Source organism: Bufo gargarizans, chromosome 6, assembly GCF_014858855.1.
Source record: "Bufo gargarizans isolate SCDJY-AF-19 chromosome 6, ASM1485885v1, whole genome shotgun sequence".
NCBI classification, from domain to species: Eukaryota; Metazoa; Chordata; class Amphibia; order Anura; family Bufonidae; genus Bufo; species Bufo gargarizans.
Genome location: NC_058085.1, coordinates 387,760,008 through 387,825,702, shown reverse-complemented (window position 1 = coordinate 387,825,702; position 65,695 = coordinate 387,760,008). Strand labels below are relative to the sequence as shown.

At 44.1% G+C, this 65,695-nt stretch overlaps 1 protein-coding gene across 1 annotated transcript; it reads right to left on the bottom strand.

Moving 5' to 3' along the window:
- Positions 1–17,761: 17,761 nt before the first annotated feature.
- Positions 17,762–64,617, bottom strand: LOC122942538 (4-hydroxy-2-oxoglutarate aldolase, mitochondrial-like). The gene is made up of 8 exons (XM_044300189.1): positions 64,557–64,617; positions 64,140–64,391; positions 59,990–60,118; positions 57,641–57,768; positions 57,170–57,304; positions 54,025–54,121; positions 24,255–24,388; positions 17,762–18,103 (listed from the first exon to the last, which is right to left on the bottom strand). Exons 2-8 carry the CDS (start codon positions 64,351–64,353, stop codon positions 17,954–17,956), a joined length of 987 nt encoding a protein of 328 aa, XP_044156124.1. The 5' UTR covers positions 64,354–64,391; positions 64,557–64,617; the 3' UTR covers positions 17,762–17,953.
- Positions 64,618–65,695: the final 1,078 nt, after the last annotated feature.

Sequence of the window (65,695 nt, the reverse complement as noted above, 5' to 3'; positions counted from 1 at the left end):
ATAGCTATAAAAAAAAGTCTAAAATAACAAGAGGAGTAATACTAACCAATCCACTGACACTTCCATTTCCCTGCTACCCTGATCTTCTGCCGCTATCTCTTTTAACCCTGGTCTCTCTTGCTGCTCTCTCTTTTTATCCTGGTCTCCCGTTGCTCTCTCTCTCTCTCTATCCTGGTCTTCCATTGATCTCTCTCTGTCCTGGTCTTCCATTGCTCTCTCTCTGTCCTGGTCTTCCACTGCTCTCTCTTTTTACTCTGCTCCTAATTCCTCTGTTTTTACACTGGTCTCCCACTGCTTTCTCTTTTTAGCCTGCTCTGACGCCATTTTCTTTTTTTACTGTGGTCCCCTTCACTGTCTCATTTTACTCTGGTCCCCATTGCTCTCTTTTTTTCACCCTGATCTCCCGCCACTTTCACTTTTTACCGTTGTACGCTGCCGCTCTCTCTTTATTCTGATCTCTCACCTCTTTCTCTTTTTACACTGGTTGCCTGACGCTCTCTTTTTACCCTGGTCTCCCACCACTCTCTCTTTTTATACTGATCTTCCACTGCTCTCTCTTTTTAGCCTGGTCCTCGGGTGCTTTCTCTTTTTAACCTGGTCACTCGCCACTCTCTATTTTTCCCTGGTCCCCGATGCGCTCGCGCCACTCTCTCTTTTTACTAGCTCCCGAAATGGTGGTGGCCAGTGATTGGCTGCAGTGGTCACATGTCTTGTTGACATAACCTCACTGGCGCAAGGAAAAGCTAGGGTTGCACAGGATGTATCACGTGATCCTCATGGGTTGGACACAGATCAATGGCAAAGTGATAGTCTATCCAGAGCATTGGCCATCAAGATTGTATCCTGGAATACCAACTTAAAAGAGGTTTTGGGTGTTTCACTACTTTTCATGCGAATGTATCTGCCCACAGATAATTCACCCAAAAACTAGAGTTCCCATCAAAAATTTTCAGCAGGGTAATGAAAATGTTCTAAATATGTCTATGATCCATGAGATGTGGGAAGATCATTCCAATTGTCTTATTTTACTTGTGCATGTATTTAGGCTGATTGAATTTGGATCTTTGCTCATGGTCCTGAAACGGGCAGGCATAACAACCCAACAACATCTTGGTTTCTGGCATCTTGGACATCTTGTAGATCAGAGATTAACAACCTCTGGCATTCCAGCTGTTGTGACTCTACAATTTCCAGCATGCACACTTGTTCAATTGTTCTCGGAACTCCCATAGAAGTAAATAGACCATGCTGGGAGTTGTAGTTTCAGAACAGCTAGAGGACCAGAGGTTTCTCATCTTCATTCGTAGATGGTCAATTATGACCCCAAATCTCAGATGTCCTGTAACATCAGTTGTAAATCACCATGTTTTGTAGTTCCACCACCTACACTACACTAACATCTGAGGATTAGGGTCTATTTACACGTCCATATGTGTTTTGCGAAATCCGCAAAACGCTGACACCGGAAATGTGCATTCCGCATTTTGCGGACCGCACATCACCGGCACTCTCATAGAAAATGCCTTTTCTTGTCCGCTATTTTTTTTGCAGAATGGAAGTGCGGATCCGTAAATGCGGATGCGGACAGCACATTCTGGCCTCATTGAAAATGAATGGGTCCGCACCTGTTCCGCAAAATTGCGAAACGGATGCAGACCCATTTTGCGGACGTGTGAATGGACCCTCAAAGTAATAAGCTGGACTTAAAGGCCTTATACACCTTTTGGGGGCAAATTTTTTTAATGATTGGATATTATTCTTTTGGGGGAAAAGAATCATTTTTTCAATTGGTCTTTATTAAAAATATTCAACTGTTCTGTCACAATGGGTTAACTGTCTAGCTGTGTGAATTGTACTTTTACTTCACTAATAAACCTTCTCTCTAAATTATTAAAAGGTCATAAACACTTATTTAAGCTACATTCTTATAATGAGTGTTTAGGAGATCAGAGATAAGCTGAGTTGCCTGACGGAACACACTAAAAATACAAAGCCTGCAACTAGAGAATCCCAAGGCTGTACAGAGAAAGGGGCTCAAAATGTTTAATAAAGACCAATTGAAATAACGGTTTTAGCTAAAAATGAGTACAATGCAATAAAAGAAATTGCCCCCAAAGGTGTACATAGCCTTTAAGGTACGTTGAAGGGAGTCTGTCAGCAGTTTAGAGCCCTCAAAACTGCTGACGGCACACAGAAATGCCTAGAAGTTCCATAACCGAAATGTCAATGGTTTCACCACCCGGTATTACCCAGAAGGAGGTCCATTTTATGTTCACTGCTCTTAGGCTGTCTGCACCAAAGCTTCCCTACCCCTCAGAGATATTCTTAGCGGCACCTTTAGCAGCTTTCTGATTGGACACTAGTCATGCTGTCGTTCAGAGTGGAAGAGCTGGGAAATATTCAGTGCAAAGAGTCACTGAACATGAAAGGACCACCTCCTGGGTACCCGTGGTCGAAGGGCCAAGGAAATTAAAACATCAATATCTGAGTCTTGAAACCTGCATTACCATCTCTCTAAGTGTATCTGCGCGGTTCTCCTTGTCACCTACAGAGTGCTGTCAGGAGTTTTGAGGGCTCAGAACTGCTGACAGACTCCCTGTATGTCACAACAGTGTACTGTAGATATCATCCAACTTGAATTGTCCAACAATTGCCTATGCTCCTACTGTGTGACTCCATAAACTTTATGCACCCCCAGTATGGATGATTTCTAGTATTACGCAGTTAGGTTTGGATAAAAAGGGTTAAATAGTGGCCTCATCTCCACATCAAGAGAAGTGGACGTTCACCTCCCGAGAGGTGGACATGCTCTTTCATAGACGTTTAAGGGTCAGAGTCAATCAGGAACCAGACACGAGCTCCAGCAAAAGTATCTCAGGAGCAGTGGTATATCTAACAGGGTCACCATTATTTTGAAGCCATTTGGCTGTAAGTGTTCATCGTGTGGTTTTGATTTGCCGTGTTCAGCACTTGTTTGCTTATCTACTTGTGTACTTAAATATTCACTTACAGTTATTGAATGTCTAAAATATTCTACACGATCTGTCTGTCTTGAGACTTGTGCCTTGGTTGTCTTCTGTCTGAATTCTACTATACTTGAAAAGCATTAAACTCACATACCGAATCCATGGCCTGTTTGTCTTTAAATGTGGATTCTTGGTTGGTTGTAAGGAACTGTTGGAGACCCTCATGGATGGCTTACCGGAGAAATCGACAGGAACGGGTCTGCTTGGAATCTCCCCTCTAGATGAGGAAGGCTGGAGCATGGTAGAGGTAAGGAGGAAGAAAATGGATAAGTCGTAAGAGGCGAGTATTACTTGTATGGTGGGAGGCTGGAATACTGGAGCTAGGAATGGGTCGGGATATTGTAGCTGGTACTCGGAGGTATTGGTTCCACTCAATGGCTTGCAATATGTCCGCACGTCGTGAATGGCAATTTATAGGGGATGCTCGGTGACTGGCACTGTATTCCTTCCTTAAATAGACAGGATTATAAAAACATGGTTACTTTTTTGCTGTCTACAGATTGTGTACGATACTACAGCTCAGCCCCTGCACTTCAGCAGAGCTGAGCTACAATATCAGGCTCAAGGTAGGTGCCCAACCTTTTCTCTCCCTTGATCTTTGTTCTGCTTCATATTGCAATTAAATCTGTGCGAAACAGATAAAAATATTATATCCATGTCCCGGATGTTCAGCTGTTCCCTTGCCCCTTCCTTCTCACAACCTCTCAATGGCTGAAAGGCAACTGACTGCAGCTGCAGCTCTCCCCCCAATGCTCTAGCACAAGAGACCAGGAATGTGAAAGCCCATCTCCTTATCTAAGCTCCACCAAGCCAAAGACAGGACAGATTAGGTGCAAATTACTACCTCTGCTCACTGCAAGATTTCTACAAAAAAACATTAGTTTTAGAAAGTTGACGAAAATCTCGCAGATTCTCCAATTTACTTTGATCATTCATTTCTTGAATGTTCTTTGAAAAGAGGAAAACTTGAAAAAATAAATGGTTCAGAAAAGGGTTAAAATTATTTTTATTTTTTTAAAGCAACGATCTCCTGCCGCTCCACTCCTGGCTCAAAACACTCCCAGTAATGCCAGGACAGGTTAGATGGGGGATTGTGGCCAATCAGATCACACCTAAGGCCTATGATTGGCTAAGTGGGTCTTTCCTGGCATTTCTGTCAAGCCTGGACAGGAAGTGGAGAGGGACCGAAACAGCGCTGGATCGGTAACAGAGTATTCTTTTTAACCTTTTTTTGACATGACCTAATAAGCTAATACCGATGGTTGACCTAGAGCCCATGTTGGGCAGTCATGCTATAAGGTGCCAATGTACTGACAGAAGTAGGAGCCTCCTCCTGCCAAACCCCCTAGGTACCACGGTTGCTGTTGACCACAACTGTCTTCAAACCTTTGCAGAAGAATGTCGACTGTAGATTACAACTGGCATCCGCTGCTGATGGTGCGGGCAAAGGTCCTGCGCTAGTGACACCTACTGGGTGTACTATTGTGTATTATTATGGTTAGCACATGACAAAAAGGAGCCGTCCAGCAGGAGAATTTTTTTATTTTTTTAAAGGGTTTGAAGAAATAAAAAAGCTGCCATACTTGTTCTCCCTGATCCCATGGCGGTCTCTGTTCTGATGCTTACAGTGACAACCAGAAAATGGCAAGAGATGCCCGCCCAGCCAATCACTCGCTGAGGTGGGTAAGGGCTGCGACCAGTGAATGGCTGAGCGGGCATCTACTATGATTTCCTGTCTAGCTGGCACCAAGAAACAGAGAATTCAGCCGGGACCCAGTAAACATTGCAGTGGCTATGGTTTGGGATCAGAGAGGTTGAGTATTTTTTTTTTAAACCATTGTTCCGCTAGGTTTGTCCCGCCATACGTCCCCTTTAAGCCTCATTCAGATGGCTGTAATGTGGTATCGATTATAGCATCCGTATTGCAGCCACAAATTTTGGCCCAACCAACAATCTAATGACCCAAACTTAAAGGGGTTGTTCCATGAAAAATATTGTACAGTTTTCAAACCAGCACCTGGATCTGAATACATTTGCAATTGCATGTAATTAGAAATTTTGCATAGCTACTAAGTTATTCAGTAAAATGTATCTGTATAGCGCCACCTGCTGTTTTTTTCTTTTTCTACTTTCTTTGTCCGGCTCACTGAGATGGCCGCACATGATCAGTTTCATCCTTCACATGACTCCTAAGTTGTGATAGGGAGAGCTGAGACACGCCCCCTGAGCTCCAGCAGAAAGGACACTCCCCCTGAGCTCCAGCCGAAAGGACACTCCCCTTGAGCTGCCAGCCTTATATAAATCTAGGAGAGCAATGAATGGGGAGATCTCTGGATCCATGTGAGGTACAGGGCTGGTTCTAGCTTCGTTAGAAAGAGGTTGTCATGTTCTATATGATGTTTGATTTTCATGTTTTACATTAAAGGGAACCTGTCATGTGAATATTTGATTATAATCTAACTAATTATATACAATCATTAACTACGAAAAAGTGCCTTCGATGTATTCACTTACTGGTGTGACAGATGGTTACCTCATAATATACACACAAAGATGCTGCATGCTAATGAGCTGATTTGAGTCCAGCGTGATGTCAGTGAGTCCAGCGTTTTTTTAGTTCAGAGCTATAGCCACTCCCCTGCCCACCTGCTGCTGATTCATATGGAAAAAAACTGTCAATCTGCAGCAGGTAGGCGGGGAGAGTCAGGAGCTCATGAATATTCAGGACTCATCATTATCAGCTGGAGCTTTTCAATACAAGATGTTGGCAGATTGACTGGGTCAAATAAAGAAAGTGACCCAGCATTTTGCTAAGAGAATCGGTCACTTATTGATGTTGCCCTTAGTTAGGACACCATAAAACTGGTGACAGGTTCCCTTTAATCATGGGATAACCCCTGTAACAGAAACATAGGGATGTACTGTATGTTGGTGTCATTAGACCGGTGGTCAGGCCAGGATTTGCCTCTGTAATACGGACATTAAGGGTTTGATGGATGCCCGGATGTAATGTGAAGGGTTTTAGAAGGTTATAAATCACCTTCGAGCCCATGCCCTGTATAAAAGCACTTGACCTATGGCTTTTATATGCTCAATGAACTCCTTGGGGGCGTCTCCTCGGATCATTTACAGTAAGGGCTCGTTATGTATTGCTAGAACCTTTCCTAATGGCGTCTAAAATCTGATTCAACCAACCGGTACATTTCCTATTTCCATCGACTGCAGTTTTCAATGATGTGTGTACATAATATATGAGACAGAAGGAGCCCTCGGGATTTCAGTTTTTTTTCACCGCCGCTTCCCTGACTGACAAACATGGCATTAATCATCCGGCGGGAATCTCATGATGAGTAAGTTTATATGCCCTGTTCATCTGAGATCCAGCCTGCGGGTAATAATGCAGGGTATGCACTGGCAGAAGGGCACGGCTAATTCTAGAAGTATTTCGTGTCCATGCGCCATACTGTAATGTAATCATTATGCTTCGGTTTATGTGCAATGCATGCCGGCAGCTATGTGTTTAAAAAATGCTAATGTTATCACACCCAGAGGGTCTGCAACGCTTCTTTTCACTTTGTATCACATTTCATTCATATTCTCTTAAATTGGAGCCCAGAATATTAAAAGAGACACGTGGCACTGGATACCGAAGAGCCCGATGCACCCAGGCAGTCAATAACTAGGAATATTCAACCAGTTTAAAACAGGATTACACTTTTAAATGAAAATTTCACAGTTGGAATCTGCATGAAATGTTGAGTAACTTTGCAAATATTTAGCATTACTGTATTTGTACCAATTCTGAGTTATTTTAGGTCATTTTCTCCACGTATGGAGCTGCTGTCAAAATTCTCCTGGTTGCCCCTGGAGACTGACGGCAGTTTACCTCCTCCCTGCTGACAGTCATGTGACCAAACGGTAATGAACCTTCAATAGCCGTCGGCCATTCCGTCAGCAGCTCTCTCACCCAATTCCCCAGTGCACACAGGCTCAGCTCGGCCAACCTAGTCAGGGGCGGATTGGCCATAGACCTTACAGGGAAATTTCCTGGTGGGCTGATGCGCCCGTACTCTCCTGATGGTACATAATGAGCTCTCAGCAGTAATTAATGCTGTGAGAATCAGGTTCTCATGTACCTAGCCAGCGATATCTCGCCTCTTAAACTTAACCACTTCACATCCGCCCATAGGATATAAACGTCCTATGGGTGGATGTTTATCTCTGAATGGACGTTCTGGATCGTCCATTCAGAGATGGCAGCTGCACGTAGGGCAACCCAGAGAAAAGGCAGGGACAGCGCTGTGTATACAGATCAGGAAGCGCTATGCTCGTATGACTGCCGGGCCAGGAGAGTACAGGAGCTGTCGGGTCTTCTACAGACCTCGATCAGCCCTGCACTAAGGCTGTACAGCGTTGTATTCTGCTGTACAGCCTCTGGGGGGTGTATTTCTCCTGTAACTGGGGCTACTATGTCAGCCCCAGTTACAGAAGAAATCAATGGTAATAAAAAAATAAAATAAAATGTAAAGGTAAATGTCCCCCAGAGGTCTTGTACAACCTTATGGGGGACGCAAAGTGTAAAATAAAAAATAAAACGACAGTGTTTTTTCTTAAAAAAAAAAAAAAAGGTTTCACATGTAAAAAAAAATAAAAAATTCCCCAATTAATAAAAAATAAAATGTTAAAATAGAAAAAAATTAATAAAAGACATATTTGGTATTACGCGTCCGTAACGACCGGCTCTATATATATAGATATATATATCACATGATCCACCCCACCATAAAAAAATAAATCAAAACTGTGTCCAAAAAAGCCATTTTTGTCACCTTACATCACAAAAAGTGCAACTCCAAGTGATCAAAAAGGCGTATATCCCACAAAATGGTACCAATAAAACCATCACCTCATCCCGCAAAAAACTGAGCCCCTACATAAGAAAGTCGTTAAAAAAAAAATATAGCTCTCAGAACATGGAGAAATATTAAATGAAAAAGTGAAATAAATAAGAAAGTATACATAGTAGGTATTGCCGCATCCATAGAAACCAGCTCTATAAAAATATCACATGACCCAACCCCTCAGGTGAACACCGTAAAAAAATAAAAACAGTGCCAAAAAAAGCAATTTTTTGTCACCTTACATCACAAAAATTGCAACAGCAAGCAGTCAAAAAGGCATATGCCCCGCAAAAAAGTACATTATCCTGCAAAAAATGAGACCCTACCAAAGACAATCGGTCAAAAAATAAAAAAAGTATGACTCTCTAAAATATGTACCGGTACTGCCATTATTGTGTTAAAGTGAAATAAATAACAATAAGACATATTAGGTATCGCCGCATCCGTAAAAACCAGCTCTCTAAAAGTATCACATGACCTAAGCCCTCAGTTGAACACCGTAAACGTAATAAAAAAAAACTGTGCCAAACAAACCATTTTTTGTCACCTAACATCACATAAAGCGCCACACCAAGCGATAAAAAAGGCGTATGCCCCCCAAAATAGTAGCAATCAAACCGTCACCTCATCCTGCAAAAAATGAGAACCTAACTAAGACAATCGGTCAAAAAATAAAAAAGCTATGGCTCTCAGACTATGGAGACACTAAAACATCATTTTTTTTGTTTCAAAAATGCTATTATTGTGTAAAACTTAAATAAATAAGAAAAAGTATACATATTATGTATTGCCACATCCGTAACAATCTGCTCTATAAAAATGTCAATGACCTAACCCCTCAGGGGAACGCTATAAAAATAAATAAAAACTGTGCTGAAACAACCAATTTTTTGGTCACCTTGCGCCATAAAGTGAAATAATGAATGATCAAATAATCATATGTAAGCAAAAATGGTACCAATAAAAACATCAACTCTTCCTGCAAAAAAACGAGCCCCTGCACCAGACGATCGGCAGAAAAATAAAAAATATATGGTGTTCAATAAATGGAGACACAAACACATAATTTAATTTTTTTCAAAAATGCTTTATTATGTAAAACTGAAACAAACAAGCAAAGAAAGTAGACATATTTTATATCATTGCGTCCGTAACTACTTGGTCTATAAAAATAGCACATGATCTACCCTGTGAGATGAATGTTGTAAAAAATAAAAACCGTGCCAAAACAGGCATGTTTTGGTTACCTTGCCTCACAAAAAATGAAATATAGAGCAATTAAAACTTATATGTAACCCCAAAATAGTACCAATAAAACTGGGACCTTTGCCCGTAGTTTACAAAACGGGGTCACTTTTTTTGGAGTTTCTACTTTAGGGGTGCATCAGAGGGGCTTCGAATTTGACATGGCATCTAAAAACCAGTTCAGGTAAATCTGCCTTCCAAAAACCATACGGCACTCTTGCACCCTGCCCTGTGCCCTTATATCAGTTTACAACCACTTGTGGGGTGTTTCTGTAAACCGCAAAATGAGGGTAATAAATATTAAGTTTTGATTGGCTGTTAACCCTCGATGTGTTAAAGAAAAAAATGGATTAAAATGAAAAATCTGCCAAAAAACATTTATAAATTTAATCTCCAATTTCCTTTAATTCTTGTGGAACACCTAAAGGGTTAACAAAGTTTGTAAAATCAGTTTTCAGTAACTTGAGGGGTGTAGTTTCTACAATAGGGTCATTTATGGGGGGTTCCCACTATGTAAGCCCCACAAAGTGACTTCAGACCTGAACTGGTCCTTTAAAAAGTGGGTTTTGGAAATTTTATAAAAAAAATTCTAAACCTTCCAACGTTCAAAAAAATGACATTTCCAAAATGATGCCAACATAAAGTAGACATATGGGAAATGTTAACCCCTTAAGGACCGAGGACGTACCGGTACGCCCTATTTCCCGAGTCCTTAAGGAACGAGGACGTACCGGTACGTCCTGACTTAAAAATGTAATTCCGGCGCCGCGGGGGTTAATCGGAACGGGATTTCGGCTGAAATCATTCAGCCGGCATCCCGTAACAACGCAGGGGGGGGTCATTGGACCCCCCCGTATCCGCGATCGCAGAAAACCGCAGGTCAATTCAGACCTGCGGTTTTCTGCGTTTCCGGTCCATTCGGGTGTCCTGTGACCCGATGAACCGGAAAAAGACTGCGATCGGTGGCGTAATTTTACACCACCAATCGCAGTCCGAGGATTTGAGGAGGCGGTGCTGGCCCTGGTGCTGAACACTGCTGTCCAGGGTGCTGATCGGTGCAGGGGAGAGAGGCGCGAGATTCAAACTTCCTGCGCTCCTCTCTCCCCTCCTCTTCCTGTCCAGCACCCTGACCGTGCAGCATCGTCCAGCACCAGCTCCTGTGTCCCCCTAATCGGCATCCATCACCCTCCTGCACCCATCGCCACCCAGGTAGGTTAGGGTCAGTGAGGGAGAGGCACCGTTAGGCAGGGAAAGAAGGGAAAAGTAAGTTAGGAAAAAAAAAAAAAAAAAGTACTTTTATTCCAAACTTCCATCTATCCATCTAACCCTAACCCCTACCCCACCAGCCCCCCCACCCCCCACCAGCCCCCCAACTAACCCCCCCCCCCCCCCCCCCCCCCTCACCACCACTTTTTTTTTTTCTGCGTGCGCTGACTGGCCGGCACTTTTTAGCGTCCGTCCACTGTTAGCGCATCGCCCGCCCCACCACTGATCAGCGTTGTACCGCTGATCAGCAAGTTTTAACTTTTTTTTTCCCTAACACTTGCCCTTTTTTTCTTGCCTTTTTTAGTACGCGAACACCCGTTGCCCCCACACACACGCACATATAATAAAGTTTTCCACACACGCACACCTACACGCACACACACCCATGGCCCGCCGGGTGTTCTCGGCCGAGGAGGCATATGCCCAGATTGCCTCCGACTCTGAGAGCCCCAGTGAGGATGACCCCACATTCCTTTTATCATCCGCATCCTCCTCATCATCATCGGATGACGATGAGCCACCAAGGCGGCGGAGACGCCGCCAGGCGGAGCCAGGGGCCGCACATGCTAGGGATCCTGTGGCCCACCCTAGTACGAGCCGCCCTGGGGTTCGTACTGGTTTCCCGGCCCACCAAATAAGTCCACCGGAGCCCCCTGCCGATGAACTTAGCTGGTGTCCCCCAGTGGACTTTGAGCCTGAGATTCCGGATTTCGCTGGCAATCCTGGAATCCAGATTCCCACAGTGGGGTTTACTGAAATAGACTATTTTAGTTTTTTTTTCAGTAACCCACTGGTGAATTTGATGGTGGAGCAGACGAATCTGTACGCCCAACAGTTCGTCGCTCAAAACCCAGGCTCAGTTTTGGCTAGACCCGGTGTCTGGACGCCGGTCAGTGCAGCCGAAATGAGGACATTTTGGGGCCTCGTGCTGCATATGGGTCTAGTCCAAAAACCCAGTGTCAGGCAATACTGGAGTGGGGACGTCCTGTACCAGACCCCACTGTACAGTATGGTCATGACACGTCCCCGGTTTGAGACCATCCGGAAATGTCTGCATTATTCCGATAATGCAGCATGTCCACCCCGAGGTGATCCTGCCTATGACCGGCTGTATAAGATACGGCCGGTCATCGATCACTTTGGGGCCACATTTCAGCAGGCCTACGTACCTGGAAGGGAGGTCGCGGTTGATGAGTCTCTCGTTGCGTTCAAGGGGAGACTCAGTTTCCGCCAATATATTCCCACAAAGCGGGCGAGGTATGGCGTGAAGCTATACAAAATTTGTGAGAGTACCTCAGGGTACACTTACAAATTTCGTGTGTACGAGGGGCGAGATTCCCGTATTCAACCCCCAGAATGTCCCCCCACTCTGGGTGTTAGCGGGAAACTCGTGTGGGACCTTATGTACCCACTGCTGGATAGTGGTTACCACTTGTACGTGGATAACTTTTATACCAGCATTCCCTTGTTCAGGTCCCTTGCCGCCAGATCCACGTTCGCTTGTGGGACCGTGCGGAAAAATCAACGCGGCCTCCCTGCCTACCCCCTCCAGGTACCTATCCCCAGGGGTGAGACCCGTGCACTTACCAGTGGAAACCTGTTGCTGGTCAGGTATAAGGACAAGAGGGATGTCCTTATGCTGTCCACAATCCACGGTAACAGCACCACCCCAGTCCCTGTGCGAGGTACCGCGGCAACGGTCCTCAAGCCCGATTGTATCGTCGACTACAATCGGTATATGGGAGGAGTTGATCTCTCTGATCAAGTCCTCACGCCATATAACGCCATGCGCAAAACCCGGGCATGGTACAAAAAAGTTGCGGTCTACTTGGTGCAGGTTGCCATGTACAACTCTTTTGTACTATCCCGAAGCGCTGGCAGCACAGGGACATTCCTCCAATTCTATGAGGCAGTCCTCAAGGACCTGATCTTTTCGGACCGGGAAAGAGCAGGCCGGAGTACCTCGGGAACTGGAGGCGCCCGGATCGTCCCTGGCCAACACTTTCCAGGTGTGGTCCCCCATACTGGAAAGAAGGGACGAACCCAAAAAAAGTGCAGAGTGTGTCACAAGATGGGGGATACGGAAGGACACCACTACTCAGTGTGACACGTGCCCCGATCATCCGGGCCTCTGCATTATCGATTGCTTCAGGGAGTATCACACTTCCATGGAGTACTAAATTTTTATAATCCCCAACAGTTCACTAGAGAACATAAAACACTATGGCTCTCAGACTTTGGAGACACGAAAACAATTTTTCTTTCCCCAAAAAATATTAGTTTTAGTGCAGGCATCCTCAAACTGCGGCCCTCCAGATGTTGTAAAACTATAACTCCCAGCATGCCCAGACAAACCTACAGCCATCAGCAGGGCATGGTGGGAATTGTAGTTTTACAACATCTGGAGGGCTGCAGTTTTAGGATGCCTGCTTAGTGTCTCTAAAGTCTGAGAGCCATACATATTGGGCATCGTCGCGTGCGTAAAAGTCGTCGCTATAAAAATAACTTTTTACCAAACGCCTCGGATGAACGGTGTTAAAAATATAAAATAAAAACGGTGCCAAAATACCTATTTTTGGGCAAAATTTCAATTTAAATCCATTTTGCCGGTAATAAAGCAAGGGTTAACAGCCAAACAAAACTAAACATTTATTGCCCCAATTCTGTAGTTTTCAGAAACACCCCATATGTGGTCGTAAATGGCTATATAGCCGCACGGCAGGGCATAGAACGAAGGGAACTCCATACGGTTTCTGGAAGGCAGATTTTGATGGACATTTTTTTTTTTGACACCATGTCCCATTAGAAGCCCCCCCTGATGTAGCCTAGACTAGAAACTCCAAAAAAGTGACCCCATCTAAGAAACTACACCCCTCAAGGTATTCAAAAGTTACTTTACAAACTATGTTAACCCTTTAGGTGTTCCACAAAACTAAATAGCGAATGTAGAAACAATTTTAGAATTTAATTTTTTTGTTACATTGCCTCAAAAAAGAGTAATATAGAGCAACCAAAAATCAAATTTACCCCAAAAATAGTCCCAAAACAACAACCACCTTATCCCGTAGTTTCCTAGATGGGGTCACTTTTATGGAGTTTCTATTCTAGGGGTGCATCAGGGGGCTTGAAAGGGTACATGGTGTAAATAAACCAGTCCAGCAAAATCTGCCTTCCAAAAACCATATGACGTTCCCCTTCTTCTATGTCCTGCCGTTTAGCCAAATAGTAGTTTACCACCACATATGGGGTGTTTCTGCAAACGACAGAATCAGGGCAACCCATTTTGAGTGTTGTTTGGCAGTTAACCCTTGTTTTACTCCTGGAAAAAATTGATTATATTGGAAAATTTTCAAAAAAATAGAAATTTTCAAAATTGTTTCTCCATCTGCCATTAACTCTTGTGGAACACCTAAAGGGTTAACAAAGTTTGTAAACCCAGTTTTGAATACCTTGAGGGGTGTACTTTCTTAGATGGAGTCACTTTTTTGAAATTTCTCTTCTAGGGGTGCAACAGGGGGCTTCAAATGGGACATGGTATAAACAAAACCAGTCCTGCAAAATCTGCCTTCCAAAACCCATATGGTGTTCCCCTCCTTCTATGTGCTACCGTTCGGCCAAACAGTAGTTTACGACCACATATGGGGTGTTTTTGCAAACTACAGAATCAGGGCAACCCATTTTGAGTGTTGTTTGGCAGTTAACCCTTGTTTTACTCCTGGAAAAATTGATTATATTGGAAAATTTTCAAAATTGTTTCTCCATCTGCCATTAACTCTTGTGGAAGACCTAAAGGGTTAATAAAGTTTGAAAAAACAGTTTTGAATACCTTGAGGGGTGTAGTTTCTAGAATGGGGTCATTTTTGGGAGGTTTCTATTATCTAAGCCTCACAATATGACTTCAAACCTGAACTGGTCCATAAAAAGTGGGATTTTGAAGATTTCTCAAAAATTTCTAAATTTGCTTCTAAACTTCTAAGCCTTGTAACATCCCCAAAAAATAAAATATCATTCCCAAAATGCTACAAACATGAAGTAGACATATGGGGAATGTAAAGTCATCACAATTTTTGGGGGTATTACTATGTATTACAGAAGTAGAGAAACTGAAACTTTGAAATTTGCTAATTTTTCAAAATGTTTGGTAAAAAATGTATTTTTTTATGCAAAAAAATTAACTTTTTTTACCCAATTTTAGCAGTGTCATGAAGTACAATATGTGACGAAAAAACAATCTCAGAACGGCCTGGGTAAGTCAAAGCATTTTAAAGTTATGAGCACTTAAAGTGACACTGGTCAGATTTGCAGAAAATGGCCTGGTCCTTAAGGTGAAAATGAGCCTGGTCCTTAAGGGGTTAAGTGATAAATATTTTATGAGGTATCACTTTCTGTTTTAAAAGCACAGAAATAGAAATTTTTAAAATTGCTAATTTTTCTAAATTTTTGGTCAATTTTGGGCTATTTTATAAATAAAGGTGAAATATATCGACTCAAATTTACCACAGTCATGAAGTACAATCTCAGAATGGCTTGGATAAGTAAAAGCGTTCCAAAGTTATTACCACATAAAGTGACACATGTCAGATTTGAAAAATTAGGCTCTGTCAGGAAGGGGGAAATGGCCCGGATGTGAAGTGGTTAATCAGAGACAACTGGAGAAGGACAGAAAATTGCATCTATTGATGGCAAACACAGGTTTTGTGGCAGAGGGACAGCTTTTGGGGCAGTGCATTCAGGGGTGCACCTAGCCTTTCTGCTACCTGAGGCGAAAACTGAAACGCCAATTTCTGAACCTAACCCCTTCCCTCCAGCCCTACTGTTAAAGACATACTTGGAAAACATTACATACAGGGTAATGCAGCGCCACATACTGTGCCCACTGTGCTTCCCAATACTATACTGCAGAAACAGATAATCCCCCTTCCGCTGCCCCCCTCTTGCCCCTTCCAGGTGCTGCCTGAGGCAATCGCCTCGCCTCATTGGTGGTGCACCCCCGAGTGTATTGTGCTGCTCTGTGGTATATGGTTCTGAAGGGACGGTATATTGCGCTATGGTATTGCTGACCCAGCCTACTTTTGTTGCCCCCCCCCCCCCCCTACAACATGGGGCCATATTTTTATTTATTTTTTTCCAGGGCCACTTTAAGTTTCCAGTCCGCCCCTGAACCCAGTTAAGATCTAATTCTAAGGTCGCCATCTACGTCCTGGCCTTCACTATTGTAAACATCTGTCATCGCCACCAAAAACACCGGAAAACTTTATGGACCCCATTAGTACAAGTTCTGATTTTGATGCCAATTTGCCGCAAATTTCACCCTATGCATTTCAAAACGGTGAAATCTGTGGTGGATATCCACAATATAAACTGACATTCTGCATTTCCTAAAATCGTATCCACTTTGCTGGCAGTTAGGCCAAATGCACACGATCAGGATTGCGTGCTGATTTGCATACGGAAAATCCACACCGCAGGTCATGTACATTATATTCTATGAGAATATGACATTTTCATGCACACAATGCAGATATTGACCTACAGTGCGGATTTTAAAATCCTCATCGTGTCAATTTATTTTATTTTTCCTGTCCGGATTTTCTCTATTCACTTCAATGGGGACAGTAAAATCCGCATGCAAATCTGCACCAATTGATGTGGATTGACCGCACGGATTTCCCTGCGAACACCTGCGGATTTCAGTGCGAATTGTCCGCACATAAATCCTGAACGTGTGCATTATTCACACATCCGTGTCTGTGATGCCATCAGTGACAATATGGTCAGTGGTTCATCAGTGAAGGACCTGTGTTCGGTCCATGTGTCATCCGTATTTCACAGACTAGTGCTAGGCTTAAAATTAATTTCCAGAGCATCTCCTACCAATGGTCCGTGAAAAATCACTGACAGAACACTGATGCTATCGATGAGTCGCTTCCCAGACCCATAGATTTCAAAGGGCATGTTTGGTCCACATCATGAACCAAAATGGTGCATGTTTCCGTGGTTTTTCCACTGACGAGTGAACAAATGCATTAAACACGATTGTATCCGATCCGCATTTTTTGCAGATTTGATGCAGACCCATTCATTTCAATGGGGCAGCAAAAAATTGGGACTGTGTGCTGTCCGCATCAGTTTGTCCATTCCACAAAAAAGATACAATATATCCTATTCTTGTCCGTTTTGCGGACAAGTATAGACATTATTACAGTGGGTCCCCCCCAAAAAAGGATGCAACATGGACATCATCCATATTTTTGGTGGACCGGAAAACACATACGGTTGTGTGAATGCACCCTAAGATCAATGACATCGTCTGCTGTCCATGGAGAACACGGACAGCACACGTCTATGATTCACTGACATGTGAGCAAGGTCTAAGGCCTCTTGCACAAGACTGTGTGTATTTTGTGGTCCGGAAAAATACGGATGACGTCCATGTGCATTCCGTATTTTGCGGATCGGAACAGCTGGCCCCTAACAGTCCTATCCTTGTCCGTAATGCGGACAAAAATAGGACATGTTCTATTTTTTTGCGGAAATACGGAATGCATACCGTACGTTTTTTTTTTTGCGGACTCATTGAAATGAATGGTCCTGTATATGGTCCGCAAAAAGACACGGAATGAAAATACGTTCATATGCAAGAGGCCTAATCCTGTGATGGCTAACCTTCGGCACTCCAGCTGCGGCAAAACTACGATTCCCAAGATGCACACTTACTTGGCTGTTCTCAGAACTCCATAGAAAAGAATGGAGCATGCTGGGTGTAGTAGTTTCACCACAACTGGATTGCCGGAGGATAGCCATCACTGGCATAAACCATACTTACTAAAGTGATGTCCTAGCGGAAGACATTATAATCTGCTATAGTGTGGTGTGGGGGTTGGTTGGTATATTCACACGTCCGTAGAATGGGTCCGCAATTTGTTCGGACCCATTCATTCTCTATGGGGCAGGAATGGATACGGACAGCACACAGTGTGCTCTCCGCATCCGCATTTCCGGAACGCGCCCCCGATCTTCCGGTCCGCGGCTCCGGAAAAAAATAGAACATGTCCTATTCTTGTCCGCAATTGCGGACAAGAATAGGCCGTTCTATGGGGGTGCCGGCCGGGTGTATTGTCGATCCGCAATACACTACGGACGTGTGGATAGACCTAAAAGGTAGTTTTCTTCCTTCTGGAGGAGAGCGAATTTGCATACATTTCTCCATTGCCAGTAAGTACGGTAAGTCTCCATACTCCAGCTGGATCTCTTCAATGCTGAACCCGGTACCTGAAACCCGCTATAGGAGAAGCATTCAAGTGCACAGCAGTAGTCTGGTGCCTAAGAGTATGTGCAGACATGGCGGATTTATTGGAACAACGTACAGAGTAATACAAATCAATGAGGATTTAGAAGACGTACAGTGTGGATATCAGGGCAGACTTTCAAATCAAACTCCTGATGATAAATAAAACACAATGTCGAGTTTTATTTGATTTCTTGTCGATTTCTGTTGCTTTCTTCACATTTCAGCTAAAGCCATCCATTACTAGTAAAAACCCCCCTCAGCTCCTTCTGCTCCTGCTCGGTCAGCGGTACCAGGGGCGAACGGCAATTGCCTCCATGGTATCCAAACCACTCCATGGCCTGCTTCATGCCTGGGATCCCAAAACTGCGCGTCACCTGGAAAAAGAGGTTGGAGGGGGACGTTAGAAGAAGCGGCCATCTTGGTATTAATGAAACTGGAACATACATTACTGGAGAATGGGGGGAAAAAAAGAACACCTAGAAAGAGTAAAGTTAAAAAGTCTATTTTACAATATGGCCGTGCTGGAGGACGCTACATGTAGCGATCAAACGTCCAAGTCCCTCCCTTTACATACAGATGCTCCACAGAACTTTTTTTTCGCCTGGCATCACTGTTGTTTTTCATCTTCTCTCTTACTGGCCTGTTGATTGGGCGTAGTTGAGAAGTTCGTCACGCCTGCTAGACGAAAGCGCGCACCATTTGTGCAATTAGCAGACTTTGGAAAGGTGTCGAATAGTGGATCTTGGGCCATCCTTCAAATTTCAGAAGGAGCTGGACGAGACGTTTCTGTAGTGCATCGGTGGTGTGGACAGTGGTTGGAGGAGGGCACTCAGACACAGAGAGGATTCTGGCCGGTCAAGACAGACTGATGCACGCTAAGATACCGTCTAAGAAGAGATGCTGAATCTCAAAAGGACAACCATGGCATTACAAACCGCTTCAGTGACTTCCCCGACCATAAGAAACCATCTATGTGAAGCAGAACTGCATTCATCATCGCCAAGAGCTCCTGCACTGGTGCCATGAGAGAGACCACTGGAGGCATGAATGGAAATAATAGCGTCAGTGACAAATGCAGGTTCTGCTTTGGCCGCATTTGAATACGCAGAAGGGCTGGAGAGCGTCTACTGCCACCATGCATGGTGTGGAGACACACAGGACCAACACCAGGTGTCAAAGTGCGGGGCGCCATTAGCTACCATGGCCGTTCCTATCTAGTATTCATGAAGGGAACATTGACCAGCCTTCTGTATGTCCAGGACATTGTGAACCAGTCCTACTGACTTTATTTGACTCGGAAGATGTGGTGTTCCAACAAGATGCTGCCCACCCACACACTGGCCGCACTACCCAACGTGCTCTATGACACTATAGAAAAAAGGCAATTTTTTGTTCTATACAGTAGTGTCCAAGCATGACCACCACTGCTGGAAGGCAGGGTGGTCATAACCATGGAAACGAGCAGTGTATAATGTGATGGAAAAATGAATCCAGGCAGCAAAGGAGGCAATATGGACAATCACAATACATTAGTAAGTGCCTTGTATTAACTTAATCTACACGATAAATGCCATTTGATAAATTGAGACAACCCCTTTAAGTTTTCCATGTGTTCCTTTTTTATTGTCTGCTGGTGTATGAGGGTATTCGGTGGTCTACTGTAACTCGAAGCTCCTGGGCCTCAGAGCAAAATCTGTAACAAGGCCCTTCACACTCTATGGCGCTGCTTCTTATGTGGCAGAAGGGCCATTGAATCTCCTCAGGTACCAGGCCTTAGTGTGACCGCTATCTCTGCACCCATGTAGCTATGCCCTCTGGGTAGACAAGATTCTGAGCAATATATTTTAGCAAGTTAGAAAAATAAATTTCTCCCTAAATGTATAAACTCTTATATAAATCCCCCAGTCATTCCCTTTTTTTACATCATTTTCTTCTTAAAAAATAAAGGGGTTGTACGAGATTAGATACACATGGCTGCTAAGTTGTAGCTTAGGCCCAGGCTGAGCTGCAGTACCCAACACATCCCATGGACAGGTGTGCCCATGGTGATAGAGGAGTGTCTATGTAACTAACTTGGTGGGAGGAGCTATAAACTAGCTGGGCGGGGCTTTGAGCTGTGTCACAGGAAGAAGTGCATCATGGGTTTGGTTGGATACAGGAACAGGAAGTGCTACATACAGGATGAAAACAGACCAGAGGGATTGGTCTACATGGTCAAAACGGGTCAGGAGAGTCCAAACTGAAATCAAGCATGGGGAAGATGTGCATAAGGTAAGCAACTACATGATCAGATCTGTTAAAAACCACAGTAGTCCAGGAAAATCCCCTTTTAAGCTGGTATTTCCTATATGTTAAGCTGGAACAGGAAGTGGAGAATAGCAGGGACCGGAGCAGCAGCAGGGGATCGGTGGAAGGAAGTAGTCTTTTATTTTATTTAAGGCATTGTAACCTATTATTTATTTATTTTTTAAAGTACTTATTGGAAAACCTTTCATCTGTTTAGCCCTAGTCTAATTAGGGTCTTACCTTATAGGGCGGCCCCCACTGATGTCATTGCACCCCCATTGATTTCAGCATCTTATATTCTAATTAGCCCACTTGGTTATACTAGGCGGAGACTGGAGCGGTTCTCTTCTCCCTGACTGTGAGGCTTAGATATACTTTTGTCTCATAAAAGACTCCCTTGCTTTAAAATGAAGCAAAGTCTGGTTTCTCTGGGGAAGTCATATCTAGGCATCAAGTACACTCCCCCTGCAGGGGAAAAGTAGCATTACATAATGGCCAGCCAAAGGCATGGACACGCAGGAGCGGCTGTGTGAGATTGTGAAACAGTTATTTCTGCATAATGTCTGTACTTAAACTGTCATTTGGCATTCCGGGCACTGGAGGCCACTGTTTTGCAGCTACAGCCAGCACACTCTGAGATTTGAATATGCAAAACAGATGATGACTCATGCTGTTGCCTGTGAGTGAACTAGGAAGTGCTGATCTGGCATGGTGGAAGGATTGTGCTGTGAGGGACTGAATCCGATTCCATCCTGGCTTGCAGATGTCCGGCAGTTAATGGACACTCAGAAGAAGGAGAGAAGCTGTAATATCCTTTCTGTGTCCAGCTCTTTTGAAAGAGATGAGAGTAGCTGTAATAGCCTTTCTGTATCCAGCTCTTTTGAAAGAGAGGTTGTCCCAGGAAGACCAGTCCAGTGTGTGGACAGAAGGCCTCTCTATCAAGCAAGGCCGCACGGTTGCTGAGAAGTTGGTGGCCATCTCTGGTAGGCTGCATCCTCGGACCCAGAACGGACACAGGTCAGTACACCTGGTTACTGATTGCAATATATTGTGTGGCGCCTGAAGTTACAGAGACTAGCCTAGGCCTAGCATTAGTTAGTCAGTTAGGATTTATATCGTTTTGCTAGGCTGTACTGTACTGGACTGCAGCGCAGTTATTGACTTGCAGGCTCTGCTGCGTTTGCCACTGGCTAGGGGTGTTCTCTGTAGCGGCACAGCATGACTTGCAGGCGCTGCTGTGTCCGCCATCGGCTAGGCCTGTCCATTGGGCAGGGACATTTACTGTGGGTCCGGGATATAGCGTTTCTATGCATGTTTGTATTGCTTTGGTGATGCTTATGTTATTACTTGTTTACGTAAAGTTTTCTGTAAAGTACCCCTTTAAGGCCTTGCATGGGTGTAAATCTATATAAATACAGTTGAGTAACTTTGCTGAATTCATAAGCACGGTTGCTGCAAAATTCTGCTGGTCGCCCTTGGAAACAGACAGCGTTTAGCTCCAGCATGCTGTCAGACATGTGACCCCCGAGCTCCCATAATACACTGCTTTATAGTAACAGGGATTGTTCTGAATTTAGCTTTGTATGTGAACAGAGAAGACAACATAACCACTGAAAACGACCACTAAATAAATCTACGTAAAGTATTGAGAATGTCCCGTTTTATGTAGGTGTATGCTGTAGAGTAGAGTGCCCCTTTAGTATGTTTTCCTGTCATGTGATACATGAAGAATGTGAAGTGCTCATTCTGTAGCTGACCTTCTATACGTCCGCGTTACTTCAGTTAATTACATCCACTCATGTTCTATAAATACCTGAAAACAATTCAGGGAAGCAACAAGCGATTGACGGAATTGCGGTGGAGGTTTATGGAGGGTACATCATGTCCATTCTCCTGCCACAGTAATGTCAGGGCACAGGGTGCAGCATAATAGACCCTTGGCAGCTGTTCACACATGTAAGAATCTCAATGTGAACCTTTACAGCCATACATGGGATTGGTATCAGGTGCTTTGCTGATGCTACATATGTTCAAAGTGGAAATAACCAAGAAAAATATTATTTTTTTTAAAGGGACAGTGTCACCGCAGACAACCCCTTAAAGACCAGAGTGGTCCGGTCATTAAAGGGGTATTCCCATTTCAGGCTTTTATGACGTGTCCACACAGTATGCCGTTAAAGGCTGACAGACATCAGTCCCACCTCTGGCAGCCGTCCTAGGAACTCCTATAGAAATGAATGGCGAGAGCCGCACATGCGTGGCCACCTTAACATACACGGCAGTTTGCAAACCGGCCCCATTCTCTACTCCAATGCTTGTCCCAGAGATGGGACCTACACTTATACAGAAAGGGCTCATGCACACGACAGTATTTTGCGTTCAGTATACTGGCCGTTTTTTTAGTTCAGTATGCGGTACATATACTGAACCATTCATTTCAATGGTTCAGCAAAAAAAAAACTGAAGTGTCTCCGTGTGCATTCCGTTTCAGTATTTCCGTACCGTGAAAAGATAGAACATGTCCTATTCTTGTCCGCAAATCACAGTGCTTGGCTCCATTCGAGTCAATGGGTCCGCAAAAAAAACTGAACACATACGGAAATGCATCCGTATGTCTTCCGTATCCGTTCCATTTTTGCGGAACCATCTATTGAAAATGTTAGGCCCAGCCCAATTTTTTCTATGTAATTACTGTATATGGCATACGGAAAAACGGAACGGAAAAATGGAAAGGAAACAAAAAACGCAACAACGGATCCGTAAAAAACGGACGGCAAAACACTGAAAAAGCCATACTGTCGTGTGCATGAGCCCTAATGCTGTATCCTGTGGATATGCCATAAATGTTCAAGATCCAAGATCAAACAATCCCTTTAATAGTCAGATCCTTAATAGCACGTTTGGACATAAAGTGGTTTAACGGCACTAACTTTTATTTTTGGAGCTAGCAAAATTAATTTAAGTTCTTTTTTAAGTTGCAACCTGTATTATAACCCCAGAGCTGCATTCATAATTCTGCTAGTTACTAGAGAAAAAGATACTTCCCAGGATGCAAATTATATGCGGATATTGAGTCATTAGAATAGGTATCAGTGATTTCAAAGGCAAGCAGATGTTTGGATTGTGGAATGCTTTGCGTGGTAATAGACATGGAGGATGGCCAAGGGAGATGACTTATTCCTGTTTCTTGCATTTATATTGACTGTCCACACAAGATTTAACCTAACCAAATTATCATTTTCCAATGAAAAAAAAAAAAGCATCTCCACCGATTCCCTACCGCTGCCACTCCGACTCTGCCGCTCTCCACTTCCTGCTCCTGGCTCAGCACACCATGATCAGCCAATCACCCGCCTCATACAGTGATTGGCTAAGAAGAGAGCTGCAGGGACCACTGCAGAGTCGGAATGGTAGCGGCAGAGGTGGCGAGTATTGCGTCTTCTTAATTTTAATCTTTTCTAACCCTTTTTGAATATCTTATATCCCCAGAAACCCCCTTGTCTCAAGAAATGGAACTTTTCCAGTTGGAGCAATAAGTTTGACTCTGTAAATCCCCATTTGGACACAAATCTAAGTTCTGATACAACCTGGAGAGAGTTATTCTGTGCAGTAATTACTCATCCCTGGTCCGGTTATTGCTTCCCTCAATCACCCGGGCAGGTTTGCCATATCTTTCTTACAGTATGTTACCGGGCCGGCGGCCAGGACGACAGCTGCGCGTCTCATTACTTAAAGAAATGCCAGCTGTGCTGCCAACTGGGCCCCGTCCTGGTTCTAGGAGAAGTTCTGTCTGGTATTTTCTGACCAAGCATCATCTATACAGACCCGAAAATATCTAACATTGTAGAGGCTATATACCAAGGTGCAGGAGAGGCTGGTTCGTTTGCAGTGGCGGACCCGACAGTCTAATGGGGGAAAAAATAGGCTTTGGTGTATAGGAAGCATAATATCACAAATAGGACATATTTACCTCCTTGAATATAGAAGGTCCTTCAAAGCAATGAATTATGACAATTTTGCATTAAAAAAAAATCCCTTTAAAACTTCCCCTTTAAGAATAGGTCACGCATATTTGATCGGTGCGGGTCTGAGTCCCAATGCACAGACTACGGTCGTATACGTATATAAGGTACCGCTCCTATGACTTTTCATGTAGAGTTCAGCCATGCTGATGGTCACCTGGTGCACAGGAGGATTGGACATGCTGCAAATTCTGCACCCGCGTGATAACATACTTACAGCAGCGTTTGGCTCGATTAATCGAAGCTGCAGCTTTCTTGCCTCCTGCCACTGCCCACCGACACACAGTCTCTCCAGTTTACACACTTGGGCACCCAGGACGTTGGCAAGAGCACAAACCCCTCCGACTGCACCTGTACAGAGAGAGAAAGAGAGAGCATTGTGGTCAGGGGATGTTAAACGCATGATACAGGATCAGAGAATCCCGTCCGTGTTATTCCAAAAACAGCAGCTGTCCAATGTGTTGGGTCCGCTAATGCATTTCAGCTCCAATGAAGTCAATGAGGTTGAGCTGCAATACCAGACGCGACCTGTGGACATGTGTGGCGCTGTTTCTAGAAGCAAGCTGGCATGATTTTTAAAACTCTGTATGGCACCTTTAAATATCTCCAAACGGAGTGCCAGCGTGATGTATTCCCCTTATGTCACAACCCTAACGAAGGAGAAAAGGGTCAAATAAAAACCAACGCCGAGCGCTCATGAGAGATGGAAGATGTCACAGTGCGATATTATGAGGCCGGGATATAATGAAGCTCCAAGCACCAGTGGTTCAGATAAGCAATGTTTTAATTTAGTGAGAAAGCAACCACATCTGCTCTCAAATCGATTTTCTGGGGCAGGAGCAGATGAGGAGGAAATATCACCATAAGTCATAGAAAGTGCACATTCACCTGCATAACTTCAGAAACACGTTATATATCTCAGGCTACATTCACATTGCAGTGGAGGCTCCATTCGGGGTTTCTGTCACAGAGTTAGTCAAAATTATTATTATAGTCAATGGGATTCTTGTCCGTTTTGCGGACAAGAATAGGCAGTTATAGTAATGGCTGCTCATGACGTTCTGCAAATTGCGGAACGCACACGGACGCCATCCGTGTTTTGCAGACCGCAAAACACATGCCAGTCGTTTGCATGTAGCCTAATCCTGTACGGATCTTGAGTTACATCCTGTTTTATACTCCAGAGCTGCACTCACTATACTGCTGGAGCAGCCACTGTGTATATACATTACTTATTCTGTACTGATCCTGAGTAACATCCTGTATTATACTCCAGAGCTGTACTCACTATTCTGCTGGTGGAGTCACTGTGTACATACTTTCTATTACTTATCCTGTACTGATCCTGGGTTACATCCTGTATTATACTCCAGAGCTGCACTCACTATTCTGCTGGTGCAGTCACTGTGCACATACATTACTTGTACTGATCCTGTACTGATCCTGGGTTACATCCTGTATTATACTCCAGAGCTGCACTCACTATTCTGCTGGTGCAGTCACTGTGTACATACATTACATTACTTATCCTGTACTGATCCTGGGTTACATCCTGTATTATACTCCAGAGCTGCATTCATTATTCTGCTGGTGTACATACAGTGAACAAAAATATAAACACAACACTTTCGGTTTTGCTCCCATTTTGCTTGAGCTGAACTCAAAGATCTGAAACATTTTCTACATACACAAAAGACCCATTACTCTCCAATATTGTTCACAAATCTGTCTAAGGGTCCATTCACACGTCCGTTTTTTCTTTCCTGATCTGTTCCGTTTTTTGCGGAACAGATCAGGACCAGATCAGGACCCATTCATTTTCAATGGGTCCTGGAAAAAATCGGACAGCACAATGTGTGCTGTCCGTTTCCGTTGTTCCGTTCCGCATGTCCGTTTAAATATAAAACATGTCCTATTATGTTCCTGAAAAATCGGATCCTGGTACAATGCAAAGTCAATGGTTCCGCAAAAAACGGAAGACATTCGGATGTCATTCCGTATGTCTTCCGTTTTTTGCGGAATCCGTTCCTGGAAACACATAGCAAATATACAGACGTGGACAAAATTGTTGGTACCCTTTGGTCAATGAAAGAAAAAGTCACAATGGTCACAGAAATAACTTTAATCTGACAAAAGTAATAATAAATTAAAATTCTATAAATGTTAACCAATGAAAGTCAGACATTGTTTTTCAACCATGCTTCAACAGAATTATGTAAAAAAATAAACTCATGAAACAGGCATGGACAAAAATGATGGTACCCCTAGAAAACACAGAACATAATGTGACCAAAGGGACATGTTAATTCAAGGTGTGTCCACTAATTAGCATCACAGGTGTCTACAACCTTGTAATCAGCCATTGGGCCTATATATATGGCTCCAGGTAATCACTGTGTTGTTTGGTGATATGGTGTGTACCACACTCGACATGGACCAGAGGAAGCAAAGGAAAGAGCTGTCTCAAGAGATCAGAAAGAAAATTATAGACAAGCATGTTAAAGGTAAAGGCTATAAGACCATCTCCAAGCAACTAGATGTTCCTGTGAGTACAGTTGCACATATTATTCATAAGTTTAAGATCCATGGGACTGTAGCCAACCTCCCTGGACGTGGCCGCAGGAGGAAAATTGATGACAAATCTAAGAGACGGATAATCCGAATGGTAACAAAAGAGCCTAGAAAGACTTCTAAAGAGATTCAAGGTGAACTTCATGCTCAAGGAACATCAGTGTCAGATCGCACCATCCGTCGTTGTTTGAGCCAAAGTGGACTACATGGGAGACGACCAAGGAGGACACCATTGTTGAAAACGAATCATAAAAAAGCAAGACTGGAATATGCCAAACTACATGTTGACAAGCCACAAAGCTTCTGGGAGAATGTCCTGTGGACAGATGAGACAAAAATCGAAGTTTTTGCCAAGGCACATCAGCTGTATGTTCACAGACGAAAAAATGAAGCATATCAAGAAAAGAACACTGTCCCTACTGTGAAACATGGAGGAGGCTCTGTTATGTTCTGGGGCTGCTTTGCTGCGTCTGGCACAGGGTGTCTTGAATCTGTGCAGGGTACAATGAAATCTCAAGACTATCAAGGAATTCTAGAGAGAAATGTACTAGCCAGTGTCAGAAAGCTTGGTCTCAGTCGCAGGTCATGGGTCTTGCAACAGGACAATGACCCAAAACACACCGCTAAAAACACCCAAGAATGGCTAAGAGGAAAAAATTGGACTATTCTAAAGTGGCCTTCTATGAGCCCTGACCTCAATCCTATTGAGCATCTTTGGAAGGAGCTGAAACATGCAGTCTGGAAAAGGCACCCTTCAAACCGGACACAACTGGAGCAGTTTGCTCATGAGGAGTGGGCCAAAATACCTGCTGAGAGGTGCAGATGTCTCATTGACAGTTACAGGAAGCGTTTGATTGCAGTGATTGCCTCAAAAGGTTGCGCAACAAAATATTAAGTTAGGGGTACCATCATTTTTGTCCATGCCTGTTTCATGAGTTTATTTTTTTACATAATTCTGTTGAAGCATGGTTGAAAAACAATGTCTGACTTTCATTGGTTAACATTTATAGAATTTTAATTTATTATTACTTTTGTCAGATTAAAGTTATTTCTGTGACCATTGTGACTTTTTCTTTCATTGACCAAAGGGTACCAACAATTTTGTCCACGTCTGTATATATATATTTTTTTTTTTTCAAAGAAATCCAAACAACTTTATTTGATTTTTGAAATGTATACATGTTTCCGTTTTTTGCGGATCCGCAAAAAATGGATGACATACGGAAACATTTTCAGGAACAACGGATCCGCAAAAAACGGACCGAAATTCGGATTATAGAAAAATACTGACGTGTGAATGTAGCCTAAATCTGTGTTAGTGAGCACTTCTCATTTGCCGAGATAATCCATCCCACCTCACAGGCGTGACATATCAAGGGGCTGATCAGATGGCATGAATATTGCACAGGTGGGCCTTAGACTGACCACAATAAAAGAGCACTCTGAAATGTGCACAGTTTTCCCTTACTGGGGGGGGGGGGGTCAGAAAACCAGTCAGTATCTGGTGTGGCCACCATTTCCCTCTCGCAGTGCAACACATCTCCGTCGCATAGAGTTGATCAGGTTGTTGATTGTGGCCTGTGGAATGATGGTCCACTCCTCTTCAATAGCTGTGCGAAGTTGCATAATATTGTCAGGAACTGGAACACGCTGTCGTATATGCCGATCCAAAGGATCCCAAACATGCTCAATGGGTGACATGTCCGGTGAGTATGCTGGCCATGCATGAACTGGGATGTTTTCAGCTTCCAGGAGTTGTATACATGAGGTGATGGTCGTGGATGAATGGCACAACAATGGGCCTCAGGATCTCGTCACGGTGTCTCTGTGCATTCAAAATGTCCTCAATAAAATGCACCTGTGTTCGTTGTCCATCACATACGCCTGCCCATACCATAACCCCACCGCCACCATGGGCCACTCGATCCACAACGTTGACGTCAGCAAACCGCTCACCCACACGACGCCACACACTCTGTCTGCCATCTGCCCTGAACAGTGAAAACCAGGACTCATCCGTGAACAGAACGCCTCTCCAACGTGCCAGACACCATCGAATGTGAGCATTTGCCCACTCAAGTCGGTTATGACGACGAACTGCAGTCAGGTCCAGACCTGAGGACGACGAGCAGATGAGCTTCCCTGAGACTGTTTCTGACAGTTTGTGCAGAAATTCTTTGGTTATGCAAACAGATTGTTGCTGCAGCTGTCCAGGTGGCTGGTCTCAGACGATCATGGAGGTGAACATGCTGGATGTGGAGGTCCTGGGCTGGTGTGGTTACACGTGGTCTGCGGTTGTGCGGCCGGTTGGATGTACTGCCAAATTCTCTGAAACGCCTTTGGAGACGGCTTATGGTAGAGAAGTGAACATTCATTGCACGGGCAACAGCTCTGGTAGACATTCCTGCAGTCAGCATGCCCATTGCACGCTCCCTCTAACCATGCGACATCTGTGGCATTGTGCTGTGTGATCAATCTGCACATTTCAGAGTGGACTTTTATTGTGGGCAGTCTAAGGCACACCTGTGCAATATTCACGCCGTCTAATCAGCACCTTGATATGCCTCACCTGTGAGGTGGGATGGATTATCTCGGCAAAGGAGAAGCGCTCACTAACACAGATTTAGACAGATTTGTGAACAATATTTGAGAGTAATGGGTCTTTTGTGTATGTAGAAAATGTTTTAGATCCTTGAGTTCAGCTCATACAAAATGGGAGCAAAACCGAAAGTGTTGTGTTTATATTTTTGTTCAGTGTACATTACTTATCCTGTACTGATCCTGAGTTACATCCTGTATTATACCCCAGAGCTGCACTCACTATTCTGCTGGTGCAGTCACTGTACATACATTACTTATCCTGTACTGATCCTGAGTTACATCCTGTATTATACTCCAGAGCTGCACTCACTATTCTGCTGGTGCAGTCACTGTGTACATACATTACTTATCCCGTACTGACCCAGAGTTATATCCTGTATTATACTCCAGAGCTGCACTCCCTGTTCTGCTGGTGCAGTCATGAGAAAAAGAAATAAAAAACAAGTCATTAACAGGAACAGCTTTGCCAAGCTACCCCAAACAACTGTACAATGCCTAGTTTACAGATGACACTTCCTAAGATGCAAATTGCAAGTACTACTATAATACTGCCACCTATGGATGAAAATATGACTCCTATAATACTAAGAAATGTCTGAGTAGAACTTTTAATACCTTCATGGAAGAAGGTGAGACAAAGTATTAAAGGGTTTATAAAGAGCTAGAAAAACATGACTGTTTTTTCCAAAAACAGCACCACATCTGTCCACAGGTTTCATGTGCTATTGCAACACTGCCCCAGTCACACGACCGGATGTATTTTGCGGCCCGCAAAATGCAGATCCGCTAAAAATACAGATGATGTCCGTGTGATGTCCATGCTACACCGTTTTTTTTTTTTTTTGCGGACCCATTGTAATAATGCCTTTTCTTGTCCAAAAATATTTTTTACGGATGTGTATTGAAATTAATGGGTCCACATCCAATCCGCAAAAAGTGTGGATCAGATACGGTCATGTGAAAGGGGCATGCTGCAATACCAGACACAACCCATGGACAGGGGTGGTGCTGTTGTCCAAAAGAAGGCGGCCATGTTTATCTAATCCCAGACAATTCTCTAGTTACCATTATTGCGGTACAGCGTCCCTTTAAAAAAAAGAAATAACTTAAGTAATGACCTAAAGATGCGATTGAGGCCAATGTGGAAGTCACTGAGCCAAACACAACCTCGGAGTCATGAAACAGCAATGTTCTGTAATAACCTGAAAAATGCATTATTGACTTTTAGTGAAATCCACGTCATGTAAATTGCCGAAACTTACACAAAGCTTTTAAAAATTTACTATGCAGTTAATGGAGTCTGTATTATGGCGGTATTATTAGTGTCTCTCAGAACAGAACAGCGGCAATGATATTCTGCAGAAGATGAGCTCATCGTTAGCTCCGCTTCATTAGACATAATGGCAGGGCCGAAGGGGTAGCCTTGTGGATTTCATAATGATTGTACAGAGAGGAGAGCAAATAGTTTAACTCCATGTGGAGTGTTCACAAACTTTCCCGAAGACTACTGCAAGCAAAGCAGACCACGTAATATACCGCACATGAGAACGTAGCAGCTTCTATACTATCAGGGTGTATGTGTCATTAATGTAAAATCATTAACAGGACCCCCAATTACCATCTGCCATCTGCGACACTGGTGGTTTTAGCTGCAGTAAAATGACAAAAAACATGTAGCCTTGAATTTTTCCTGACATTTTGTGTACAATCACCACAAAAAAGGTCTTTCTAATACATTAATTGGGTCCTGGACTGTGATAGTCTGCGCATCACACACTGTTAGGCCTCTTGCACATGACCGTATGTATTTTGCTGTGTTTTGAGGTCCGTTTTTCACTGATCCGTTGTACCGGTTTTTGTTTCTGTTGTGTTTTTCCAGTTTCGTTTTTCCGCAAAAAAATCTCTGTATGGTTTCTGTATGCGATCCGTTTTTTACAGATCACAAACGGAAACATAACATTTGTAATTATTACTGTAATGTACAGTAATGTTTGTAAACAGTAAGCACATGGGCAAAGGGGGCATGGATCCTCAAAAAACGGATGACATACGGATGTGTTCCATATGCATTCCATATTTTTTGCGGACCCATTGACTTGAATCGAGCCACGGAACGTTATTTGCGGACAATAATAGGACAAATTCTATCTTTTAGTGGAACTGATATACGGAAACGGAATGCATACGGAGTACATTCCATTTTTTTGTGGAACCATTGAAATGAACGGTTCCGCATACGGTTCCGCAAACGGAAACTGCAAAAACGGAACGGAAAAAAAAAATGTTTCTCTGCAAGAGGCCTTATTTGGTAATTTTACTTTGAATCCTTTGTTACAGGGCGATGAAGTCAAATAAAAATGAAAAGGAGAAATGGATGGATACAAAATAACATTCTAGTAACAAATTATACTTAATTATAAAGTAAATATATTTAAAATACATGATAAAGACAAAAAAGTATGGTTCTGCTTAATTAGCTACGATTATCATAATTTCTAAGGATTGAACACTAATCTTATGAGCATTACAGCTCTAAGTAGATTTTTAGTTGCCAAACCTAGAGCCCAATCCACCTCTGTACACAATCCTGACAAGCAGAATATCCTTACCAGCACTATAAAGTACAGGAATATAACTACTATAATACTGTCTCCTATATACAAGAATATAACTACTATAATGCTACCTCCTGTGTACAAGAATATAACTACTATAATACTGCCTCCTATGTACAAGAATATAACTACTATAATACTGCTCCTATGTACAAGAATATACCTACTATAATACTGCTCCTATGTACAAGAATATAACTGCTATAATACTGCTCCTATGTACAAGAATATAACTACTATAATACTGCTCCTATGTACAGAACTATAACTACTATAATACTGCTCCTATGTACAAGAATATAATTACTATAATACTGCTCCTTATGAACAAGAATATAACTACTATTATACTGCCTCCTATGTACAAGAATATAATTACTATAATACTGCTCCTATGTACAAGAATATAACTACTATAATACTGCCTCCTATGTACAAGAATATAATTACTATAATACTCCCTCCTATGTACAGAACTATAACTACTATAATACTGCTCCTATGTACAAGAATATAATTACTATAATACTGCTCCTTATGCACAAGAATATAACTACTATTATACTGCCTCCTATGTACAAGAATATAATTACTATAATACTGCTCCTATGTACAAGAATATAACTACTATAATACTGCCTCCTATGTACAAGAATATAATTACTATAATACTCCCTCCTATGTACAGAACTATAACTACTATAATACTGCTCCTATGTACAAGAATATAACTACTATAATACTGCTCCTATGTACAGAACTATAACTACTATAATACTGCTCCTATGTACAAGAATATAATTACTATAATACTGCTCCTATGTACAGAACTATAACTACTATTATACTGCCTCCTATGTACAAGAATATAATTACTATAATACTGCTCCTATGTACAAGAATATAACTACTATAATACTGCCTCCTATGTACAAGAATATAATTACTATAATACTGCTCCTATGTACAGAACTATAACTACTATAATACTGCTCCTATGTACAAGAATATAACTACTATAATACTGCTCCTATGTACAAGAATATAATTACTATAATACTGCCTCCTATGTACAAGAATCTAACTACTATAATACTTCTCCTATGTACAAGAATATAACTACTATAATACTGCCCCTATGTACAAGAATATAATTACTATAATACTGCTCCTTATGCACAAGAATATAACTACTATTATACTGCCTCCTATGTACAAGAATATAACTACTATAATACTGCTCCTATGTACAAGAATATAACTACTATAATGCTGCTCCTATGTACAAGAATATAACTACTATAATACTGCTCCTATGTACAAGAATATAGCTACTATAATACCGCCCCTATGTACAAGAATATAACTACTATAATACTCCCTACTGTGTAGAAGAATATAACTACTATAATGCTGCTCCTATGTACAAGAATATAACTACTATAATACTCCCTCCTATGTACAGAACTATAACTACTATAATACTGCTCCTATGTACAAGAATATAACTACTATAATACTGCTGGTATGTACAAGAATATAACTACTATAATACTGCTCCTATGTACAAGAATATTACTACTATAATACTGCTCCTATGTACAGGAATATAACTACTATGTGGGGGCGGAGCCTAACAGCCGACCGGGACAGACGCATGTGAGAGAGCTCCTCTCCATGTGAGTCAGCAAACTAGTAAATTCTGCTATCTAGCCGTTCAAAAATGGGCAAAATAGGCAGATATATCCCCAGTGACAAGCCTGAACCCTCCAGGGCAGACAAAATTCCACAAGAAATGGACAAATTCTTTGCTAAAAAGCCTCCGGCCGCAAGCGCTGCTAAACTGGCGCCACCGGAACAAGATGAGTGGCCACGAGATGCAGAGGGAGCAGAAGGCGTCTCTTCAGATATAGACTCCCGGGCCCGCACCAGCTCGTCGGCGCCCATTTCACGCCAGTTTATACAGCAAGCTCTGACATCAGCTCTGGCACCGGTGTTACAGGATCTCATGGAGATTAAAGGTGACCTGAAGCACATAGGACACCGGGTGGAAAAGTTAGAGCAAGATCAAGCGGCCATGTTGGCCTTTGCTCATACCGTGGGCGGAAACAGCACAGCACTTGCCGCTTCGCTGGATAATGCCTTCGCCTTAATAGAGGACCAAGAAAACCGTAGTCGACGGAAAAACATCAGGCTACGTGGTCTCCCAGAGCTGGTGCCTCATGACGCATTGCCTGAAGCAGCGGCCGCCATTTTTTCCGGCCTACTAGGAAAAGACAGAGCTGCGGAGATTTGTGTGGAAAGAATCCACAGAGCATTGCGGCCGAGACCAAAAGACACAGACCCGCCGAGGGATGTAGTGTGCGGTTTGCTGCGATATGTCGACACAGCGGCGATACTTAAAGCTGCCAGAGAGCAGAAAGAATTGATCTATGAAGGAGCCACAATCCTAATGTATCAGGACCTTGCACCCTCGACTCTGAGTAAGCGGAGGAATTCTGAGGCCGCTCACAGACCATCTTAGAGCAATCAAGATGCCTTACAAATGGCTTTTTCCGTTTGGACTAACCTTTTCATCTGAGGGAAGGAGATGCACGATACGCACACCAACGGACTTGCCAGCAGCCTGGTCCCTTCTCCAGACGACCCCACTGGACATTCCATCCTGGCTACCATCAGCCGATACAGGTATCCCCTTGCCTGAACTACCAGAGGAGCAGAGGTGGATCAAAGCAGCAAATAGGAGGAAATTCAACCCCAGGCTTTGAAGTCGCTAGCCTTACTAAGTGAGCCACTTTGCAGAGAGACTGCGATTACCAGAAGCAGAATGGTCGAACTAGGCCACACAATGGACTGCTATTGATGATCCGCGATGCAAGTATAATGCAAGTCATATTTGTTTGCTGTTTTAGTGTCTGTTTGGGAGACGCCCAGCCGCCGCCTCGCGGCCGGTCCCAGTTGGGCCTGGGCTGCGACGCTGCATATGGGCCGCTACAGGACAGGCGGTACCAGCTTACTGTTTTACTGAATGTTGTGACAGCTCACCCCTCTAGGGAGCGGGTCTAGACAACGTATGCATTCATAAGAGTAGGCGTTACACCTAGCAGAGGCCTGTGTCCGGAGGGGTTTGTAGCCCACCTGACAACGTTTGGGTGGACATATCATGGCTGGATTGTGGTAGAGTGTGGACTTAGGGCCGGCCGGGCTAGGTTGTTATGCTATGTACAATATCTAAAGCTGTTTGCTATGACCCAGGAGATATGTTGGTTTCTCCCCCCCGGATTGACATGACCCCTCAATCCCACATGACACTCACCAGGGATTCAATGGCGCAACCCTGGTGCAAGCGCCTCAGTATAGGTGGGCTTGGGCCGTTTGCGCTTTGCCTCTTTGTGATGGGCTGTGCGATGGGCACAAGCTACCTGTCTTTCATGTTGGAGTCATACTCCATTTTACAATGGTTCTTATTGGTTTTTCCGTTATTGTGTTTCCCTGGCAGCACACGTGATTCAGTATCATTGCTCGCTCTACTGACACTGACTAGTATGTATAATGGCACTGATTAAATGCTCATCACTCAATGTTAGAGGGTTTAACACCCCGCAGAAGAGGTCACAAGTTATATCTATAATGAGGAAGTTGCACACTGATATCTGCTTCCTACAGGAGCTACACTTTAAATCAGGGCGCGTACCTACCCTCCCCAAAACATATTTTCGGCACTGGTTTTCTAGTGAATTCAACAAAGCAGCCAGAGGGGTGGGCATTGCTATATCGAAGAATGTCCCTTTTCAATTGACGTGTAAGCAAGAAGACCCAGAGGGGCGTTATATATTTATAAAAGGCTCGATTGGTACCCAGGTAGTGACACTTGCCAGTTTATATTGCCCTAATAGAGGACAAGCAAAATGGCTCATCAACACTCTAAAGAAGTTTACTTCCTTTGCAGAGGGAATAAGATTAATAGGAGGTGATCTTAACATGACGCTTAACCCCCTAGTAGATGCATCTGATGGCACCTCACAATTAACTCAGGCAGTATTAGGCAGGGTTAATAGCTATCTGGCAGATGCTAACCTGGTGGATTCGTGGAGACTGCTTCACCCTGTCGATAAGGATTTCTCTTTCTTTTCAGCACCACACAACACCTATAAAAGGCTGGATTATATCCTGATCTCTGGCAGCTGTGCGGACAGGCTGGAGCGGTCCACCATTGAACCCATTACGGTTTCTGACCATGCCCCGGTGACTGCCTCACTCCGATTCCCAACCCTACCAACCCAGGATAAACAATGGCGGTTAAATGAGACACTCCTAGATAAAAATTCAGACCTAGATAATCTTAGTCAGAAATTGACTTTATTTTTTAAAGAAAACTGCACAGAAGGAATGCCATCTCGCAACCGTCTGGGAGACGCATAAACAGGTCATGAGGGGGGAGCTCATTGCGCTGGGCAGCAGAGTTAAAAGGGTAAGGCAGGAACACCTGAACAATCTACTTAAACAAATTGCCGATATTGAGACGTTACACAAAAGATCGAAAGCCATAGAAGCCAGGGATAAGCTAACCGTTTTACGGAAGCAACTGACTGACCACTTAAACATAGGCTATGCGAAAACGTATCAATATTCGCAGTTTCGCTTTTATTCACACGGAGATAAGGGCACTAAACTTATGGCCTCCCTGCTTAAGCAAAAGAAAGACTCCATGTACATTGCGGGAATAGACACTAAGGATGGCAATACCTTACATAAAACGTCAGACATAGCCAATGAGTTCCAAAAATTCTATAAAGGTCTATATAGGCCTCCCGGAGGAAGTTGGTGGATCCTCGGAGGGAAGAGACTCCCTCATAGATAAGTTTCTTAGCCATATACATTTACCCATCCTGACTGAGGAAGAGAGCCAAGCGCTACTGTCCCCTGTCACTGAGGAAGAGGTAGCTAAATTGTTAGGTTCCATGCCACATGGGAAGAGCCCGGGTCCAGACGGCTTCCCGGTGGGATATTATAAAAAATTCTCAAACATACTGATTCCCTACTTGGCTGCCTGGTGCAATGAGCTTCTGACAGGTTCCCAGTTGCATAAGCAGTCCCTAGAAGCCACAGTTACTATCCTTCCCAAACCAGGAAAGGACCCCAAGCAATGTGGCAGCTATCGGCCAATCTCGTTGCTAAACGTCGACATTAAGGTTTGGGCGAAACTCTAGCGACTAGAATTAGTACTCTTCTTCCTAAACTCATAAACCCTGAGCAAACAGGTTTTGTCCCAGGTAGAGAGGGCAGTCACAACTCATGTAGAATCCTGTCCATTATGCAGTTAGCTCTTAAAAGAAAACCCCACTGGTTATGTTGGGCGTGGACGCGGAGAAGGCCTTCGACCGGGTTAATTGGTCCTATATGATGCGTACGCTGGCAAAATTTGGTTTTCCCCAGCAGTTCAGAAGCGCTATAATGTCACTGTATGGCGACCCAAGCGCCCGGATCCGAGTTAATGGCACGTTGTCGCCCCCTTTTCCTATAAGAAATGGGACGCGGCAGGGCTGCCCGTTATCACCTGCTTGTACATTCTCGTAATGGAAACATTGTTACAAGCTATTAGGGAACATCCTGACATTAAAGGTATTAAATTGGAAAATAGCTCCACCGAACACCTTAATGCGGCATATGCTGATGACCTTCTGGTCATGGTATCCAACCCGGTCGAGGCCTTCCCGCGTCTGTTGGCTCTGTTCGAGCAATACGGTCAAGTGTCTAACTTCAAAGTAAATCATACAAAGTCAGAGGCTATGAACGTATCCGCTCCAGCCCATCAGATTAACCTGCTCAAATCCTCTACTCCTTTTATATGGCAAACTTCTCACCTGTCCTACCTGGGTATCAAGCTTCCTTATAGATTGGATAAATTATTCCAACTAAACTATGCGACATTGTTAAGGGACATCCAACAACAGCTGCTTACCCTGCGGATTCCATATGTATCATGGATGGGCCGGAAGAATATGCTAAAGGCATTCATTATGCCGAAGTTGTTATATGTGATGCAGATGTTGCCTGTCTTTCTCCCCTCTTCCTTCTTTACGCAAATAAGACGACTTTTTAGCACGTTCCTTTGGAGGGGGAGGGGAGCGAGACTGGCACATCGCACGCTGATATTGAGGAGGACACAAGGAGGTATGGCTTTGCCGGATGCTCAATTATATTATAATGCCACGCATCTGAAGAGATGGTTACAAATTCACGCCCCGTGGTCCAACATTTTGGGTAGAGAATTGGAAATTGCACAACTAGATAAGAAGCAGAGAGCCGGTCTGTGGGGTCTGAACTCCTCTTCACTACACTCCCATGTGCTGCTCAAAGGTACAGCTGCCGTTATTAGACAATTGAACAAAGACAAAAGCTTATTATCTGCACCGTCACCTTTGATGCCAGCCGACCTTGCCCCGTTCCTAACTAGGCCTAAGGCAGATACTATATCACAGACGTGGAACAAAATGCGCCCTTATACAGTAACTGAATTCCTAGAAGGGGCATCAGGGGCTCTTTGTGATCAACACCCCATAAATAGTGTCCTGTCAACCTGTAACTTTTTGGGCGCCATTGAATTTAACTCTGTTAGCAAGTCCCTTCTAAAAGACAGACAAGGCAAGACTGAACCCACTTGGTTCGAGAAGCTGTTACATTTAAAGTCCCCTCCTACGAAATTGGTCTCCAAACTGTATCTAGCACTTAACATACAAAACCCTGTAGGGATTCCTCATTATCTGAAAACCTGGGCTGCGGAGCTGGATTTAGAATTCTCCGAAACTGATATCTTGCGCATACACGCGCACTCACACGGGTTCTCACGGTGCGTAAGAGTACAAGAGCACTCATACAAGTTATTGACCCAGTGGTATCACACCCCGAAACAATTATTTACTAAGGGACTTAGCAACTCTGACCTGTGCTGGAGGTGTGGGGAGGGGAGTGGTTCACAGACGCATATATTCTGGTCATGTCCGAAACTGCGCGAGTACTGGGAGGGAGTATCTGCATCGATAGATAGAATTATGCATAAACATATTCAACTATCCCCGGAACTGGTGCTTCTCTGGCTGCCCACGCCTGGCTTGTCTCCATCCAAATCAAACTTACCTACGCATCTAATTCAAGCTGCAAGGCTTCTAATCCCACAGAAATGGCTTAGTGATGAACCCCCTACGCTGCCACATTGGGAAGCAAAGGTGGATCAGATATGCAGAATGGAGGAGCTGGCTAGCTGGGAGATCAGACGACATGACAAATATCTCAAATTATGGACCCCATGGTTGACATATAGGAAACAAGAGATAGACCCCCAGACTCCCGGAATGCGGGGAGAGCAGATTAGTCAGTAGCCTGATTTCTGTTAATACTAAAATTTTGCAAGGCCTAGTAGAGTGTATACGGACAGAGCTGATGGGAAAACGTGTGTATCGCGTGTGTGCAGGAGGGTCTCTCTAGGGAGACCTCATCATCCCAACCCCCCTTGTACCCCAAGTTGATGGACTGTTGTCCGGTTCAGTTAAGAACTTTGTGTTTTCTGCATTAAAATGCATGATAGATATTTGCATTTCACTTACCTATGCAGGACATGGGCGCATCGTACATGCAGGACATTTTGCACATAGAGAGCAGAGCGTAAAAGCCTCCGCAAACAATTAACACTGGATATCACTTAATGACGTGACCTCATGTATTTTGTATACTTCTGCTTGTCTCCCATTACACTGTATAATTCGAATGTGTACAGCTCTGTCTTGCATGGCAGAATGGATGCTCAACGGTTGTGTTGAAACCTTTTGCTTGCTTACCAATAAAAAGAAATTTGACAAAGAATATAACTACTATAATACTGCCTCCTGTGTAGAAGAATATAACTACTATAATACCGCCCCTATGTACAAGAATATAACTACTATAATACTGCTCCTATGTACAAGAATATAACTACTATAATACTGCTCCTATGTATAAGAATTTATTATATTACAGCTCCGACCAACCTAGAGGCCTGACATTGCTGGAGCCGTCTCCCAGTATGAGTGTAATGGCGCTGCTGGTGGTATAGAGGTGACCCTGATGCTTACAAGCTGTGAAAATGACTACACAGATTCCATTCCTCGGATAGCATGCCCACATGTTCATGTCCCCTGGAATCTGTACAGATCACTTGCCCGCAGTTGGAGAGACAGGGGTCACACACTTATACAATGCCACTCTTCATAATGTCCCCAGAGATGTTTAAGGAGTATGAAGTTCTGCTATTTGCAGCAGTGCGAGGGTGACATCAAGGTGGTGGATGCTGGGGAACCGTGAAATGCTTTTAATGCTTCTACACTCGAGAGCTGCTCCATTCCCTTTCTACTTATTCTGAGCAGTTTTTGTTCCTCCGCTTCTAGGTTTCAGAGCAGCATGCAGATTTCCTTTCTCTGTACTCTGCCAGCGCCGGATAATATACATTAAATGCAATGGCCACCAAGAGGGTTGTAAATTTAGAATTTTAGAAACATCATACCCGAATGATTAGTCTGAGATCAGATTTCATTTTAAAAAATTTCAAGAATTCTGCCCAAAAAAGTATATTAAGGTCAGTACATCAACACTGGTCAACAACTAGAATCAAATCTTTAATTTCTCAAGGACCAGAAGCACAGAAAAAGCTAAATTCTTGTTGATTTACTGGAAAGTAATTTTTCAGCTTTAACAAAGAAGGATTCCCATCTCTGATTTTATGGCTTATTCACAGAATATGCTATAAAAGTCGGACAGAAGGAAGTCCCACCTCTCTGACCTGCATCTCTCTCTGCCCAGTTTGCCAGGTGCAGTTTTTGGAGAGGTGGCAACCAAGCACATGCATGTCTCTTTCCATTCACAGCCAGGGCCGTCTTTAATATTGATTGAACCCTGGGCAAAAATTTACTTGGGCCCCCTGGATCCCGCCTTCCCACACCTTAGCAGGCAATCACGCCCTCCACCACAACACACACACAAAAAATCCACACATCTGGTAGAGTCCAGTGAATGACTGTAAATACTTCCAGTCCTGAAGACTCCAGCGGCTCAGGATCAGTGTTCTGGGCAGCTGGGCTCAGGCTGGAAGTGGGCACCGCTCTGCAGGCAGGAGACCAGGGCTTGGCTCACCCTAGTGTTACAGTGCACCCCAGCACCCCACAGTATGCAGTATAGCACCCTATAGTATACAGCACCACACAGTATGCAGTGTAGCACCCCACACTATACAGTACCCCACAGTATATAGTAGAGCAGTATAGCAGCCCACAGTATACAGCACCTCACGGTATACAACACCTCACTGTATACAGCACCCCAAACTATACACGATACAGCCCCCCACACTATACAGTACAGCAGTATAGCACCCCCCCCCCCCACACTATATACAGGCCCCCCACAGTATACAGCCCACCACACAGTATACAGGCCAGCCCCCCTCCCAACAGTATACAGCCCACCACACAATATACAGCCCACCACACAATATACAGCCCACCACACAATATACAGCCCACCACACAGTATACAGCCCACCACACAGTATACAGCACCCCACTATACAGTAGTTTACAGTATATTAACATAACAGCCCCTGTCACCTTTTTCTGATGTAATCTTTACACAAAAAAGCTCCACAGTTAACTTCTGCAACACTCCACAGGACCTGTGATGACCTCATAGCCATGTGACCAGTAATTGCTAGGTTACTGGTCACATGGTAATGATGTCATTAAGGTCCTAGATCAAAACTCATTAAGGTCCTAGAATTAAGATCATTAACACAGTATGATCATGATGCCTGTGTAGCCGACAGCCTGACACCCGGGGCAGTAGCTAGCAGGGCTCAAGAGGCAGCTGCCTTGGGCCCCCCAGGAGCAACTGGGCCCAGGGCAGCTGCCCCTTTTGCCCCTTGGTAAAGACGGCCCTGTTCACAGCCAATCTACACATACAGTCCATTCGGAAAGTCCCCCCATCATTCTGCACTCAATACCCCATAATGAGAAAGTAAAAAACTGAATTAGGGTCCATTCACACGTCCGTATGCGTTTTACGGATCCGCAAAACACGGACATCGGCAATGTGCATTCCGCATTTTGCGAACCGCACATCGCCGGCACTCTCAAAGAAAATGCCTTTTCTTGTCCGCAATTGCGGACAATAATAGGACATGTTCTAATGTTCTATTCTATCCGCAAATGCGGATGCGGACAGCACATTCCGGCCCCATTGAAAATGAATGGGTCTGCACCTGTTCCACAAAATTGCGGAACGGATGTGGACCCATTTTGCGGACGTGTGAATGGACCCTTAGGCTTACCGGTAATTACTTTTCCATGAATCCACCATGACGGCATAGTATAGGAGATTGACCCCTGACCTTTGTAGGGGCAGGAAAACAGAAAGATTCAGTGTTTATCAGATTACAATAGTGCACTTGGAAAAAAAAAATACATAATTTTCTTCATACTAATGTAATTTTGAAAAAAATGATACCTAACAGTATAAAACTATATGGGCATATATATATACATATATACACTCACCTAAAGAATTATTAGGAACACCTGTTCTATTTCTCATTAATGCCATTATCTAGTCAACCAATCACATGGCAGTTGCTTCAATGCATGTAGGGTTTTGGTCCTGGTCAAGACAATCTCCTGAACCCCAAACTGAATGTCAGAATGGGAAAGAAAGGTGATTTAGGCAATTTTGAGCGTGGCATGGTTGTTGGTGCCAGACTGGCCGGTCTGAGTATTTCACAATCTGCTCAGTTACTGGGATTTTCACGCACAACCATTTCTAGGGTTTACAAAGAATGGTGTGAAAAGGGACAAACATCCAGTATGTGGCAGTCCTGTGGGCAAAAATGCCTAGTTGATGCTAGAGGTCAGAGGAGAATGGGCCGACTGATTCGAGCTGATAGAAGAGCAACGTTGACTGAAATAACCACTCGTTACAACCGAGGTATGCAGCAAAGCATTTGTGAAGCCACAACACGCACAACCTTGAGGCGGATGGGCTACAACAGCAGAAGACCCCACCGGGTACCACTCATCTCCACTACAAATAGGAAAAAGAGGCTACAATTTGCACAAGCTCACCAAAATTGGACTGTTGAAGACTGGAAAAATGGTTTCTTGAACATGACAATGAGTTCACTGTACTAAAATAGCCCCCACAGTCACCAGATCTCAACCCAATTGAGCATCTTTGGGATGTGGTGGAACGGGAGCTTCGTGCCCTGGATGTGCATTCCTCAAATCTCCATCAACTGCAAGACGCTACCCTATCAATATGGGCCAACATTTCTAAAGAATGCTATCAGCACCTTGTTGAATCAATGCCACGTAGAATTAAGGCAGTTCTGAAGGCAAAAGGGGGTTCAACACCGTATTAGTATGGTGTTCCTAATAATTCTTTAGGTGAGTATATATATCTCTGGAAGAATGAGCGGCACTCCAATTGTAGAAAAAAGTGAACCTTTATTCACCCAGGTGCAACGTTTCGGCTCTGCTCTTGAGCCTTTTTCAAGCAATACACACACATATATATATATATATATATATATATATATATATATATATATATATATATATATATATACACACATACATACAGTCCTGATCAAAAGTTTAACACCACTTGAAAAATGGCAAAAAAAAAATCCTATTTAGCATGGCTGGATCCTAACAAGGTTCCAAGTAGAGCTTCAACATGCAACAAGAAGAAATGGGAGTGAGACACAAAAATGTTTGAGCATTCAATTTAATGAAAACAAGAATAAACTGAAACAGGCTGTTTTTCAGCTGATCAAAAGTTTAGGACCACACCTCCCCAAAAAAACTAAACCCCCCCCCCAAAACAGAAATCCAACTTCCAAATATGAACTCAGTAATGAGTAGCTTCGTCGTTATTGTTTATCACTTCCAAAATTTGTTTCGGCATGCTTGATGCAAGCGTTTCCATGAGGTGAGTGGGAACATTTCTCTGAGTGGTGAAGACGGCCGCAGGAAGGCCATCTACTGTCTGGAACTGTTGTCCATTTTTGTAAACTTCCCTTGCCATCCATCCCCAAAGGTTCTCAATTGGATTTAGATCAGGGGAACACTCAGGATGGGCCAAAAGCGTGATGTTATTCTCCTGGAAGAAGTCCCTTGTCCTGCGGGCATTGTGTACTGTAGCGTTGTCCTGTGAAAAACCCAGTCGTTACCACACAGATGAGGGCCCTCAGTCATGAGGAATGCTCTCTGCAACATCTGGACATAGCCAGTGGCCGTTTGACGCCCCCTGCACTTCCTGAAGCTCCATTGTTCCACTGAAGGAAAAAGCACCCCAGACCATTATGGCGCCCCCTCCACTGTGGCGCGTAGAAAACATCTCGGGTGGGATCTGCTTGTCATGCCAGTAACGTTGGAAACCATCAGGACCATCAAGGTTACATTTTTTCTCATCAGAGAATACACCTTTGAATGTCCCATGTTTGGTGCTCTCTTGCAAAGTCTAAACGAGCAGTTCTGTGGCGTTCAAGGAGACGAGGTCTTTGAAGACTTTTTTGTTTTTGAAGCCCTTCAGTCTCAGATGCCGTCTGATGGTTATGGGGGTGCAGTCAGCACCAGTAAGTGGCTTATTTTGGGCCGAGGATCGTCCAGTGTCTTGACAGACAGCCAATTGGATCCTCTGGCTCAGTGCTGATGAATTTTTTTTGGGTCTTCCACTTGACTTTTTTGTTCCATAACCCTCAGGATCATTTAAGAAATTCCAAATGACTGTCTTACTGCGTCCCACCTCAGCAGCGATGGCGCGCTGTGAGAGACCCTGCTTATGCAGTTCAACAACCCAACCCAACCACGTTCAAAAAGGAAGAGTTTTTTTGCCTTTGCCATCACAACGTGTGACTACCTGACAGAAAATGACAATGAATCCAAATCTTTGCACAGATTTGGCCTTTTAAAGGCATGTGGTCCTAAAATTTTGATCAGCTGAAAAACAGCCTGTTTCAGTTTATTCGTTATTTTCAATTAATTGAATGCTCAAAAAATGTTTTGTCTCACTCATTTCTTCTTGTTGCACGTTGAAGCTCTACTTGGAACCTTGTTAAGATCCAACAATGTAAAATGAAATTTTTTGCCATTTTTCAAGTGGTCTTAAACTTTTGATCAGGACTGGTGGATAGATCATCAGCATCTGATCGGCGGGGGTCCGACACCCGAGACCCCTGCCGATCAACTGTTTGAGAAGGCAGTGCCGCTGGCAGTAGCGCACCGGCATTCTCACGGTTTACCGCAGGCCCAGTGATCGGACCCCTGCCGATCAGATGCTGATGATCTATCCACCAGAGGATAGATCATCAGTTTAAAAAAAACTGCAGAGCCCTTTAACGGGGGAGGGGGGCTATAGCTAGGAGGACCTTCCTACCACAGGATAGATCGGAAGATCCTGACAAGTCGAGCCTGTAATGCTTAATGAAGGTATGTACATGGACCCGGTCGCAGCCTTACAGATCTGCTCCAAAGACGCACCCACTTTTTCTGCATAAGAAGAGGAGACTGCCCTGGTGGAATGCGCCTTAATCTTAACTGGGCATGGAAGATTTTGAACACAAGTAACAATCACAGATTGTCCGTTTTATCCACCTAGCAATGGAGGCCTTAGAGGCAGCTTTCCCTTTATTTTTCTCCCCAAAACTGAACTAGAAGATTGTCAACCTTTTTGAACCCTTTGGAAACTTTAAGGTACCTTAGTACTATACGCCTGACATCTAAGGAATATAATTACTCCTCTTTGGGATTTTTAGGGTTATTATAGAAAGAAGGAAATACTATCTCCTGGTTTCTATGGAAGTCAAACTACTTTTGGAAGGAAACCCGGATCCGGTCTAAAAATAATTCTGTCGTCCAATATAGTTAAATCAGGATGTCTGATAGAGGAGGCCTGAATTTCCCCTAATCTCCTAGCCGAAGAAATTGCTATAAAGGAAGGCTGTCTTAAGGGAGAGGCTTTTAACTGAGGCCTCTTCTAGAGGCTCAAAGGGGCTCCCTGTTAGACCTTGTAAGAATATGTTTAAGTCCCAGGTCGGGATTCTAGGTCTAATAAAGGGTTTCAAACGTTGCCCTGGAGAATCTTTTAATCCATCTGTGTTCGGCAAAATTTGAGTAAAAAATTTATAAAAGACGCTTAGCGTTGCAATCTGCACCTTCTGGGTTTAGGGACGGAGACCCATGTCTAACCCCATTCTTTTAATGAAGCCAGAGAGGATTTAACTCCATCATGTAATATAGTCCTTAAGTCCATCATCATAGACGGTTGTTCCTCTCTCACAATACTTGAAATGCATTCTTTGCATATTTTTTTTGTATATTGCTCAGGGAGTTTCTTAAAGCAAGAGATGCATTTGAAACTCTTTTTTGGCCTTTTTTGAGCTTCCTTAGATACCTTTTGGCAAGAAAGGAACAATCAATGTATACCCCCAGCTTGGGAAATATATGTATATATACACAAACACCTATGTGTAGTAATCTTGTCTATAATACCCCCAAAGGCTACTTGTAACAGAAAAAAGGGCTCCCCATATGGGGGACTCGCAATCACTGGCACCAGAGCATCAGGGGCCAACATGTTAAGACCTCAGATCAGGACCCTCCGTGGCTTCCACGCTGTTTTATACCGGCATCATCACTCCAGTGAACAAGTGAAGTCAGACGCTCAATCGCAACACGTGGGATCCGGCCTACACCTGCTTATCCCACTAGGGGAAAGGAAGGTGCGCATTACTCGTGCAGCCCCGGGACAGGCATCCCCTCTACAGATGCGAGGCCCGCACATTCCCCCTTTGGTATGTAACTTCAGAAATTGATTTATACTGTAAAAAAAACCAGTTCCCGAACTCAGGTTCGGTTCCAAGGTACCATGTGGCTATGCGGTTGCCTGTGGTAACTTAGTGGCTATGCGTGTAATGAGAAATTTTGCATAGCCACTAAGTTATTCAATAAAATGTATCTGTATAGCGCCACCTGCTGTTTGTTCTTTTTCTTATGTCTTTGTCCTGCTCACTGAGATGGCCGCACATGCTCAGTTTCATCCTTCAACTGCCTCCTGAGCTGTGAAAGGGAGAGCTGAGACACGCCCCTTGAGCTGTGATAGGGAGAGCTGAGACACGCCTCCTGAGCTCTGATAGGGGGAAAGCTCCAACAGTATAGACACGACCCCTGAGCTGTGATAGGTAGAGCATGGACACACACCCTGATTTGGAGAAGAAAAGACCCTCCCCTTGAGCTGTCAGCTTGATATAAATCTAGGAGAGCAATGAATGTGGAGATCTCTGGATCCATGTGAGGTACAGGGCTGGTTCTAGCTGTGTTAGAAAGACTGTCATGTTCTATATGATCTCCGATTTTCATTTTTTACATTAATCATGGGATAACCCCTTTAAGTAAAATGGTTGCTAGCTTCCCAGACTACACTACACATGGTGTGCTTCGGCTGTCTGGGATCACCCCTGCAATCAGATGGACCGACGCTGATGTTATCCATCACTGCAGGTCTTTGTCCATTTTTAATATGAAAGGATTTAAAGGGGTTTTCCAAGTGTTTTATTCGGATGACCTATCCTCAAGATCAGTGGGGGTACGACACCCAGGGCAGCCGCTAATCAGCTGTTTGAGGAGGTCACGGAGCTCCAGTGAGTCCCGCAAATTACCAGACACAGCGCTGTACATTGTATAGTGGTTGTGCTTGGTATCGTGCTTAGCCCCATTTACTTGAATGGGACTGAGTTGCTCCTAGGCCATGTGACCAATGAACGTGTCGTCACTGGCCTAAGGAAAGCTGTGAGGAGGCTGCTGCACTAACAGGAGACCACGAGTGGTCCCTTTTGTCAGACCCCCATCGGAGAACCACTTTAACCCATAGAGGACCTGCGCCGTACATGTACAGTGATCAGGCGGGTGCAGGATCTGCGCCCGCCCGATCCGCGGCAGGGGGTAAAAAATAGAGAAAAAAAAGTATACATATTAAGTATTGCCATGTCCGGAACGACTGGCTCTATAAAAATATCACATGGCCTAACCCCTCAGATGAACACCGTCAAAAAATTTTAATAAAAACTGCTAAAAAAAAACAAAAAAAAACTTTTGTCCCCTTACATCAATAAAAGTGCAAAACCAAGCAGGGGGAAAAAGGCATATGCCCCCCAAAATAGTACCAATCTAACCATCACCTCATCCCACAAAAAAATGAGCCCCTACCTAAGACAATCGCCCTAAAAATTTAAAACTATGGCTCCGACTATGGAGACACAAACTATTTTTTTTTTTGTTTAAAAAATTATATAATAATTGTCTAAAACTTACATAAATAAAAGAAAGTGGACATATTAGGTATCGCCATGTCCGTAAGAACCTGCTCTATAAAAATATTACATGAACTAACCCCTCAGGTAAACACTGTAAAAAAAATAATATAAAAACGATGTCAAAAAAGCAATTTTTTGTCACCTTACATCACAAAAAAGTGTAATCGCAAGCGATAAAAAAGTCATATGCACCCTAAAATAGTACCAAACAGTCATCTCATACCAAAAAAAAATTAACCCCTACTGAAGACAGTCTCCTAAAAAAAAAAAAAAATAATACAGCTTTCAGAATGTGGAGACACTAAAAAAAAAAAATCTTATTTTTTTTTTTCAAAGATGCTCTATCATTTAAAACTGAAACAAACAACCAAAACAGTAGTCATATTTGGTATTGTCGCATCCGTAACAACCTGGTCTATAAAAATACCACATGATCTAATCTGTCAGATAAACGTTGTAAATAACAAAAAAAATAAAAACAGTGCCAAAACAGCTATTTTTTGTTACCTTGCCTCACAAAAAGTGCAATATAGAGCAACCAAAAATCATATGTACCCTAAAATAGTACCCAAAAAACTGCCACCTTATCCCGTAGTTTCCAAAATGGGGTCACTTTTTTGGAGTTTCTACTCTTGGGGTCTTCAAATGTGACATGACAACTTAAAATTATCCCAGTGAAATCTGCCTTCCAAAAACCATATTGTGTTCCTTTCCTTCGGCACAATGCCGTGTGCCCGTACAGCAGTTTACGACCACATATGGGGTGTTTCTGTAAACTACAGAATCAGGGCCATAAATATTGAGTTTTGTTTGGCTGTTAACCCTTGCTTTGTAACTGGAAAAAAAAATAGATTACAATAGAAAAACTGCCAAAAAAGTGACATTCTGAAATGTAATCTCTATTTTCCATTAATTCTTGTGGAACACCTAAAAGGGTTAACAAAGTTTGTAAAATCAGTTTTGAATACCTTGAGGGGTGTAGTTTCTAAAATTGGGTCATTTTTGGGTGGTTTCTATTATGTAAGCCTCACAAAGTGGCTTCAGACCCGAACTGGTCCTTAAAAAGTGGGTTTTGGAAATTTTCTGAAAAAGTTTTAAGATTTGCTTCTAAACTTCTAAGCCTTCTAACGTCCCCAAAAAATAAAATGGCATTCACAAAATGATCCAAACATGAAGTAGACATATGTAAAGTAATAACTATTTTTGGAGGTATTACTATCTATTATAAAAGTAGAGAAGTCGAAATTTGGAAATTTGCAAGTTTTTCCACATTTTTGGTAAATGTGATATTTTTTTAATAAATAATTTTTTTTTTTTTACTCAATTTTACCACTGTCATGAAGTACAATATGTGACTAGAAAACAATCTCAAAACGGCCTGGATAAGTAAAAGCGTTTTAAAGTTATCACCACTTAAAGTGACACTGGTCAGATTTGCAAAAAAAGGCCTGGTCCTTAAGGTGAAATAGGGCTGAGTCCTGAAGGGGTTAAAGTTGTATGTTTCCTGGAGGAAGGAAGGGGCCAACATGCTCTTTTTGCAAGGACCCTCAGCTTTCTATTTCCTCAGTAGGAAAAACATCAAGAGAGAGTTATCAGGACAGAGAACATCAACCCTACGTGACCCTCAGTCAACAACTACTGTAAGTGAAAGAAAAAGCTGTTAACATTTTTGATAACATTGAGCTGCTACAAAAAAAAAAAAAAAGTGAGAAAATCACCATCTGTCTGATCTGGCTGCAGATTGGGAGCCAGGTGATGCACGGCGTGTTACTCCCAGAAGAAGACGCGATTGCAGATTCTATGAAGAACTTTTATACTCTGCAACTTTTTATTCCGCACTAATTTTTGAAGAAACTGCATGTCCCCTGGACTACACCAGCGAGATGCTGACACCTGAACTTCGTGCAGCTTCCAACCACAATCAGCCCCCTCCTCACTAACACCACCCAGGAATGGACAAGTCACCGGGGCACATTTACTATAGTGTTTGCGTCCGTTTTTAGTAGAATAAATTCTGTTTTAGCCAATCTAACTTTATTAGCCGCATTTACTACTGAAATTGTGTCTGTTACATAGTAACATAGTTTATGAAAAGGACGAAAAAAGACATCTGTCCATCCAGTTCAGCCTGGTAGGCTACTTTCACATTAGCGTTTTCAATAGCGGAAGAAAACGCTTCAGTTTTGTCCCCATTGGTAATGGGGACAAAACTGAAGTGAACGAAACGGAGTGCACCAGAATGCATTTCGTTCCATGTCCGTGATGTGGTGCGGAGAAAGATGGATCTTTTTTGCGCACCGTATATGGAACCATTCATTTCAATGGGTCTGCAAAAAAAAAAAAAAACCTGAAGTTACTCCGTCTGCATTCCGTTTCCGTATTTCTGTTCCGCAAAAAAAATAGAACATGTCCTACTATTGTCCGCATAAGGATAGGACTGTTCTATTAGGGGCCAGCTGTTCCGTTCCGCAAAATATGGAATGCACACAGATGTCATCCGTATTTTTTCCGAACCACACAATACATACGGTTGTGTGCATGAGGCCTAAGTCAATGGGGACGGATCCGTTTTTGCTGACACAATAGAAAACTGATCCGTCCCCCATTGACTTTCAATGGTGTTCAAGACAGATTCGTAATGGCTATAGAAGACATAATAAAACAGGATACATTCATGACGGATGCATGCGGTTGTATTATTGTAACGGAAGCGTTTTTGCAGATCCATGACGTATCCCTAAAAAACGCTAATGTAAAAGTGGTCTTATACTGCAAGTTGATCCAGAGGAAGGCAAAAAACAAAACAAAAAAAACAACCCTGTGAGGTAGAAGCCAATTTTCCCCACTTTAGGGGAATAAAAAATTCCTTCCCGACTCCAATCAGGCATCAGAATAACTCCCTGGATCAGCGACCCCTCTCTAGTAGCTATAGCCTGTAATATTATTACCCTCCAGAAATACGTCCAGGCCCCTCCTGAATTCCTTTATTGTACTCACCATCACCACCTCCTCAGGCAGAGAGCTCCATAGTCTCACTGCTCTTACCGTAAAGAATCCTCTATGTTTGTGTACAAACTTCCTTTCCTCCAGACGCAGAGGATGTCCCCTCATCACATGTTCTCATCACGGGCATCTATGCCCCTTTTGATGCAACCCATTATCTTATTGGCCTTGGCAGCAGCTGCCTGACACTGGTTTCTACAGCTTAGTTTGCTGTTCACTAAAATTCCTAGGTCCTTTTCCATGTCAGTGTTACCAAGTGTTTTACTGTTTAGTATGTACGGGTGACTTGCATTATTCCTTCCTATGTGCATAACCTTACATTTGTCAGTGTTAAACCTCATCTGCCACTTCTCTGCCCAAGCCTCCAGTCTATCCAGATCCCTCTGTAGTAGTATACTGTCCTCTTCCATGTTAATTACTTTACACAGTTTAGTGTCATCGGCAAAATTTTTTATTTTACTGTGCAAGCCTTCTACAAGATCATTAATAAATATATTGAAGAGAATAGGGCCCAATACTGACCCCTGAGGTACCCCACTAGTGACAGTGACCCAATCTGCTTACTGGAGCTGACATTCCCCTGACTGGCAGAGGAAGTGTCCGGCTGCAGCAGAACTGACATCCCCCTCATCTGCCAAGCTGGCAAACTTGTTGGTGTGTGTCAGATCAGGGCTAGCCTCCCTGGCACTCTTCCCTCTACCCCGCTTTCTAACTGTTACCCAGCTATCCACCTCACTTTCTTGAGCCTCCTCGCTACCACCCTCCCCCACATCTACCCCATAGAGCGCTTGCTCAGTGAGCAGCAAACTCTTTTCCAAATTGTCAACGCTTCTCAGTGTTGAAACTCGCCGGTTAGAAAGACGATGTGCGATTCCAAACGGGCAATTTGCTTACATTTAGAACAAAGATATGCACCCTCAAACGGCTTTTCCAGGACTGCATACATCAGACAAGATATACACCGGACTGCGCTGTCAATAATGGAACACATATGGGGATCACGCAGGAAAAGAGAAAAATTACAATATAGTGCAGTGATAAGAACCTGACTTACTGTAGTCCCCTCCTAAAGTCACGTAATCTAAAGTCACACACTTAATACAAACACACACTGGAAATCAAACATGTGAATGCTCACAAACTCGCGTCGTCTGCTTGTATAAGTGCAGCTATCAAACTAGACTTCCTTTTTTTCCTCTGGATTCAAAGGACTGAGCTGCCCTTAAAGGGAGTCTGTCACCTCCATATGGCCATATACAGTGCTTACATGGCTCTGTAGCACACCTATACAGGATTGTAACCGTACCTTTGTTCTTTTCTTTAGACTTGCACCAGCAGGAAAAACGGAGTTTAATTAATATGCAAATGAGCACTCGCAAGTGCCCAGGGGCGGCATTCAGTGTGTAGGTGCCCAGGCTGCTCTGCCTTCTTTTCACTTTACTCCTCCCCAGCCTCTTTCCTTTGCCCGCCCTCCAAGTCTCTTGCCTCATCGATAGGTCCGGACTTGGAGGGCGGGCAAAGGAAGAGGCTGGGGGAGGAGTAAAGTGAAAAGAAGGCAGAGCAGCCTGGGCACCTACACACTGAACGCCTCCCCTGGGCACTTGCGAGTGCTCATTTGCATATGAATTAAACTCCGTTTTTCCTGCTGGTGCAAGTCTAAAGACAAAGGTACAGTTACAATCCTGTATAGGTGTGCTACAGAGCCATGTAAGCGCTGTATATGGCCATATGGAGGTGACAGACTCCCTTTAAGACTGGCTATTTAACTTCTCCTAATTAGATAGCCACACCCTAATTACTCACCTGTGCAACACCCCGGAGAAGGAAGAGAAAAAAAAAAAAATGTAATCACAGTATACTCTCAGCTGCTATGCAATAAACCTGGCAGCAAAAGCAAGTCACAGTGTATAAACTAGACTACACTGCTCTGACTTGGTATAGAGTACAATAAGGTCAGGCACAGCCACTCAGCATTGCACACAAATAATATAGCTCTCACAGATACTCCCTCACGTAATCTAAAGTCACACATTTAATACAAACACACACTTGAAATCAAACACGTGAAAGCTCACAAACTCGCATTCTTTGTCTGCTTGTATAATGCAGCTCTCAAACCAGAGAGTTGTGGAGGCTTTTGCGTCTTGTTCGACTATTTAGAAGTTTTACACTAATTCACAAGTTGTCTATTTTTTGCGACGTTTTTCGATTTATTTAGGTGTGCTTTTTATGCATAAATTAGGAGCAAAAACAGTCAAATTTTTACTCCCCTCCAGGGCTGGTTTATTTTTATTGGACAGTTTTGAGTGGTAAAGTCAGACTTTTTTTTGCATTAAAAGTTGCACTTTCAGGGAGACGTGTGACTTGTCTCCGCACAGATGCGACTATTTTTCATGCACAAATAAATTAGACCAGTCTAAGTGAATATGAACCTGTCTTAGTGAAAAACAACCAACAGTAGTGAGACTAATAAAAATATGCCTAATTCATCAACAGCTGTGCGACTGTTACACCTAAAGACAGGAGAGCAGCAGGTTAGCTATATACGGGAAGCAGGAGAAGCGGCTGTTTTGGAGCCCGAACTCAGAAGGGGCCCACCCAGGAGGAGGACTAAAATATTTTAGTGTCAGGGCCCCCTTAACAGTATTATACAATGACAGTATATACAGTGACGTGACATGTACGGTATATACGTATAGGAAACAGACGGAGCGGGCTGGACTGATTAAGCAATCTCGACTAGCTGCAGGAATAGTGGTTGCATGGGAGGAGGGGGTTGCAAGAAGTTTTATGATTATACTTACCAACTGCGTATCCTGCCAGGAGGAAGCTTGCAGATCCAGATAGCACCTGGAAGTCCAGGTGCTGGGTTTTATGTATTATAAGTCCCATACGTGTGATCTGAAGCATAAATAGAAAAATGATGATGTCATTGCTTAGAATAAATTGATGACATCATCACCGTCCCCATCTACATTTAGATACATGAGAGTGACCGCAAATCTGCTTGACCTATATGATGAGACATCGCTTCTGATTTATGATGGGGCCAGACTTGTGAAGAAAATGAACCTCCTGTGGACCCAGAATTAATATAACAGGTCTTGGAGGCCCATGAGGTCAAGCATCAGATGACCCCCTTTCTTTTTAAAAAGGACCATAAGGCATCCTTTGAGATTCTCCTGGGTTTATCCTGTTTTGGGGTCATTTCACAAATAACTAAAAGTGGACCCTCACTTACCCTGAATAGATACAGTGGCAACATAGTAATTTCTCAACGAACCCCAGTTCGGGGTTTGATGATGTCCAAGCACATAGTCATTATTGAAATGCTGACCTTTAAAAGGGGCGCTTTAGGCTATGTTCACACTTGCACTGTAGCTTCCATTTATAACAAGGCCAAATTCTTCAAGGATACTACCTCCTGTCCAATCTGTCGACAGAGGCCTCCGACATCAGTGTGAACAGAGCCTAAGGGTAACTGCATACAATGCGGATTAGGTGTGATTTTTCAGAACAGATTTTGCGTATTTTTTACTTGCAGAAATTCACCTGCCATTTGAATTTTAAAATGTGCAGCATGTCAATTGTTTGTGCGAATTTGCACACAAAAAATAAATAAAAAATTTTTGCATTAAAATATGCAAGGTGTGCAGGTAGCCTAGATCTGCTGATTTCTTAAAGCAAACCTCCACTTCTGTTTGTGAAATATAAAATACTATTAATAACTTTTTCCAGTTTTGGTTTATGCTACTTTCTATCAGATGTTAAAAAAAAGGGGCTACTGGAAACCATCAACAGGTAGGTTCGATTCTGCTGATTGATCTCATTATTATCTTATTTATTATTCTAATAATGACTTGTAGAATGTGGATAGTTCTTAAGTATCAACCTATGGACATCTTAATTTGAGTAACAATTACTTCATCGTGTTAAAAATAATGCAAATATGTGTTGGAAAGTATTTCAAAAGTACGTCAGGACATGTTCTATAATTTGCTAAACGGACACACGGATGCGGACCGCACACAGATTACATTTGTGTGCTGTGCATTATTATTTTTGGCAGACACAGAAATGAATCCCTGTGCATCCGCAAAAAAATGCTGATCGGACACAGATACAATATACAGTCGTGTGCATGAGGCCTAACTGCATCTGATCAGAAATGTAACTATTGAAACACGGCAGTGGTCATGTGCTCCCTGCAGTGCAGGCCCGTTGTCATCAATGGGTCCGTGATCCGCAAGATGCGGCAAAGAATAGCACATGTCCTAACTTTTGTGGTGCGGCCACACAAACCAGGAAACACATTTGTACAGCATCTTAACGATGAGTCCACCCCTCACATTTTCGTAAATATTTAATTCTATCTTTTCATGGGACAACACTGAAGATCTGACACTTTGATACAATGTACAGTAGTCAGCGTACAGCTTGTATAACAGTGTAAACTTGTGTGCCCTCAAAATAACTCCACACAGCCATTAAAGGGGTTGTCCCATCACAGACAATGGGGGCCTATCGCTAGGATATGCCCCCATTGTCTGATAGGTGCGGGTCCCACCGCTGGGACCCGCACCTACAAGGAGAACGGAGCCGGGGAGAGTTGTGGCTGGAGGACCCCGGGTTTCCCGGGGTCCGTCCACCACCAGGCGCAGCTCTCCGCCTCTCCCATTGAAGTAAATGGGAGCGCACCGCAGTGCGCCCTCCTCAAGTTTCTCCGCTCCGTTCTGCTTGTAGGTGCGGGTCCCACCGCTGCGGTGGGACCCGCACCTATCAGACAATGGGGGCATATCCTAGCGATAGGCCCCCATTGTCTATGATGGGATAACCCCTTTAATGTCTAAACTGCTGGCAACAAAAGTGAGTACACCCCTAAGTGAGAACGGCCAAATTGTGCCCAAAGTGTCAATATTTTGTGTGCCCACCATTATTTTCCAGCACTGCCTTAACTCTCTTGGGCATGGAGGTCACAAGAGCTTCACAGATTCCACTGGAATCCTCTTCTATCCTCAATGACGACATTACGGAGCTAGTGGATGTTAGAGACTTTGCGCTCCTCCACCTTCCGTTTGAGGAGACATTCTTGGCCAGTCCAACACTTTTACCCTCAGTTTCTTTAGCAAGGCAGTGCTTGTCTTAGAGGTTTGTTTGGGGTCGTTATCACATTGGAATACTGCCCTGCGGCGCAGTTTAGGCAGGGGATCATGCTCTGCTTCAGTATGTCACAGTACATGTTGGCAATCATGGTTCCCTCAATGAACTGTAGCTCCCCACAGCCGGCAGCACTCATACAGCCCCAAACCATGACACCCCCACCACCATTCTTGACTGTAGGCAGGACACACTTGTCTTTGTACTGCTCACCTGGTTGCCACCACACACACTTAACACCATCTGAACCAAATAAGTTTATCTTGGTCTCATCAGACCACAGGACGTGGTTCCAGTAATCCATGTCCTTAGTCTGCTTGTCTTCAGCAAACTGTTTGCAGACTTTCTTGTGCATCATCTTTAGAAGAGGCTTCCTTCCTTCTGGGATCACAACCATGCAGTGTGTGGTGTATGGTCTGAGCACTGACAGGATGACCCCCACCCCTGTTACCTCTGCAGCAATGCTGGCAGCACCCATACAACCTCTGGATATGACGCTGAGCACGTGCACTCAACTTCTTTGGTCGACCATGGTGAGTGAGGCCTGTTCTGAGTGGAACCTTAGTTCTGGTACTGTTTGTACTGAGCTTGGTTCTGGTTATATTTGAAATATTGTAATTGTTTTATTTCATTTTTAGTTTGCCATGCTACACCACAGGAAATTCTGCATTTTTCAGTCTATTAAAGTAGGGAAACTGTACATAGTTCAAATTTTAATCCCACCCCTGGGAACATCCATATAATTTTACAAGTATGCAAAGGAATAGACATTCTATCCAGTTAGCGACTTACATCTCCTCCACTATCCTTGATCCCTATGATGTTGGGGTGTTTTGCCAAGGCAACAACAGCATCCACAGGCAGGTCCAGCCCCGTGTTCCCAGGCACACTGTAGAGGATAACGGGCACAGGGGAAGAGTCTGCAACCTAGAATTAAGAGACTTGATAAGGTCTTCCAAGCACTGTAGAGGAACATACCTGCCCTATGCTGTGAATAGTAATGCCTTCTAGTGCAATGTTGTTGTTTTTTTCTAGTGTAATGCTTTCGTTTAAATGTCAGTTCTTGTTCCTCTGTCCATGGCATCTAGGATTGCTCCAAACAACATTTCATTGTATTATACATTGTATTACATTGTATTGTACAGTAACAATAAAGGCATCTTCTCTTATCTATGCAACATCCAGTCACAACTCTCCTTATGGCGGATATTTAACATTCCTGACTTTGCCATAGGGGGATTTAAACCCTAGCTGCAAGAATACCTTAGTGTAATGATGAACTAGAGCAGAACTAGTCATTCTGCCTCGATAGTAGCACGGTGTCACCACAAGAACGGCTTCTGCTCCAGCCTCTCCCATCTGACGGCTCATTTCAATAGTGGCCTGTGTTGCTTGGAATAGTACAAGAACATACATATAAATTGCTCGTAAAATTACAGATAAGGAAACAGCATATTTAAATCAGACATGGAACCTAAAAATGCAACAATAATGTGACTTTGTATGTCTCCATGGTTACAGACTACAAACAAAGCCTGTATGTAGTCTGATCATGCAATCTTACTCCCCTTGTTCCTCTACTTCTTGCCAAAATATATTCCATAGTCTAAGAAGTAAAAGAAAGATGGTGAGAATTTGATTGCAGTGTCAAACTACTGTACATATGGTCTCCTACAGAGGTCTCCTTTAACCAGAATGGGTATCTCTGATAGATGATCTATGACAAGCCTATCACAGGGTGCCCTGCTGCCAGGACCGTCAGTGATCATCTGTAATCTGAAGGAGAACCTGGAAGGAAGTGTTCAATTTCCCTACAGTGCCCCCACAGGTGAAATGAAACATGACATATTGACCATTGGAATCTATGAGCTGGCTGTTTAATGACTGAACTGTATCCACCAAGGCAAGAAACATTGAAGCTCGCTCGCTTGTGTTTGTTGGCAGCAGAACGGCCATCCTAGCGCCGGGCACATGCGGTCCACACGCCATTAGGTGTGGACTGCATACTTCTTGCACCGATTGTTCTTCTTTTCATCAAATTAAGCTTCTGATGACATGTGGGGGCGCGATACCCCACATAGAAACGCGTCGAGTTAAGGGAGGTGAAACTCTTGGGCCACAATAGGAGACTAGATAGGTTTTTGAGCGCATGTACACGAGCGCTAATTATTTGGTTTTCAGTCTCTTGCGTGATCCCTCTTGTCTTTCACCCTTCCAATAGGAAAGGCTGTGATTTATATCAGCAGCGTTTTCTTACTAGTAGAAGGGCGATTGCAGTGAGGCACTGCTACTGGATTACAATATAGATCAGTAGTTTATAGTGCAATTTATCGGGTGCACCCGAGGGGAGGTGGGGTGTTTATCTCACCTCTCACTATCCGAGTGCCCCTATAGCCTTGGTTGATACCTTGGTCTAGGTTCCCCTGATTTTATCATAGAATTACTTAATGCAGTTATTTATTTTAACGTTCTGTCAGGCTGAGAATTAGATTGGCTGCAGATCTCCCTGTGTAAACCGCAGACTGTATGGGGACAAATGATCCTTTCGTCTCCCATGTAAATGATCTCCGATAGGATTGTTGTATCATAGATTGCCCTTCATTATGTCCTCACACTGGGCCTCGTAAAAAGGCAGGGAAGAAGATAAAAGACCCTCAGGGGAAATCTGCATTTTGTTTTTGGGAGCTCCAATTTCAGCAGCTGTCCGAAATGTTGTTGATACTCTGATCCATGGTGACAACTTTGACTCTCATTAATCACATGACTGTAGATTCCTTCTCCACCCATGATAAGGTAGATGAACTGTACGGTTCCCTGCAAATCATGCACACAGTTGCACGGAGTTATGCTTGCGGGAGGCGCTGCCCAGGGAGCATTTGGGGGGCGGCGCTGTCCAGGGAGCATTTAGGGGGCGGCGCTGTCCAGGGAGCATTTAGGGGGCGGCGCTGTCCAGGGAGCATTTAGGGGGCGGCGCTGTCCAGGGAGCATTTAGGGGGCGGCGCTGTCCAGGGAGCATTTAGGGGGTGGCGCTGCCAGGGAACATTTGGGGGGCGGCCCTTCCCAGGGAGCATTTGGGGGGCGGCGCTGCCCAGGGAGCATTTGGGGGGCGGCGCTGCCCAGGGAGCATTTGGGGGGTGGCGCTGCCCAGGGAGCATTTGGGGGCTGGCGCTGCCAAGGGAGATTTTGGGGGCTGGCGCTGCCAAGGGAGATTTTGGGGGCTGGCGCTGCCAAGGGAGATTTTGGGGGCTGGGACTGCCCAGGGAGCATTTAGGGGGCGGCGTTGGCCAGGAAGCATTTGTGGGCTGGCGCTGCCCAGGGAGCGTTTGGGGGCTGGGACTGCCCAGGGAGTATTTGGGGGGCGGCGTTGCCAAGGGAGATTTTGGGGGCTGGCACTGCCCAGGGAGCATTTGGGGGCTGGCGCTGCCCAGGGAGCATTTGGGGGCTGGCGCTGCCCAGGGAGCATTTGGGGGCTGGCGCTGCCCAGGGACAGATGACTGGTTATAGATATCCATAGCTTCATACAATCATATCCCCCCTTTTCCAGTTTATAGCCGGCGTTAAACACATGTGGGATGCATATTACATGAAGGCTGGAGGCGATGCGATACGTACATTCACATCCTGATCCTGCAATTAGAATCTTCTCCTTAGGGAGCTTCTGACGGACCCTGTGCACGATCTCCAGCCTCTCCTCCCTGCTCATGTAAGCATACTCTCCATTTGACCCTTGAACAACTATGCCTGTGAGAAGAAAACAGGACTATTACATTATACAATGTCTACATGACCACTCTACACTGTGAAATGACCTTTGACCTTGCAAAAAGGTTAGAGTTGCTGTATGTCCCATACAAGTATTTCAGTTTTTTTCCCCAGCCTCGTTCATCTTTCTTTTAATTAAAGTGAATGTCCACCCTTGTGCCTTTTGAAGTAAAAAAAAACATTTGTGCTGATTAATTTCCTAATATATCTTTATAGTGGTGGGAGGTCAGGTACAGAGCACGAAAACACGGACAAAGACATAGAATCCTAAGATAACATTCCGGCTGTCACCACTAGAGGGAGCTGGTGACCTTAATGTATACTGTATGTACATTGAACACAATAATAAAACTGTACGCAGTAAGATCCTAAGCTGCATGTATGCGAGTGTTCTGTAACTAGACATTAGTGACATATTAATAGGACTTGTTTGGTGGAACAGGCTCCAAACCCTTAGGCCTCTTTCACGAGTCAGTGAATCACGGACAGCACCCATACCCATTGACTTTAATTTGTGTATTCACACACCAGTGATTTTCCACAGACGGTGGGTCCGGGTCCTATTTCGTCTGTGATTGCGGATCCCTCACACACAGTATAGTCTATGGGTCTGTGAAAAGCTCGGACACAATACGCATGCCAGCCTGGTCTGGTCCGGGGTTTTTTCCTGGATTGTTGCCATAATATGTTCTCGAAATTTATTTTCAGCCTAGCAGTGTCAGTGGAATACAGACGACATATGGAGAGCAAAAGATGGAAACACGGACCAAACATTGATTGAACGACTGACCATCTTCTCATGGATATGGACGTGCTACGGAGGCTTTCGACCAGGGATGCCCAACCTGCGGCCCTTCAGCTTTTGTAAAACTACAACTCCCACCATGCCCTGCTGTAAGCTAATAGCTGCAGGCTGTCCAGGCATGCTGGAAGTTGTAGTTTTGCAACAGCTGGAAGGCCGCAGGTGGGGCATCCTTGCTTTAAACCCTAAAATGCTTAGAACAAGGGGCTGAAGCATTAAGTCCATTTTCTCCTAAATTTCACTACCACCAACCCAGTGCCAATTGCAGTGCAGCTCCAATAGCCTCCCTGTTCTACATTAGGATGTGCGTCACTCTTGGTTGGGGCCAATAATTAGGGAAGGGGGCAACTGGACTAATAACATACAACATGGACCCTTACATTATCAGGGCTGGTCTACAGCTAATCGCATACCCGCTGGACTTAAAATCAGACAAAATAATGTCCCTTAAGATGCATCAATCTACTCATCCACAAAGGGTTAACAGTAATATTTACAAGTTATGATACAATTGAATACAAAGGAACTGATACAAAATAGATACAAACAACAGCTTGTACATTGTTCACCTATTGATCCCTGTTATAAAAATCAGAACATGGCTGCTTTCTTCCAAAAAAGAGCGCCACACCTAGTCATGGATTGTTTCTGGTACTGCTGCCCAGTAGCTTTGAAGTGAATGTGCCGCGGCCCGGAAGGTGCGGAACAAAGAATGGGAGTGGTAGTGGCTCTGACTGTAACTATGTAGTCCTCACCCCAGTGCTTACTAGTGCCAGGGCAGTGTTAGAAGGGCGCACCCTTTCTTCCCTCGGGGCACACCCTGAGGTTGATACTCCTGCCTGATGTCAATTGGGGTGCCCTTGATATTGTAGGTTTGGTGCGGGTGCAAGGTGGGAAGTGTAGGATGCAATGCCTTTGTCTGTTTGTCTCAGTAAAACATCCTCGGAGAAGGAGATTCTCTGGATCTTTGGTCCAGTCCTATGAGGAGTAGAGCACATGGAGCTTCCTCTCACTTCCTCCTCTGCAGACTCCTGAGCTAGGGGCGGACCCAGGTCCACACCCCACCTCCTGCAGGGGCTCTGTCAGAATTGGTTAACTCCATCACTTCCATACATAACCATACTGGGAATACACATGGCATAAAATTAAATAAAAAACTATTTTGCAAATACATTGGCCTGGGGTACTGAAAATGGGCCACTGTGCAATACTACAATTAACCAGTGGACAGAAGTGGCGCTGTTTTTGGAGGAAAGCAGATATTTTGTTTTTAAATTCTGTTCAACTTACTTATGAGAGTTATTTATAAAAGAAGCCTACATCAGAAACCTCACTCACACACAAAATGTGGCCAAGAGCCCTAATCTAATTTATACTTAAGCAAAGTGATAATGTGATAATACCGCCCTGCTACCTTCTACTATGTCAGCATAATTCCATTATTCAATACCTAATACCGCAGAGGGGCCTTAGCTGTGTTAGGTCAGTCATCCACACGATAGCAGCTATTATTAGGCGTCTATTCTTAGCTTTTATACTATTATAATGAATCTCTGGTCGGGTCATATCCCCCTATCAGTCACTGTAGGTGAAGATACTCAAACACTCAGGAACATGGACCTGCGTTCTTCTCCCAGAAACAGCGCCACGCCCATCACTTGGCTGCGTCAGGTATTGCAACTCAGCTCCGTTCACTTGAATGGGAATGAACCAAACACTGACATGGACAGGAGAGGTGCTGTTCTTGAGGAAAAAGAAGACCCTTTTTTTTTTTTTTTAGGGAGCAGGCTATTACACATTAGCTTACAGGCACACTGGCACAGAGCCCGTATGGCGGTGCACACAGGATGCGATACTCTTTAGAAACAACGCCACCTCTGTATGTCTCCACATGAAATCAGAAGCATAAATGGTACAGTAGAGGCCTCAAGCATCTCTGGGGTGGCCTTCTTATGGGTCCGTACAAAATTGATCTGTAATACAGCCATGTGCATGAGCCCGAAAGTATGCCAGTCCCAACAAAGTCAGTAAGGCAGGGATGCTTAACCTGCTACCCTCCAGCTGTTGCAAAACTACAACTCCCAGAATGCCCTTATAGCTGTAGGCTGTCCGGGCATGCTGGAAGTTGTAGTTTTACAACAGCTGGAGGGCCGCCAGTTGGGCATCTCTGGTCGAAGGTCTCATACACACAACTGTATCTGTTCTGAGGTCCGCAAATCTCAGATCTGCAAAACACGAATTCCGGCCGTGTGCATGCCACCATGTTTTTTTTTACACTCCATTACAAATGTCCTATCCTTGTCCGCAAAACGGACAAGAATAGGACATGGTCTATCTTTTTTTGCGGGGCTGTGGAACTGACATACAGATGTATGGTGTGCTGTCCAAATCTTTTGCGGCCCAATTGAAATGACTGGGTCCGTACCCGATCTGTAAAGATGTGGATCGAACATACGCTTGTGTGCATGAGCCCTAAAGTATACGGGGGCAGCCGATCCGAGGAGGCATGTATAAGGTCCCTTGCAGACGAGCGTGTCCGGATTAGGTCTGTAAGCGTTCAGTGAAAACTGCGCAATATCAAATGAATTAAGTTTTGTTTGAGATCACGTTCAGTTGTCCAGTTTTTTTCACGCGATTTTAATGCGTTTTGCACGCGCGTGATAAAAAACTGAATGTTTACAAACATCTCTTAGCAACCATCCGTGAAAAACGCATCAAATCCACACTTGCCTGCGGATGCGATCCGATTTTCACGCAGCTCCATTCACTTCTATGGGGCCGGCACTGTGTGAATATAGAACATGCTGCAATTTTCACGCAACGCACAAGTGATGCGTGAAAACCAACGCACATGTACACAGACCCATTTATACTCGCTCGTGTGAAAGGGGCCTATGGGGGGGGGGGGTTGAGAGGAAAAAGTGGTTGGGGCTATCCATCTATGTAATGCTTCAGTTTATATCCGAATATAGGGGAAAAAAATACAGAAAATTGTTGGACTGAAATGTGTCCCTACTAGTGTTGAGCGAACTAGTGTCTAAAGTTCGGGTTATCGAAGTATCCTGTTATGGATTCTAAATTCCGTTATGGTCCGTGGTAGCGGAATCCATAACGTGATTCTTCGATAACCCGACGCCGAACTTTAAACACAAGTTCGCTCAACACTAGTCCCCACCGCGCGGGTTCTGGCGTACGCACCTCGGAATGGGATGCTTGAGTACTTTTGCAGGTTCTCCTCCAGCTTGTCATAGTCCACCTGTTCCCGCTCATCGAAGGGGGTCGATATCGGAGGGTAAATGCCCGAGATATCCAGGGCAGGCTTTGCAGTGCTGGCCAGCTGGTGCATAGCTCTGGGGGTCCCAGTACCGCGGACTCCCCTCATACAGACCGGGAGCAGAGATCTGAGCAGCATTTCTGGAGCAGTGAATGTCTCAGCGCTGTCTGAGCGGCCTGGAAGGAGTTAATCATTAATACTGGATTATTATTACCATGCAATGTGTGTTACTCAAGACATGAGACAAACAAGCAAAACTTCTGCTTCACTTCCGGTTCTGCTGACTGACACCAGGACGGCCATCATGGCAGCTGTCAGCAGTCCAGCAATCAGTCACTTACCTTCCTGCCGCCTTGTGCTGAGACCTCTCTGAAAATCTCCCTCCCTGCAGCCCCTGCTGGTGCAGTGCTTGTACAACTATGCTGATGCAATGCGTTCTGGGAAATGTGGGGGGTTTAAAAAGGGGGTATTCTTGTAGTAGCACGTTATGCCCTATCCACAAGATGGAGGAGGGGGAGTCCTACCACTGGGACCCCCACCAATCAAGAGAAAGGAGACCCTGTACCCCCGGAGAACAGAGCGGCTGCTCAATCTCTATGGCAGTTCCAGAAATAGCAGAGAGCATGTCTGACCTGCCGCTTCATTCATTTCGGGGAAGGACCCTGAGGGGTACGAGGCCTCTATATTTGTGATTAGTGGGGTCCCAGCAGTAGGACCCCCCCCCCCCATGCTGCGGAATACCTCTTTAAACTCTGCTAGAAAACCCTGCAGAATAAGGCCTCATGCACACGACCGTATTTTGTTTCCGTGTCCGTTCCGTTTTTTTTGCGGATAGGATGCGGACCCATTCATTTCAATGGGTCTGCAAAAAACGCGGACAGCACACAGTGTGCTGTCCGCATCAGTATGTCCGTTCCGTTGCTCCGCAAAAAAAATAGTGCATGTCCTATTTTTTTCTAGTTTGCGGACAAGGATAGGCATTATTACAATGGATCCGCAAAAAATAACGGATCCGCAAAAAAATACAGAACGTCACCGTTTTTTTTTGCGGATCCGCAATTTGCGGATCGTAAACACATACGGTCGTGTGCATGTAGGCCAGTGGCGTACCAAGGGGGGGCGGGGGGGGGGGCGGGCCGCCCTGGGTGCCACTCACAAGGGGGGTGCCAGGCCGCCTGTCTTTAAAAAAAAAAATTATATTTTTTATTCTTCAGGGCCGCACCGCCGATCGCCACAGGCGGCGCGGCCCTGGATGTAATTGCGGCCGTGCTGTGGGGCAGGGGAGGGAGAGGCGTGTCCCTCCCCTGTTCTTCTGATAGGCCGCAGGCACTAATGCCTGCAGCCTATCAGAGGCCGGCTCAGGCAGCGCGATGATGTCATTATCATCGCGACGCCTGACTCCGGCAGCACACAGCAGGGACACAGGCCGGAAAAGGCTTGCATCGCTGCTGAGCTGATGGAGGTAAGTATTCGTTTTTTG

Excerpts from the sequence above, each read along its gene's own strand:
- LOC122942538 (XM_044300189.1), bottom strand. The coding sequence starts at position 64,353 with ATGCTGCTCAGATCTCTGCTCCCGGTCTGTATGAGGGGAGTCCGCGGT. Across the intron at positions 57,305-57,640 it reads TAGTTCATCATTACACTAAG|GTTGCAGACTCTTCCCCTGT; the intron begins GTATTCTTGCAG and ends TCTTAATTCTAG. Across the intron at positions 24,389-54,024 it reads CCTGGCAGGATACGCAGTTG|GTGCAGTCGGAGGGGTTTGT; the intron begins GTAAGTATAATC and ends CTCTCTGTACAG.